Source organism: Copadichromis virginalis, linkage group LG19 (assembly GCF_057382275.1).
Source record: "Copadichromis virginalis isolate Kocher_CV1m ecotype Utaka linkage group LG19, C_Virginalis_male_GT1.1, whole genome shotgun sequence".
Taxonomy (NCBI): Eukaryota; Metazoa; Chordata; class Actinopteri; order Cichliformes; family Cichlidae; genus Copadichromis; species Copadichromis virginalis.
The window spans coordinates 28,969,218-29,035,927 of record NC_140636.1 but is presented as its reverse complement, the minus strand read 5'-3'; the positions used below and the strand labels follow the sequence as shown (position 1 = coordinate 29,035,927).

Genomic DNA, 66,710 nt, shown 5'->3' with positions numbered 1-66,710 from the left:
GCACACACGAGGTGTAGGCCACGCAAGCCCTGCTTTCTTTATCTATGCGGGAAAAGAAATGTTGTTTTTTTATGATTAGTATTATTTCTTTAAACAGAACCTGACACAACTGTGACAAAACAATGTTGAAAGAACTACTGACTACAACAGCTGTATATAAGAGATAGCACAAGAATTATAGTGGTACAAAGAGATGAACAGACAACATTTGGATGGTTTGTCATAAAATGCTTTTGTGCTCTTGGCATTCATTTGCAGAACACTACTTATCCATCTCTCTTGCTTTTATTTGTCTGGCCCCTGCCTTCAGGCTGGCAAATGTTATATACACTTACCTTTTGGAAGATAGGTCACCATTCAAACATATGGGAATTAGACAAATGAGATGCAGCAGAGCAAAAATCAAATGTTGCTTCAAATATTGTTCATGCTAAAATATATTTTTAAAATGCTTCATGTAGTTTTATAGATTGCTGCAGGGATGATGTTTTTTTTTTTTTTTTTTAGTAGGCCAACCTGCAATTTACCATCACCCCATATTGCTCAACAAAACGGCTGTCGAGGTACAGATGGAGTCAGACATGAAAACAAAAGGCAAGTCTTTATTGGACTGATGCAGTCCAAATAATAAGCAAATCCAACAGAAGAACAGCAAAGTCCACACTGAAACATGGAGGAGAAACAAATGTACAAACACAAGAAGAAGCAGAGCACTTTATATACAGATAGCACTAAAACAGGACACAGGAGGAAACAATTAAGAAGAGGTGAAAACAATCAGTAAAGCCACAAAAATAAATATAATTGAATAAAAAGGATTATATCAGGAACCAAAAAACAAAACAAACTAAGATGGGGCGACCGTGGCTCAGGGGGTTGGGAATCACATCTGTAACCGGAAGGTCGCCGGTTTGATCCCTGGGCTCTCTGTCCTGGTCGTTGTGTCCTTGGGCAAGACACTTTACCCTACTTGCCTACCGGTGTTGGCCAGAGGGGCCGATGGCGCGATATGGCAGCCTCGCTTCTGTCAGTCTGCCCCAGGGTAGCTGTGGCTACAACTGTAGCTTGCCTCCACCAGTGTGTGAGAGTGAATGAATAGTGGCATTGTAAAGCGCTTTGGGGGCCTTGAAAAGCGCTATATAAATCCAATCCATTATTATTATTATTATTAAAAGAATAAACAAATATATACTGTATATATTGAGGATCCCAAACTCATAAACATAACCACAGCTTGGGACCAGGACAGCAGTGGTGGGGTTTTCCAACTGCTTTTTGAATTACTAATGAAAATGATGCTTGTGGGTTATACATTTTCAAGATACTTGCATAAATAGCACAATTACTATTACAATTGTAAAGGTAAACCTATCTTATCTGGACATTTCAGAGTAAAGCTGTGAGAGACCATGATGATATGCAGTCATGAGGTCAGATTCACAACAAGGCTTTCCAGTAACTGACATACTGTCATGGTCCTGGGTCGTGCGACCCAGTGTTTTGTGTTTTAGCCTATTTTGATGTTTATTCTTTGTTTAGGGTCACTAAGGCAGTCCAGCCATTTGTACATATTACCCGTGTATTAAGTCTCCCTTGCCCTTCGTGTGTTTATGTCTGCGTGTCTTATATTGTCAAGTCCATGCTGTCGGTTATGTCATCTCCCCTGTACTACGTCTCCCCGGTTCATGTGTCTTGTCTAATCTCCATGTTTCCTGTTTTACTTTGAAAGTCTGTATTCACGGTCAGTGTATTCAGTTTCACTCCTTCTGTCCTGTCGTTAAGTTCATGTGTGTCAGCTGTGTTCCCATGTGTGGCCACTTCCCCTGATCATCCCTCATGTGTATTTAGTCTCTGTGTTTCATACAGTCTGTCTCGCGTCGTCTGTGTTACCACCTCCTGCCATAGTCTTTCCTTAGTTTTGTCCAGTTTAGGTTTTCTGTTGAGTACTACACGTATGCTGCCCTCATTCTGTTTTTGTTCTTTTCATCAGCCATAATAAAAGGCTCGTTTTGTTGGAATCCACTCCTGCATCCTCGTTTGTGTTCGCACCTGGGTCCACCACACACCTTTCCGCACGGTCTGCCTCCGCAGACCGTGACAGTACGACGCGAGCATGCCGGACCCAGCGACACATGACATGGAGATCGTCCGGACAGTGGAGTCGCTATGCGACCGATGGCTGCACTGCCCCAGAGAGGGGGAACGGGAAGAGTTAGCCCGCCAAGTAGGGGTGTGCGTGTCCGTGTTCCCCTGGTTATGGGAGACGCTGCACCCCCTCGTCAGCGACTTTCTCGTCTCCACTCTCCGACTCCGCCCGCAGCAGCAGCGGCCCGGCGAGCATGAGTCGTCACCAGAGCCATGCTGTTGCGGTGTTACCCCGCTACCTCATGAACCAGTGGCGGTCAGAGTCGGAACGGTGAGGCTCACCACCGACACACACACTTCATCGGCTTCCGCATCTTCGCCACCGCCTGTCTGCACGGAGATGCCCGAGGCTATTGACTTCGGTGAGGAGGAGCGGCAGCAGGTGTTGCGGGCGTATCGGGAGGACGAGCTACGCTGGAAGCCCTGGCTTATCTCCGAGGAGGAGCTTCTGCCAGCCGCCCCGCCTCGGACCGGCCGCCCGTCCTCGCCGCCTCGATCGGACTACATCCCGCTTCTTATCTGGCGCGGATGTGGTCGGAAGACGAGGAGCCGCTCGCCACAGAAATCCAAGTTCCGTCCGCGTCCACTTCAAGACGGAAGCGACGTTCACGTCGCCGTCGCTCATCGCTACGGCATGTGTCGCTCTCCACTGAGCTACACGAGGAAGCTGTGGGGGGCATGGATTCCGACCTCGAGGGGCGGCAGCGCGCCGCATGCGCGCAACTGCAGGAGGAGCTACGGGAGGAGCCATGGCTCGCTCCTCACTACGGTGAGATCTTCCGCGGGACACGCCTAGCCCTTGGGGGCCCCCGGAGTTGCCTGGAGCTCCCGCCTGCCGCCCCGCCAACACTCGCCGCCTCAGCCTCTGCGACGCCGCAAGAGGCTCCACTTTCCACGTCAACGGGACCCACGGCCAAGAAGAAACGGCGTTCGCGTCGCCACCGCATCGCCCGACGCTCGGAGGTTAGTGACGATGTTTTGTGTCCACCTAATCGCTCTGGATGTACTGAGAGCGAGGGGCTCGGAGGGACAATAAATGTCTCAGAGATGAAGACCCCGTGTACCGGTACTGTTAACTCTGTCACCCCCCCCAGGCACCGTGTCACAGTCTGTTTTCTCGGAGGCCAGTGAAGAAGCTGTCTTTCCCGTGCCTCTGGCTACTGATATTGAAGGTGTTACTCTCGTGCCTACGTTTTGTATTGACAATAAAGCTAAGTTTTCTGGTGTTGGGCATGCTGTTTTTGGGGACGCCACACTGCCCTCACAGTACTGTGAACCTGACACTGCCAAACCGGCCATAGGCACTTCGGTTTTGGGGATCAACCCGTGCGATGTTCTGTTAAACCCTGTTATTATGAGTGTGCAGGCTGAGGGGGAGGTTAGGGAGATAGAGGATAGAGAAGACGCTGCACACCCAGGACATGCGTCTTTCGCTAAGGAGGCTTCTTTTAAGACTGTTACGGCATCTGGAGCCTTTTCGAAGACTGTGTCTCAGCACCTGCTATCCATTGACTATAAATCACGTGAGAAAACGTCTGATCTGACTAGTAATAAGACTGTATTCCCTTTGACTAGCACCCACCTTTTGGGGTCTTTTTTCCCTGTTCCCAAGCCGAATAATGAATGTTCTGCTTATGTAACTAGCCCAGCGCAAGAAGGAACGTCTGGTGTTGATTGGGAAATTGTATGTTATGTTCCGGCGCTAATCGGGCCCCAGGTTCCTCACTCTGCTGATGATTTGACCAGAGTGAGTGCTTTGGGGTCCGACATCAGCAACCGCTCTTCTGCACCAGTCCGCCGGGGCTGGACGAGTATTAAGGGCCTGCCGGGTTTTCCTATGTCTGTGAATGGCATTGTGATTTCTGTTAATACTAAAGTGAAGGTCTGTTTATGTTGTGCTTTCCCCTTATCTAATGACAAGGCTGTATTTTGTGTTTCCAAGACTGTCGGGGGGGGGCGCCACGCTAATCATCACAAACCAGCTAGCCCTTTAACCGCACCCCTGGGCCAGGGCCTTTTGACTGCAGTTAATGAACTGGCCGATCTAAGGACAATTCAGCCGGATTGCTCAGAGCCAGTCCACTATGTTTTCTATGCCACGCCAAGTCCATGTGCATCCCACTCACTAGCTTTCTACAGCCGCCTAGTGTGTGGGGCTGAACCCCTCCTTAACTCAGTCTCGCCAACAGGGCTCTTAGACTCCAGTAAGTGTAGTTGTCTCCCATGTGACTGCCAAATTATTGTGTTCAAATCATCTGCACCTAGTCCGGGTTGTGTTATGTGGGTTCATGCATCGAGTCTTGGCCTTAAGAGTCATGCTTCCTGGGACAACATAACTGTCACTTGTGTCACTGAGCCACCTTGCTTCTGGTCTGAAATATTGTTTGAATCGTGCTCCAAGACAGAAGGAGTGTTTAGCTCCCCAAGAAGGGCAACTAAGGACAATTCGGACTGTGTTAAGGACTTAGAGACATCAAGGTCCTTGTCTGTCGTTGCTCCTCTGCTTACATCTGCCAAGGAGGACAGTGTCCGGAGCTTCGTGCTCACTCCCAGGGTGGCTGTGGCGTTACCTGACCTCTCACCTGCGTCTGATCTCCAGGTCGAGGCAGTGGACACCCAGCCAGCACCTGAGCTAGCTCCCACCACCAGGGTCAGGGCAGCCGGAGGTCAGCCATATCCTGCGTTTACACCCCAGGCGGGAATGGCTGCCGTCCGGTTTGTTCCTACACCCAGGTGGGTTCCCAAAGTTATGCCAGTCAGTACACAGCTGAGCTCCGCACCCAGCCTCGGCGCTCAGGTGGGAGCGGTTGTCGCTCTGCAGGCGCCTGCACCGGCTCATGTTTCCATTGGAGGCTCAAGAGAGTCATCGCCACCACGACAGCCTCCTGCTCTGCTCCCTGTCCAGGTGGCAGCCCTGCTCCCGGTCCAGCCAGGGGCCTCCTTAACTGTTCACCCTGCGCCTGCTGCTGGATGCCCGGGTGTGCCTATCCGGCATCCTGCAGCATCCACACCACTTCACGTCATGCCAGCTGGAGGGCCCGAGGAGCCCCTCCGGCCTCATGTCTCGTCAGCTGGAGGGTCCGAGGGGCCCGTTCAGCCTCATGTCTCCGCTGGAGGGTCCGAGGGGCCCGTTCAGCCTCATGTCTCCACTGGAGGGTCCGAGGGGCCCGTTCAGCCTCATGTCTCAGCTGGAGGGTCCGAGGGGCCCGTTCAGCCTCATGTCTCCGCTGGAGGGTCCGAGGGGCCCGTTCAGCCTCATGTCTCAGCTGGAGGGTCCGAGGGGCCCGTTCAGCCTCATGTCTCAGCTGGAGGGCCCGAGGGGCCCGTCCAGCAACCTGCCACGTCTGCTGGAGGGCCCGAGGAGCCCGTCCAGCACCATGCCACGTCGGCTGGGGGGCCCGAGGAGCCCGTCCAGCACCATGCCACGTCTGCTGGGGGGCCCGAGGAGCCCGTCCAGCACCATGCCACGTCGGCTGGGGGGCCCGAGCCGCCCATCCAGCCACCTTCTGCGTCGTCTGCTGCAGCCTCAGAGTCGTCGTCTGCTGCAGCCTCAGAGTCGTCGTCTGCTGCAGCCTCAGAGTCGTCAGCCTCGTCTGGTCCGGCCTCATCGGAGTCGTCAGCCTCGTCTGGTCCGGCCTCATCGGAGTCGTCAGCCTCGTCTGGTCCTGTGTCCACCGGGCCTCGGCCAGTGCGCCTGACACTGCTCCGTCGCCGCTGCCTTCCGCGCGGCCGGCCCCCTGAACTGCTCCGTCGTCTCCTTCGCCGCCGCTGCTGCCTTCTGCGTGGCCGGCCTCCTGAACTGCTCCGTCGCCTTCTTCGCCGCCGCCGCTGCCTTCTGCGTGGCCGGCCTCCTGAACTGCTCCGTCGCCTTCGTCGCCGCCGCTGCCTTCTGCGCGGCCGGCCTCCGGACCGGCTCTGTCACCTGTGCCGCCCGCCTGGTCGGCCCCCCGACCATGTGACCCGTGTACTCTTGTGCCTGTGGGCTCTGGGTCGGCCCCCTGAACTTTGTTTGGACTTTGGTCTGGTGCTCCTGTGTGTTCTGTTGTTCGTTTTGTTTCCTGTTCTGGTCCCTCCGTCCTGGTCCCCCGCCTCCCGCCCTGGGTGGGGTTTTTCTGTTTTTGTTTGGTTTCTCGGTTTTGGGCTGTCGGGAGCCAGCCCTTGAGGGGGGGGTATTGTCATGGTCCTGGGTCGTGCGACCCAGTGTTTTGTGTTTTAGCCTATTTTGATGTTTATTCTTTGTTTAGGGTCACTAAGGCAGTCCAGCCATTTGTACATATTACCCGTGTATTAAGTCTCCCTTGCCCTTCGTGTGTTTATGTCTGCGTGTCTTATATTGTCAAGTCCATGCTGTCGGTTATGTCATCTCCCCTGTACTACGTCTCCCCGGTTCATGTGTCTTGTCTAATCTCCATGTTTCCTGTTTTACTTTGAAAGTCTGTATTCACGGTCAGTGTGTCAGCTGTGCTCCCATGTGTGGCCACTTCCCCTGATCATCCCTCATGTGTATTTAGTCTCTGTGTTTCATACAGTCTGTCTCGCGTCGTCTGTGTTACCACCTCCTGTGTTCTGTACCTCCAGCCATAGTCTTTCCTTAGTTTTGTCCAGTTTAGGTTTTCTGTTGAGTACTACACGTATGCTGCCCTCATTCTGTTTTTGTTCTTTTCATCAGCCATAATAAAAGGCTCGTTTTGTTGGAATCCACTCCTGCATCCTCGTTTGTGTTCGCACCTGGGTCCACCACACACCTTTCCGCACGGTCTGCCTCCGCAGACCGTGACACATACAACTGAATCAGCTCAGTCTCCAAGGTGTTTCCATCTTTTTATGTTGAGCGCGCACACAGACATACTAGATCCGCGGAGTGACAAAAATACCACAAAGGTCATTACAATTTGCCACACATTTGCTGCTAAAAGTCAATCATGTGCATATTTCTACCCATTGGCAAGTGGCCCAATGGCAGACTGCCATGAGAGACAGACTGAGCAATGTGCGTGCCTGTGGATTGAACCAAACCTGTTGTAAAACCCTGCTTTCTAAGCTTTCCTTTATTTTGGTCCAATTGAATGTATCACCACAAAGGACAAAACAATCACTGCCAGGAAGTGCACAAAAAGACATTTGAAAGTCAATTTTATTTACAACGGGTGAGTCCAGCCTCAGGCTAAGATGAATGTTCCAGACAGGCATCCACAAAATTAATCAGGTGATCATAGAAGTAGATTTTAGAGTATCAGCTCATTTCCACTAATTTAGGATGGGTGAGAGCACATGGTAGATGTGGGAAGAGAGGGTGGCCAAAAAAATCAAATAAATGAGTTTTGCTGTGTCACATGGTTACCTCAGGGTGAAGATGTCATAGAGCGCACATTAAATGAAAGGAGATATATTTGAGACTGTATTAAATATTACTTCAGGGGGATAAAGGGCACCCATTTCTAAAATTGTACTAACACAAATTATGTATGAAGAGAAAACATGATGGCTGGGTGTGACAGTTTGTGTAGTGCCTTTTGTGTGATATGCCCTTGATAATAAATAATGAACATAAGCCAAATATTCATGGTAAATTACACTTTATTGATCCCCTGGAGGTTTTTATTAAGAAATCATGAGGAGCAGATTTCTTCAGTATGACATGTTGGGAAACAAACCCAATGTTAAATCTGTAGATCTGTGATTTTATAAATGTTTCACTCTTTAAAAACAAATATAAACAAATAAAAAATATACAATTTGAATGAGAGGTTGAAAGGTGGATGAATGAAGCTCAAGGATGGGGTGAAACACAGTTGAGTGTTCAGTGGGGGAACAATGGCATTTCTACTGTGGAAGTTTAATAGTGATTAACCCAGGGAGGGAATACATTTCTCCTCTTCACTTGTGGTTAATGTAGTGAGAGACAGGAAACAAAAAAGGGAGTTTGTAACGACAAGGTTTTATATGTGGGCTTTAGATTACAGTTAGATCTGGACTTTTTAAATTACAACAAAATCATTAAACTCTCGATCCAAAAACCAGTTACACATAAGCACTTTATCAAATAGTACCACATGACTGTAAAGCATGAAATGTTTGCAATAAGCAAAGAGTTTTTTCCTGTAAGTTTATCTTGGTAAATTTTACAAAATCTGACTGTTATTTTAAATACACAAAACAGAACTAAAATGATAAAAACACAGTGTAAATTAACAGGTCTAATAATGTTAAAATGATGGAAAATCAGGCTCAAATGTTCCTCAAATACAGCAGGTTGCTGTCTGTCATATCTCCCTGAAGATTAATTTGCCAAGTGATGACAAAGAATATATACTACTGAAACAAATATTAGTTACACTGTTCATAAATATGACAACAGGAAAAAAGAATGGAGAAAAGAAACGGGAAACAAAATGGGCTGATTTTAGAGCGGTTGGGAAATAAATAAATAAAATGAAAAGCTTTTACTCGTAGACTTCCAGACGCATGTACTTCACAATGTTCTTTTATGGAATTTTTTTCTTTGTTCTTATGTCCTTACTTGCCCAAACCCTTTCATATCAAATACCTACTTCAGTAATATAATGTCGCATGAAGATGTTGGCTCTTAGCTGTGTGCTTTAAACTGACAGATTTAATAGGAAAAAATAACACTTTTTTAAAAATGTGATATTATAAACAAATTTTCCTGTAGATTAAACTGAAAAATGGCTACAAAAATAAGAGTTTGGTATTTTTATTGGGTATTTGTGTGACTGAAGATATGAACTTACTAGCCACTTTATTAAGTTAAAATGCAAAAATGTAATTAGGCAATCACAAGTCAGCAACTCAAGGCTTTCAGGAGCAGATAACCACAGTGGGCACCACTCCTGTCGGCGAAGAACAGGAAACTGGATACAGTTCAAAGTTTGACTAAAACTGAACAATGAAAGACTGTAAAAATGCTGCCTGGTCTGATGAGCCCCAATCTCTGCTACGACATTCAGATCCCAGGGTCTGAATTTGGTATGAACAATGCAGAGACATAGATTCATCTTGCTTTGTAGCAACGGTTCAAGCTGCTGCTGGTGTAATGGTGTGGGGGATATTTTCTTGGCATCAGGTCTGAATCCAATTGAGAACCTTCGGGATATGGTTGAATGGGAGGTTAACATCAGGGATGTGCAGCTGACAAATCTACAGTAACTGTGTGATGCTTTATCAGTATGGAGCCAAATCTCTGAGGAATGTTTCATCACCTCATTGAATCTGTGCCATGAAGAATGAAGAAGGAAATTCTGCAGGCAAAAAGGATATAGCCTAAGTAGCTGCAACTTAGTACCTAATGAAGTGGTCATTGTGTATACACTGATTTAAGATTAAGAGCTTAAGAGGGGGTAGTAATTTATAATTTATTGAAAAATGAGAATAAAATTGTCATTTTAGAAAGAAATTTGCTGACATTTTGATCAGACATGGGTCACTGTAGGAGCCATTCTTGGGTTAATACCTTATGTGGTCACTAGAGGTCACATTTTTCTGTTTTGATTATGTAATGTAAAGGTATTTAAGGTAGACGCACGTAATCGGCGTCAGGTGTGTCATTGAGAAGGCAAACAGTTTGTGACCGTCAGTGTTGGTCAAGTTACTTGAAAAAAGTAATCAGTAACTAATTACTGATTACTCCCCCAAAAAAGTAATCCCGTTACTTTACTGATTACTTATTTTCAAGAGTAATTAATTACTTAGTTACTTAGTTACTTAGTTACTTTTTAAAAACACGATTTACAACCTGAAGAGGTGATAAAGTGATAGATCTTTCAGCCCAATTCTACTTTTTCTACATAATCCATCATACAAAATGTAATCAAATGGAAAAGTCTCTTTTTTTAACTTGTTTTATCAGTTTTAATCTTTTAACTTTATGCATCAAGCAAAACATTTAATTATATGCAACATTCTCTGAATTGAATAAATTAGTTTAACATTTAAACCTATTTTCTACACATTCCAGCACATAAAATAAAATATTTTTTGTGTTTTCACTCACTCTTTCAAACAGATGCAAGTAAAACACAGCAGAAAATAAATAAAGTCAAAGACTCAGCGGTCCTTTTGCTCTATTTTCACCTGTAAAGCAGGAGCAGGGTAGGCGGAGGGTTACCCTGGTGCAGGTGTGCTGCGGTCAGTTGAAGAATCCGCGCGAGTGTCTCTGTGAGTTTCCCATCACGTCGTAGCTACTCGGTGCTTGCTCGGAAGTTTAGGGGTTTTTTTCTCTGTAAAAAGAAGTTTTCTTCCCACGCACGATGGACGCTAATGTTTTTGTCACTTTTTATGGAATCAAACTCAAAGTAAGGTCAGTACTTCCACACTTTAAACGCTGCACGCTCATACTCTCTCCCGCACTCGATATATTATCCATTGTTGATCTGCACACAGCTGCTGTCACCAACGTCGCACTTGCTTACTTCACTGTCATGAGACATTCTCGCAAAAAAAATCACGGTTTTAGTAACGCAGTAACGCAGCGTTCCTACGGGAAAGTAACGGTAATCTAATTACTGATTTTGCAATAGTAATCCCTTACTTTACTCGTTACTTGAAAAAAGTAATCAGATTACAGTAACGCGTTACAAGTAACGCGTTACTGCCCATCTCTGGTGACCGTTGTGCTGTTATGCTATGTCGATACGGAATAAAGACCAAAAAGGACAAGATACATACTGCTGGATTTATTGGACTGTGAACTTAATTCATGCATACCAGTGACATCGCGTCATCCCCGTTAACGACCACCTCAGTGGCTTCAAGCGTAGGCTTAGCCTCTACAATAGAGTCACAAACTTCTTTTTCTTTGGGGAAAAGTTTGTGCCAACTTCGCCGCGGTGTTTTGGAGACTCGGCGCAAACAGGAAAATTAAAGTCTGAGTGATCGATCGCCGCGGAGAGCTGAATGCCGTTTGGAAAGGTTACCGTGGAGGTTTCACGAGGAGCGGACAGCTGGACTAGCGGTCTGTCAGCTGACGACGTGGAATGCTTGGCGATTGTTCCGTGGATGTTGGAGAGGACTCAGAATTCTTCATCGGAATCAGTACGGCGCCCAACGCAAGGTATGAGTAGCGCTACTAATAAATGGCCATTTATAAAAGTGTGCACACTTATTTAAGAAGACGTAATTCCAATGCATTGGTGGTCAACCCAAATAAAACTGATTTATAAACACAAACTCGCATGTGCGCATAAACCCTCAATACTTGATAAATATTTGAGTTTTGGAACATTTGAACTATGGACACAAATAAAGCTGCTGACAGGCCCCCGGAGCCTGCTGCAGAATCAGCTGTGCAAAGTATCAACGCCAGCAAGGCTGGGACACATCCAGAAAAGGAAAAACGAGTGGTGAAATTGACTGCCAAGGCACTGGCAGAGAGACTAGACAGGCTGCAACGTGATAGAAAAGCTAAATTAAATAAAGCTAATAATTTAAAAGAGAGTATAAGGGTCTCAATGGAAAAAAATGAAACTTCTATGGTTCAAGCATCATTCAATGATTTTGTTGGTTTGTGTAATGAAGCAAAAACAATTCATGGTTCATTGATGTGTTTGTTACCAGATGATGAAAAAGAAAAGCATGAAACATGGTTTAAAGCAAAAACAATGCATTATCATGAGTTCACTTATGAAGTGAAAGAATGGTTGTCAGGTTGCGAACATTTACATTTAAAGGGTGATCATGGTGTCGATGATGGCGTTAAGCCAGAGGACAGTGTTTCAAATGTTGCTGGTAAATCTTCAGTCACTAAAAGCTCATCTAGTGGTAAAGTGAGCACAACTTCTTCTGCCAAAATCAAAGCAAAAGCAGAAAAGGCAGCATTACTCGCTCGTATGGCAGTCCTAAAAGAGAAGCATGCTTTGGAGGAGCAAGAGCTAAAGCTAAGGAGGAAACGTGAACAGCTTGAGCTTGAAGCGTTGCTTTCTGCCTCTTCTGCAAAGTTAGCTGTTCTCCAAGCTGCTGAAGTTCAAAGTATATCTAACATATCGTCCAATGCTATGAATTCATATTATGAAAGGGAAACCAAGAAAACAGCTGTTTCAGCCACAGTCAAGCCTAGTACACCAGTCAATGAAGATAAACCTGCAGTGCAAATAGTACAGACTGAAAGCAACATATCTGCAATGATCCTGCCAGGAACGGAAATTGAAAGTGAGCCACAAGCTCAAACGGTCATCACAACGCAATTTCACAATGTGGATCCTCCATCGCCCAGGTCCATTCCTACAGCGGCAGAAGGACGGTCGGAGGACATTTGTACCATTTTACAAAGACAAAACGAAATAACTGCAACCCTTGTTCAGCATCAGCGTGCATCGTCATTACCATCCAGGAAAATACCTGTATTTGATGGTGATCCTCTTCAGTACATCTCTTTCATTAATGCGTTTGAACAAGGAGTGGAAGAAAAGGCCAATAAGAGGGACTGCTTGTATTATTTGGAGCAGTTTACAACAGGACAGCCGAGAGAGCTGGTACGCAGTTGTCAACATATGGCTGCAGGACAAGGCTATATACAAGCAAAGCAACTGCTCAAAGAACACTTCGGAAATGAATATAAGATTGCAACTGCTTACATTGACAAGGCGTTATTTTGGCCTGCAATTAAAAATGAAGATGTGAAATCATTGCAAGCATATTCCCTTTTCTTATGTGGGAGTTGTAATGTCATGAAAACATTGCAACATATGCAGGAACTGGACATGCCAGTGAACATGAAAATCATTTTATGCAAGTTGCCATATAAAATGAGAGAGAAATGGCGAGCGTTTGCATATGATATATTGGAAACCTCTAAACACAGAGCTCGGTTTCAAGATTTGGTTGCATTTATTGAAAGGCAGGTGAAAATTCTTTCGGATCCTTTGTTTGGGGACATTCAGAATGTAACGTCAACAATCCCTGTCTCAAAGGCTGACAACAGACTGAAGTCACAACCAATCAAACAAATTAAAGGGAACAGCTTTGCTGCTACAGCCACACCCATGAACATGAATAAAACCTACAGCACGGAAAGGCTGATTACTACAACAAGCCATGACTTTACAGTAAAGCCATCTTGTGTCTGCTGTACTCAACGACACACACTGGAGGAGTGTCAACAGTTTCAGTGGAAGAATCACAGAGACAAAATGCTTTTTCTAAAGGAGAAAGGGCTGTGTTTTGGTTGCTTAGGTGCTGGGCACATAAGCAAGGACTGTGCTAAGCGTTTGATATGTAGAACGTGTGGTAAAGGTCATCCCACTGTCCTCCATATTGATAACAATGGTGTAATCCCTGAATGCTATGGAGAGCCCTCCTCTTCAAAGAATGTAAAAACTTGTGGTCATACAGGGGCCGGAAGAGAAAGCGGTTTGCTTTCCATTCTGCCAGTTCAAATAAAGTCTGTTAAAGGTACTAATGTCATACAGACATATGCTTTTTTAGATCCTGGCAGTTCAGCTAGCTTCTGTTCAGAGCACCTCATGCAAAAGCTAAATCTTGTGGGCAAAAGAACTCAATTCCTGTTACAAACGATGGGTCAAGAAAAGGTCGTCTCTGCCCACTCACTTACTGGTCTTGAAGTTTCTGGTTTAGGCAGCAATGCCTTCTATGAACTTCCAGAAATTCTAACACAGGAAAGGATGCCTGTCACCACGAATAACTTCGTAAAGGAAGAAGATCTGATCAGGTGGCCATATATCTGTCAAAGGTTCAAATTCCCCACATAATGGCTAATGTGGACCTGTTGATTGGATGCAACGCTCCCAAGTTATTGGAACCATGGGAGGTCATTCATAGCCAGGGGAATGGCCCATATGCTATAAGAACAGCATTGGGTTGGGTCATAAATGGGCCCATGGAAGATGATAAAAGCAACTTGGACAGCGAGCACCCACCAACAGTTGTAAATAGGATATCTGTTTGTAAGCTGGAGGAGATGTTGAAAAGTCAATATAACTATGACTTTAAGGAAAGGGTTACAGAGGAAAAGGGTTTGTCAAGGGAGGACCTTAAGTTCATGAAGATCATGGAAAAATCTGCAACAATGGAAGATGGACACTACTGTTTGAAGTTACCTTTTAAAAAGGATAACATAAAGATGCCAAACAATTTTTCCATAGTTAAACAAAGATTGCAAAGTCTACAACGAAAACTTCTCAACAATGAACAGTTGCATAAAGAATATAAAACCTTTATGGACGAGATGATAAGTAATGGATATGCAGAGCAAATACCTTCACAGCAGCTGTCTTGCGAAAATGGAAAGAAGTGGTACATTCCTCATCACGCAGTTTACCATCCCAGAAAACGATCTATAAGAATTGTATTTGACTGTGGGGCATCATTCCAGGGGACATCATTAAACAAGCAGCTCTTACAAGGTCCTAATCTCACAAGCACATTGCTTGGGGTTTTGCTTAGATTTCGACAGGATCCAGTCGCATTTATGGGTGACATAAAGGCAATGTTTTATCAAGTTAAAGTTGCCAAAGAGTACAGAGACTTTCTGCGTTTTTTATGGTGATCTGAGAAAGGACATAATTGAGTTTCGCATGACTGTTCATCTGTTCGGTGCAGTATCTTCCCCAAGCTGCGCCAGTTTCGCTTTGAGAAAAACAGCTGAGGACAATCAAACTGAATTCCTAGACAAGGTATGTGTAACGCTGAAAGAGAACTTCTATGTGGACGACTGTTTAAAGAGTGTGGCCTCCACCTCAGATGCTGTTGATTTGGTCAAAGATCTTTCAGCACTCTGTCAAAGGGGAGGATTTACACTGACCAAGTGGGTCAGTAACAATCGCACCCTGTTGCAAAGTATCTCTGAGGAGCAAAGGGCTAAAGACTTGAAAGAATTAAATCTTGACAGAGACAAACTTCCGGTAGAAAGAGCTCTGGGCTTGCAGTGGTGTGTGGAAACTGATACATTCAACTTCAAAATGGATATCCCTCAAAAATCCTGTACTAGGCGTGGAATGTTATCAATATCAAGTTCCATTTACGATCCATTGGGATTTCTTGCACCAGTCCTGCTGCCTGCCAAAGGAATGCAAATTGGTCTTTGAATGGCTGCAATCCAGTCGCGTCTTTGTTACTTCGGAAACATGGCTCGAACAATTTCTCTTCAACGACGTAATCCGATAACAACCGATCTCTTTACCCGTCGGCTTCCCGTGGCTGTCATGCGACCGGCTATTGCAGTTAATAACACAACAGCTTCTTGACATTTTTGTGTTTCTTTTTATCGCTGTGTGACTGGTTTCAATTGAAAGCCTGCGTGCGCTAGTACCGCTTGCCACGAGTTCCCAGAATCCTTTGCGGTTCTACCCGTGAATGACGTCACATTTTCAATCTCTATATAATATGCATGTTAAATTTTATATTTGGGGTAAAATATCAAGTCTTTTCAAGTAAACCGGTTCAAGTCCAATTCAAGTCCCAAGTCATTGGTGTAAAAGTCCAAGTCAAGTCACAAGTCTTAGAACATTATTTCAAGTCAAGTCTAAAGTCATAAAATTAATGACTCGAGTCCAAGTCATGTGACTCGAGTCCACACCTCTGGTAATCGGTGTCAGGTGTGTCATTGACAGAGATGGGCAGTAACGCGTTACTTGTAACGCGTTACTGTAATCTGATTACTTTTTTTCAAGTAACGAGTAAAGTAAGGGATTACTATTGCAAAATCGGTAATTAGATTACCGTTACTTTCCCGTAGGAACGCTGCGTTACTGCGTTACTAAAACCGTGATTTTTTTTGCGAGAATGTCTCATGACAGTGACGTAAGCAAGTGCGACGTTGGTGACAGCAGCTGTGTGCAGATCAACAATGGATAATATATCGAGTGCGGGAGAGAGTATGAGCGTGCAGCGTTTAAAGTGTGGAAGTACTGACCTTACTTTGAGTTTGATTCCATAAAAAGTGACAAAAACATTAGCGTCCATCGTGCGTGGGAAGAAAACTTATTTTTACAGCGAAAAAAAACCCTAAACTTCCGAGCAAGCACCGAGTAGCTACGATGTGATGGGAAACTCACAGAGACACTCGTGCGGATTCTTCAACTGACCGCAGCACACCTACACCAGGGTAACCCTCCGCCTACCCTGCTCCTGCTTTACAGGTGAAAATAGAGCAAAAGGACCGCTGAGTCTTTGACTTTATTTATTTTCTGCTGTGTTTTACTTGCATCTATTTGAAAGAGTGAGTGAAAACACAAAAAATATTTTATTTTATGTGCTGGAATGTGTAGAAAATAGGTTTAAATGTTAAACTAATTTATTCAAGTCAGAGAATGTTGCATATAATTAAATGTTTTGCTTGATGCATAAAGTTAAAAGATTAAAACTGATAAAACAAGTTAAAAAAAGAGACTTTTCCATTTGATTACATTTTGTATGATGGATTATGTAGAAAAAGTAGAATTGGGCTGAAAGATCTATCACTATCACCTCTTCAGGTTGTAAATCGTGTTTTTAAAAAGTAACTAAGTAACTAAGTAATTAATTACTTTTGAAAATAAGTAATCAGTAAAGTAACGGGATTACTTTTTTGGGGGAGTAATCAGTAATTAGTTACTGATTACTTTTTTCAAGTAACTTGACCAACACTGGTCATTGAGAAGGCAAACAGTTTGTGACCGTTGTGCTGTTATGCTATGTCGATACGGAATAAAGACCAAAAAGGACAAGATACATACTGCTGGATTTATTGGACTGTGAACTTAATTCATGCATACCAGTGACATCGCGTCATCCCCGTTAACGACCACCTCAGTGGCTTCAAGCGTAGGCTTAGCCTCTACAGTCACTCAAACGCTGTAGCATCCGAGCTGTTTGTCTGCTTGTTTGGAAAAAAGTACATTGGCTATTTAAAAATAAATGAGGGTAAACTGAGGAAAAAGCTCCAAAGCAACAAATCAAAAAGCAGCTTGTTCATGCAAAAGAATTCATACTAATAGTCTTCAAGTAACTTAAAGAAGTCCAGACACTTTTCTTTGCAAGCTCCTTTGACTACGATGACCTGGATGACTGAGAACCTTCACAGACATACTAATAGAAGAAAATACACAGTGAGCAGTGAAAGGTGTGGCCGTGGAATACCTCCTGCTGTGAGTCTGATGCCAATGTGCTTTATCAAATCTGGCTGGACAATAACACCCACTGTCAGAGAAACAAAGCCAGAGAGGTTATTGCAGTTTTGGACTGTGATAGAGTTGAAATGCATTAATTTAGCCAGGACAGATGTTGTGTGCAGATGCACCCTGGCCTATAACAGAAGCTTCTCTCTGTAGTGTTGGTTGATAAAAAGCAAAAAAAAAAAAAAAAAAAAAAAAGCACTCTAGTGGTACAGCAAGGTAAGTAACCAACTTAGAAGCTCTCGGTTTCAAAAGGCTGCCTGAAACGCGACTGAATATCTCAGAAATGAACTTTCATGTGGCTCACATGAGAACTGTGAGAAGCAGGTGCTGTTTGTAAAGCAAAGTCAACACTACATCCCTGTGGATTTCCCATGGTCAAACACACATGAAGAACTCCAGTATATACAGCTGAGTATTAATAATGAATCAGCTGCGTCGTTGGCTCTGCATCAGTTGTGAAGAGGCAAACCAAGATGTACCGTACTGCTCGAAGGTGAGAAAAAACCTTATCCAGCACATGAAAGATGTGTGCGCCTGCATGTTGCATGCATAATGTGTTTGTGCGCACAAGTGTGGGAGGAGGAGCATAAATTTACTCCTTTAATAAATAATAAACCAGCATGTGTGGGAGGACTGTGTGGATGGTTCTCATTACATATCGTTTCTCTGGTGGTTCTGGCTCAGATATTCCCATGTTTGACTTTTGATGCCTTGCTCTTTTTTGGTTGATTATGCATAGATTTTCAGTGGGAGTAATGATATTCATAGGTTCTGACACACAGCTGTCAAAACCCAAATTATAACAACAACAAGCTCTCTCCCCAAGATTAAGGGTGACTGATCATCCAAGTGTCCACCCATACACGTACACGCTGTGTACATAAATACATGAAGCCACACTAGTGCAAACATGTGCTCTGCGAGAAATGAAGGCCTGGCCGACAGACCACATCAGTCACATCACAGGCTTTAATAAATGTTGAGCAGGCCAGCCAAGTGCTGTAGGTGGCATGACATTATTCCAACCTATAACTATCAACCAGGACTATTGTTACATGACAAGACCCAAACTGATGCTCATTAATAATCTATTTTTACCAAGTTGTGAATCAAGGCCAGTAGCATGTCCACATTAACATGAAAGAGAACAGCATAGGACATAGAAGCACACATCAAAGTCAACGGATATCATCGAACCTTACAATGTGATAATTTTTAAGGCTGTTAAAAACAATCTATGTATTTTCATGTAAGTACTGAGACAAAGATGCTTCTTTTGATGCTTTGATTGTTATTATTACAAAAGGAATATTAAGTGTATATATCAAAAATGGGGATGGAAAAAGTTTAAAGTGTTCATGGAAAAGACCAAGATTCTTTCAAAAAAATTGTGTTCAGGTAATGGCTTCATACATTGCCATAAAACAGTAATTCATTACAGCAGCATGGCATCATTAACCAGTCTTCAGCAGCTAGATCTGTCAGTACGCTTGTGTCTTTAGGAATAAAACACAACATCAGTATGGAAATGGATATGCGCTGCTTTTCTAACTGGATCAGTGAGTCACTTGAGGCAGAGTGTTCCACTGTCTGGTTTTAGGAAATATTGCAGTCTTCAAAGCCACAATCCTACTAAAGAATTCAACATTTGTTGGTGGAAACCTTGATTTCACATCAAAGCATAAAGTCACAGTTTCTTTTCATCATCGGTTTATTAAAATATTCATTTCCATTTTTTTGAATGCTCATGGTACAGCCATAAGTTTATTTTGAGAAATTCACTCCACTGAAGCTTCTTTGAATCAGATAGAAAACAGGGCAACTTTGATGTCACTGGAAAAATCATTTAAAGCAGAATTATTACAGATCTTCAGTAATTTCCCTGTGAAATTATTTAACATGAGTGGGAAACAGTATTTTAACTAATGTATTGTTATGACTGCTGGTTTTAGTAGTTCTTTATTTTCCCAGTGAGGCAACAGACATTACAAAATAAGGCCTGGATTAGTCTGAAAAGTATAACTGAAGCTGGAAACTGAAAGTGGGGGAGTCAAATCTTCTACACTGGAGGATTTGGATGTTCTGTATGCGTGCTCAGCAAAAACAAACAGGAGGAAGGAGAGTGAACTGCTGATCTAGGAGATCTGCTTCATCCCCTCCATGGCAGAGGTTATGGTAAACTATAAAAATCACAACATGGGATCAAGCTACTGTAATCGTGCTAGCCCAAGCCAAGTGCCATCAATATTTTCCACTAACCTAAAAGACTATCATCAGTCCATTCGTGTACATTGCTGTATTTCTCTTAGAAAGGGCACATCACTGTCCTTGGATGATTAATTATCAACTTCAGAAAAACAACAGATAAAGTCTGGGTTGTCAAAATACTGTTAGATGCACTTGCACTTTAGTGTTACTCAAACACAGAAAGAGTTTTAGTATGCACACTGGAGAGCGGGGTCACCATTAAATTAATCAGTCCCAATACCCAAAGTAGAGCGTGCTAATTGGATCTTTGACGAGCCTCTCCAATGAATAATAGCAGCATCCTTTATTCTGCAGGCCTAGTTAATTCACCAGCATGTCATTAGTTTTTAGGTTGGAATTTTTCACCAGAGCCTTGCAGGGGAGCTCTGGGGAAAGGTGACACAGTCGCACATATTTGCAGCATCTCTACCTGTCAGTCTACAGATTCAGCACCACAGCTACACACCTGTTGTTGCTTCTGACTGACCAGGGCTGCAACATTTATACCACATAGCTTAAGTGTGTAATGCACTTTGCAATCATCACATGCATGTTGCATCTAATTTAAAATAATGGAGTTAAAACTTTCTGCTACAAAGGTTCAGGCTCTTATCAGAAAGGCTTTCTGTTAGTTTAGTTATGTTACTTTTGTTGCTGTTGTTCAAGAACTGTATTTTTCTCCCCATAAGGTCACAAACAAAATTGGACAAACAGCCGGTTGAATCTTATAAAAACTTGCCCACATTTAGACGAACTCCGAGTGTTATGCAGTGTTATTAGCAGAAGGCAGGAAGGAAATTATGATGGGTGAAATCCGTGAGCTGCATCTGAATTTCTCAGAGCTGCTCCTGAAGCCACTGATATCACTCTGGCCCCAGAAATTTTGTGGTGATGTGCCAGTATCAGCGGTTTGTCAGTGGCACCAGTCTTCGTTGGTGGAAATTCTCAGAACAGACTCTAGATCGAAGTCTCAAACATAAGGCTGGGGCGTCCAGAATCGGCCCAGCAAAGACTCCAGTCTGGCCCACAATCTGGAAATTGTGAAGGACTGCATAGATTTTTAACTTCTAAGAGTATTTTGCAATTTATACTACACCAGAGTAAAGCAATAGATAAACAATTAAATGAAGCAAAAGTTCATGTTTTTAATCTACTCAAGAAATATCTTGTCTGTAATTTTACACAGTTATCATGTAGAAAAACCGAGATCTACTGTAGAAGTTGCACTTGTTTTCCTCATATTAAGACTTTTCAGCAAATATAGAAAAGGCAGTTTCATCGGTTTGGCCCAATTTAGAAAGAGTTTCACATCCCTGCTCTAGATTTTGTTCCCAAACACAGAGATGGTAAAGGGGTATTAAAAGACCCAGCTCTGGGAAAGGTGCTATTGTTATGTTGAAATCCAGATTTCTCTGAATTGAAGAGTGAATATATTTTATACATGCATTGCATCATTAAAGAACTCTTCAGTTCTTATAAAAAACAGTGCATATAAACCAAAAGAATAAAGAGCTATAGTTCCTAGTTTTAGATTCAATGATTGAAAAAGCAAAAAAACATTTTCAATTGTTCTCCACAATGAAAGACTGGAACAATCTCCATGAAAAATGATAGCACTGAATGCTGTCTTTGTTAGGAAATGCAGTCTCATTGTGGGAAAAGATTAAAATACTTTCCCCGCTTTCATTCATTTTTGATTTATGAAATAAAACAGAAGAAAATGAGTAAAAAAACCGATTAAAAGGTAAAATATGAGAAAATGACGTACAACGCAGCTTGAAGAGACAAAGAAACAGCAGGGAGGCACAAAGAGAAAGAAGCATGACACACACACGAAGAGCGACAGAGACTGAGGACAGAGAGGGAGGACTTGCACCTCCTCCGTTTTATGTGGCAGTCCGGCTCCCCTGCCTCCTCCACGCTCTCCCTCTCACTCGCGCTGTCTCTCTCGCAGCCACATCTCTTCATTACCCCGTCTGCTTCGCCCCCTCCCTTTTCCTCCTTCCTCGTTATCCCCCTTCATTTCTCCTCCTCATATTCTTTTCCACTCTTCATATTCGACATGCGCTTCACGTGAAGTCCACCTACCAACTTGCGGAGTCGGTGGATGTCGAGTAAACAAAAGCAGGCAAATGCTCTGACGGGGAATTAAAGAAAAGAAAACACGCACGTTCGCATCTTTCGTTGAGTGCCTTGGCTTGAACGGAGCAACAGTATGGATCTCTCATTCATGGCTGCACAGGTGAGACGCTTTGCCTCCAAACTGCTCAAATATATTTAGCTTGTCTGAACTTTTAAAAAATTATTATGAATGTATTTTGCCCGTGGATTTCAAGGGCGTGGCCGAGGATTAAGTTCATATCACGCTTTGACACTTTCCAATAATTGCAGTGTGCAAACATGGTTCAGTATGGATACCATCGCGTCTTTATGCGCGCATATCATTGTGTGAGGGCCAGTGGGACGTTGTTGCACTTCAGCATCACTCTAACAGTCTTCAAGTAAATACTTTAGTTTCCTTCCTTATCCTTTCAAAGTTTATAGCTCGCAGGTTTTCTTTGCTTCATGTGTCACCATTAGGCGTTGAGTTGCTGCACTTCTGTATGCTTTTGTGTCAGAGAATTCAAAATAATGAGAGCTCCAAATGTATATTTTAAGCTTTAACCACATCGTGGATGTGATACTCTTCTTCATTTCGTTTTATTTTTGGCATTTGAATTGCACCAGCTTCACTGGCCCAAATCATTTTTGTAATTCATGCAAATATGGTATTGCACTGCTTTGCATAATACGTGCTGAAGTGATTTTGGCTCCATGGAGGACATGTGCTATTGTGCATCTGTTTAGAACATGGGGTTTGTTTTGATATTCTCCCTGCCCTCCTCCTCCTTCTCGTCTCTTTCTCTCAGTGTCTGGCAGCTTGTGGTTTATCTGGTGCCATCTACTTTGCCATTCGTTGCACAACTACTATTAAAGGGTTCATTGCATTATTTTTTTTCTGCCAAGGGCTGTTCTTTGAGGCAAGATGAAGCCAAATGCTCCCAAATCTTTTTAAATCAAGGACCTCTAAATGGAAATGCATTGGAGCATGGACCCATCTGAGAATACGTTGTTGTTGTCCACTATTACCTGATTTAAAGAGAAGCAAAGTAATACATTATGGAGAGCATGGAAACCTCACAAGTCAAAAGTGAAGATGCTGGAATTAGTTTTGTATTTTTTCTTCTTCATGCAAGGAAGAAAAACAGTGTGTCACAAATGAAATTCTTGGCAAAGGTCCCCAAAATGGGTAATAGATACAAGTAATGTTTAGAGATGGATCAACTGATTAATTTATGAGATGAATACCAGACAACTAGACAGCAACCCTTTCAGTACATAGGGGGAAAAAGAGTGAAAAAATGTAAATATTTGAGAAATATGCAATCATAGGACACTTAATTACAAATTACTAGTACCTGGTTGGACTTTCGGTTGTTTGCAGAATTGCTTCAATCCTTCTTGGTATAGATTCAACAAGGTGCTTGAAACATTCCTGAGAGATTTTCGTCAATATTGACATGATTGCATCACACAGTTGCTGCAGATTTGCTGGCTGAACACCCATAATGTGGATCTGCCGTTCTACCCCATCCCACAGGTGCTTTATTGGATTGAGACCTGATCACTGTGGAAGCCATTTGAGAAAAGTAATCTCCATGTCATGTGCAAGAAACCAGTTCGAGATGATCTGAGCTTTGTGTTTATCCTTCTGGAAACAGCCACGAGAGGATGGGCACACCGTAGTTATAAATGGATGGACACGGTCAGCAAAAATACTCAGCTAGGCTGTGGCATTAAAAAATGTTTTGTTGGAAAGAAGGAGCCAAAATTAACCAGGAAAAGATCCCCCACGCCATCACAGCACCACCACCAGGCTGAACTCTGCATACAAAGCAGGATTCATGTTGTCTAAGCCAAATTCTGAGACGACAACATGAATCTTCTGTTGTTTAATTTTGATGAGCCCACGTAAACTACAGACTCTGCTGCTGTTCCATCTTCTTTAAGATTCAGTATTTTATGCATTCAGAGATGCTCTTTCTATACTTTGGCTGTAATGGGTGGTTATTTGAGTTATTGTTGCCTTCCTATCAGCTTGAAGCAGTCTGGCCATTCTCCTCTGTCCTTTGGAATCAACAAAGCACAGAGAACTGCTGCTCACAGGATATTTTCTCCTTTTCAGACCATTTTCTGTAACTCCTAGAGATGACTGAGTGTGAAGTTCCCAGTAGATCAGCATTTGTGAAATACTCATACTACCGATGTCTGGCACCAACAACCACACCAAGTTAAATCACCCTCTTTCCCCATCCTGTTCTTGGTTTGAACTTCCACACGTCATTTAACCATGGCTACATACACTGAGCTGCTGCCATATGATTGGCTGATTAGATACTTGCTTTAATGAGCAGTTGAACGGGTTTATCTAAGTAAGTGGGAAGTGAGTGTATATTGTCCTTTGTCCTATTGTATGTTAGTAATATATTATGGACAAAGGAAACATGTTTTTAAAGAGTAAAGGACAAAAGTGTGAAATACTTACACTGTAGGCAAAGCAATGAATCCAACAAAAGACCAACAGAATGTTAATATGTTTTATTATATGTATTTATAGCGACCTAAACTCAGTTAGCAAAATAGCTTTTACAGCGCACCAGTAGATAATGCTCCAAGGATGTTTGGTAAGTAGATAAAACTTGTTTTTCAACATTTGCTTGATCGCACATCTGCCATATGTGTCTGTAACACCTTCAGTTCAATTAACATGTGAGCACCAGCTTCAAATGGCCGATAAAGGAACTGCAGTTTTCGGCACTTGTGTGTTTATTTCATTTTGAATGAATGAATTGAATGAAATGAAATGGTGAAAAATCTTGGTAGTTAAGACTGCTGTGTATTACTAGCCCCACACCAGACGATTCCCCTTTAACTAATTTCAGTCCTAAAACAACAGTAAACAAATGCTTTAAAGGGAATTTTGTATTTGGTACTAGAAAGGTGGCTTACCACTCCCTCTTGACTCTTTACCTCACACTTGCCATTTTTGAAGTTCACCTTTTTCAACATTCACGTACCTTCCCCCCAAAGAATGCAGCTCTCTCAGATCAGTAATGGCTAATTTAACTGAAGTGAAATTCATTCCTGTGCCCTGAGTCACTCTGTAATGGTGACTGTGAATGAAGTCAGGCAAATGTCCCTGGAGTTTTGAAGACTGACTTCACAATGGATGATTTTTTGCCCATCCATCTCAGTGTAGCTCTGCTGCCTGCAAATCACTGGACCTTCACCACCACTTTGTCTCTAAAAGATGACGGATGCTGCTAAAGCTGTTCTGGCCTAAAGATTGGAAATTTTTTTAAAGAACTTTAACTCAGATGAGCAGGTTTCTGATTTTCTCTATGTAGAAAATTGGTGGGTTTGAAGATGCACTGGTCATTATTGTTGTAGTATTTGAAAAGAGGAAATTGACCATAGAAACTGAGTAGCTTGCTTGTCATTCAGAAGAACCAATAACATGCACGGTGTGTACCATTACACAGAAACTGGTAGCATTACTGGCTATTGTTTTTCAGCATTTCTCACTCCTGTTTTTGTTAAAATGGTTTTGTATGTTATCCGAGAAACATTTCTAAATAGCTCTTGACAGAACAATGTGTGCACTCTTGCGTTTGGTGAATGATTTGCATTTGGCAGCAATGCTTCGCTGGTTTGAAATGGAAAAAGGGTATACAGCATTAGCTTTAAAGTGGTGGCATCCTCGAGCATTGTGAAACATGGATTAATAGGCGACAATCACAGCAAAGCTTTTGAATGCTAAGCTGAGTGCGATTCGGCAGTTTGCGTTTTATCTATTCAATTAGACTGAACTGAGAAATGTTTCACACAGCTTCCCTTAGATCCCTGTGGATATCAAGATTAATTTTTGACATCCACATACTTATGAATTTCTTTTTTTCCCCAATCCTGCTACTTTGATGTTAATTATATTGTGTATATCTTAGCATCTTGTTGAGGCTGTCACTGTGAGGTTATTTAACTGGCAGATGTTAAGGCATAAGAAAATGAATCATTGTGTTAGTAACTGATGTTGAGGTCAGCCCAAGACAAGCTTCGCAAACATCCTGGGCATTCTGCCAGTCTCAAACGTGCTTCAGCTGACAGATCTGCCACACAGGGCAGCAAAACCCTTAAGGGTCTGCCTATCCAGTGGAGGGTGTCCCAGTGGCCTTTGCCTTTTACTCATTTTTTAGCTCTTCATACATGCACTATAACCACCTCTGACATATAGGGTTATATTTAATCCCCTGTCATTTCTATTTCTTTCGCTTTAAAATATTTTCATTACCTGGCCAGATTCATAGCTAAGGATGAGTACTGGTTTGTTTCCACATTCTCTCTTAGGCTGATTTGTCTCTTCATGGCAAGCCATCATGATTTCTCGTGAAATTATAGCCCCAAGTCATTCTACCTGACAGGCTTTGTACATCTCTTCTTGTGTTAAAGAGTACAGATGAGAGTGACAGGATGATGAAGTAAAGCGTTGTTGACAGCAGCAACAAGCAGACCTATGTATATAGACACAAAACCACTTTAGTTTATTTGCCAGATGACATAAAAAGCAAGTGTTTAAAAATGAGCACAAGCTGATAATTTAGAATTAGAAAGACATGCTGGAGATATAGCAAGATATGTTTGCGCACCACCACCCCTGGATATTGAGTCAGATATAGAAATTCAAGTTGACTTATTCGCAAACTAGATTATTTTTCACTAAACACAATTTTGGAAATAGACACAAAGTGTAAATCTAGGCCATTTTTTCTCTTTTCCTTTTTTTTAAACCCAACTTCATAAAAAAAGTCGAGTTACATAATGATATTATCTCACTGTGAATTCTCCACGAACTGACTGCCCCTATTAAAAATCTCCTGCTTTCTATAGTCGTGGCTAATTTGAAGAGTGTAATAATGTCACGGCAGCCTTTTCATCTTGAAGAATTTATTTCCCCTCTGGTCTTCTTTTGTCTGCTTTTTCAGCAATTGCTTTTACATGAAAGCTGTAGTCCTGAGACAGTGAAAACTTGCAACAGACCCAGATTTTCATGTGTCTTCATATTTAGAGGCACACAGGTTGAATGCAAACAGTCAGCTCAAGCAAATTACACGGAGCTGTTTGCATGGGGGGGAAAAACAATCAGTGCTTTAAATAGATGAAAAGCAGGTAATCATGCTTTGATAGGTATGTTTTCTATTCTGGTAGCTTATCAAGAAATGCAATTTGAAGGCAGGTCACTGATTTATTTTCCTTTATTGTCTGTACATGCAGTCTTTTCTCATGTCTCTGGGTATAAAAATTTGATAAATTCAAGGACACAGAGAGAGTGAAAAGGCAGTAAACAACATTAAAAAGTTGCTAATGACAAACTCTTATACAAACCCTTAAGAGATGTTGCCCTGCTTGACACGTCTCCATTAACAGATGAGTTGAAGGAGAGGTCGTGCTCTTCAATGCAGGGCCACTTCGTAGTTTACTCCCACTTGATGGATGCATGTAATACAGAATAGCGGGGGGAGACGAGCATACAGTAGTACTGTGGGTTGGTGTTGTCAACTGCTTTTTATGCAGTCTTTCCTAGAATCAGATAGATACATTAATTATCTCATATCGAAGACAGAAAATGCTGAAAAGTCAGTAATGCTGCAGCAGGTGGTTAAATGGCCAGCTCCAGGTTCCCACCCTTCCTCTTTCTCTGATTTGGGCATAAACCACACTAGCAAAAATGCCACGAGTTTCCAATTCATTTCCCACCTGGCTGGCACTTTGTTGTATGTTCATTCCCCTGCTCGCTCGCTCTCTCTCTTTATCTCCACCGTCTTTATCAAATATCAAATAAAGCCATAAAAGTGCCAAAATGATATTAAAAGAAAGCATGCAAATGGGACCATCAAGTTCCTGACTAACAGGAAATTGCAAATCTCTGTTTTTGGCTCTCATTATTCTTGGAATGAAGCATGAAACTGCCTTCTTGTAGAATTCTTTAAACTAGGCAACAGTAAAGCACCTCCACCCAGTGGTACGACCAGTACATCTGTAGTAATGTATTTGTCCAATAAAAATAAAAAAATAATAAAAATATCTATTCACTAAGTCTGTCTTGATTAGTAAGAGCTCACTGCAGTGAAGTTATCAACAGGTGTAGTATTTCTTTCTTGGATGAAAGCTAATGTTATGAAACTATATATTTTTGTTAGTGACTTTAGCCTTTGGAAATCTAAACCAGGAGTATGTAGCATTTGTTAAGCAAGCAGTGCCTGCAGAAATCTCTGTGGCTACACATGGTTAATTAGAGGATGCTAGCTCCAATCCCCCTGTGAGCCTAAATTGGAAGGAGTGGATGAAAATGGATGGATGAATAGTGCCTTAAATTCTGCTGAGCTCTAAATTTAACGAGAAAGGATGCTTGAACACAGCCCATCTACTGCAGATGCAGTAACTAACATTTCAATCATTTCAGAACAGCAACATTTCAAAACAAACCAGCATTTTTACTGCATACTGGAGTCCAGTTCCCCTTGTTTTTCCCTGATCATGAATCTCTGCCCTTTTAGGAAAGAAGCCTTAAGGTAAAATATGGTCAGGAGAAAGAGCAATGGTTCCTCATCCCCTTTTGTGTGCTCAATCTTCACTGGAGCAGGTGTGATTTATTGACCACAGAGCAAAAGTTGGGAAGAGATGGAGATGGAATAGCAATACCTGCCAGCACATTGCTGTTAGTCCATATGCTCAAAGCTTTTTGTATTGTGTGACACTCAAATGATAATAATAATCTGACATACAAGTTTTGTTTTGGTGTCACAGGTGGGATCAAAAATTATTTAGCTAGTGGATTTAATATTGTAATACATTAGGAGGCAACACGTTCTCACTCCCAAAGCGTAACATTTTACACTAGGTGACAAATCATAGGTATGTTACGCCTTTGGCCACCCAACACGTCCCTATATTACGAGTTCGGAAAAATTAGGAAACACGAGAACCGTTTGGAATGAATCTACACCTGTACATTTATTTTATTTAAATCGCTTTGGAAAACACTATCTAACGCGATTAAGGTGGTGGTTAACGTTAGGGTTTGGGCTGGAATACACGACTGGAACGTGTGTTACTGCAGGAGCGTCATTCTATTCGATTTCATGCACAATCCGGTGTGTAGCATAGGAACGCAGACGGTCACCTTTTGCGTTCCCATGGAACACCTCGTGACATGACAAATCGTCGGTATATTACGCGTCGGGAGTGAGAAGGGGGTGTAAGAGGGGAATGATCATGTTAAACTGATCTTAAATTGATCTTGAGTTGCTGAGGATTAGGGTCGTATCGTATCCCATAGTCCCAGAAAGTTGGCTTTGTTCATGTGGACTTTTCAGATGAAATCAACATGTTTGACCCTGCAGAAGTTAACTTTAGAAGCCTGAAATCAATCAGAAGACCCACACCCCAAAAACAGGGGTGTGGGTCTTTCTATTTCAAGTAATGCTATATGTTTTTAAGTTATAAATTTGACTTAGCTATAGCCAAAAGCATACGAGTCAGCAGTAAAATGCATCCAGTGGTTGAAATTCTCTCGTAAAAGATCTATTTCAGTAAATGGAAAGTCAAACTAGAGATTTTTAATGGGATCTTCCAAATTCTTGTCACCAGAGGGACAAACATGTATTTGGCAACAGCTTACGGAAGGCTTACTATCTTGAAAATTCCTCAGATTTTGATTTATAAGTCTATCAATGTTATCAAACAAAATTTAGCCAAGTGAGACCAGATAATTGATGGATGTAGCAACAGTAACCAAGGGAGCCGGGGCTAAATGAACTGTCAATAACTGTCATATTACAACACATAATTTCTCAATTTCACCTTGCCATCTTATTTTACAACATGTTTGCACTGTAATAGCAAATGTCTCCCAGCTGTTTCGTACCTAAAATGAGTGGCTACATATTGAAAAAAGTCCTGGGGTGAATGAAAGGGAGACTTGATGGACTGTGACAGCCAAGTATGAAGTAATAACATCTTTCCCTGATAGACCTATGCCAAATGTTTCTTATAGTGTGCTGCTTTAGATATTCTGCAAGCATCAATTATACATTTTGGCATGAAAAATCTATTCCCCCTAGATAACTGCAAAGTAGCTTCATCAGCCTGTATTAATGTGTTTTAAATAAAATTAAGATACAATTTAGGGTAAAACTTTGAAGAGTAGTGCCTCAGCCTGCTGTTTGAAAATGAGCTTCAAGCTGATGCTCCAGACGTTAAAACGCACATAAAATGCACATCTGCATTCAGCTCATGAGCAGTTTTTTTTTTTTTTTTTTTTTTTTTTTTTTTTTTTATGAAAAGGAAACACGATTGGCAATTGTGGAGAGTTAAACAGTGAGTGGTTGTTCTGCTTTGGTGAATGGTGAATGGCAGAAGCTGATTACACACTATTAGTGAGGAAGCAGTGATGAATTATGATTGTAGTTAAACATCGCCACGGCTGCTGTAATATATCGGTATCATTATGCATTTTTGGAATCATTAGTATGCTAAAGGCAGTATAAGTGGGTCGTGAGTCTCCAACATGGCGTCTGTAGTTTTCCAGGAGAAGCCAGTTAAATTGTTTACATCTCCACAGTTTAAGTTAATTACCCGCTCGCAGCTTTTCCACAACTTATGTCAGCTGTTACTCTTTCCAAACTTTAAAACCTTACTGGCTTCAAACAATGCCTCCATAATAATACCAACAACAAAATCCTGCTTCTTGATTTGATCTCTTTCACTGGGCCTTACTCTTTGAGTGTGACCTTGGGTTTGTTCAAAGAAAGCAGCCCTAAGGCGAGTGACAAAGTGTACAAAGAGGCCTTCCCCTCCCTCCATTTCCCTCTCATTCAACTCCTCTTCAATCTGCAAAGGAGTTTAGGTTGTATACCACACAATATTACTTCACTGCTCACGAATACTGCTGCCTTAGGAGAAAAGTCTTCCTTTAGATTGGCTTCTAAGGCAACAGCTGACAGTCTCTGTTGTAGCTCTAGCCACAACTCAAGAACAGGCTGCTGACTGTATTTCATATGAAAACATATGATACCTCTCCCATTACAACCCTGGTTGTATTTTAGTACTAGCAGGGCCTCCACTGTCCTTGTGATGTTTTATATAAAGTAAATCTGGCTGCGACCTTCCCTTTCTGGGCACATACAACTTTAATGCCCAGGTAATGAATCAGGCACTTACAGTATGTAAGCTGTATTACATATGGAAGTCATTTGGCATCTCTGCTGGTATGCTTGATTTGTGGAGAAGTACACTAAGTTTGCATTTTTTTTTCCCTTTTAACATTGAATTTTTTATGACGCCTTCAAGGAGTTGTGAATCAGTTGTTGGCAAGTGCTTGAACCTTCTCTTAGCAGGTGTTTTGATGCATTTGAACTTCATAACTCTGTTTTGGAATCAACAGTTTCAGACCTAAGCTTACACCAAACTAAGAAGTATCACAATATTTTACCCGGGGCGTTTTACTCTAGCCAAAATAAGTAAATGGATAGTGAGGATATTCATACTGGAACATGTAGTGCATACGCCATATCAGGTTAGGCTTACGGCTATGCTTTAAGCATAGCATAGGCCCTGAAGGGTCAAAGCTGTGCAGTCTTATACTTTACTGTCGCTCATACTTGTCATTAAGAAGCGATGATATTGTTTGTTGCTGCAGTTACTGATTTCACACCTGAGTCCCGCTCACTTGCAGCCTGTACACATTCTGTGTCTCACCACCCACTCACTATTGCTCCCTGTCATTTGTATACATCTCAGAGTGCGAAAGTCAGAAATTATTTATTTATAATGATGACTGATGGATAGAAGGTCCAGAGACATAAATGCAAGGCTTTCGTGTGCATACGTGGGCTTTCGTGTATATCTTTCATGCTCATTTTTTTCCTTCTTTTGCCGTGCAATAATTAATGTAGGCTTGTCCAGATTTGTTCTGTCAAATTATTCAGAAACTAATGTGTTTTCATGATGCATTGTACATGCAAACATTTAAATAAACTCATACTGCGAGAATTTTAATAAGAACAAACAGAGAGGCACCACTGTAATGTAACTAGGCCAACATGGCACACACATGACAAATGTATGACATCCACCCACAGGGAAAATAACCATTCATAAATGCTGATGTCAACCTACAACAGTCTATAGGTTATACACTGTACTATACGAGTGTAGGCATAAGTATTCTCACTGCCGACAACATACACACTGAAGAAACATCGTCCTCGTAGCTTAAAACAGGCTTTGTGTTTTTTCAATTTTGCATGGATAATGAAATAATGCTTGCTTTTTGTTGTTTACTACAACATACAGCAAACTAAAAAGGCTCAAGCGTCAAATAAATATGACTGACCACTTTTTGCTCTACCAACACCAAGCCCCAAGGACAAAATAATGATAATAAAAAATACATTTTCACTTTGTACTTCAGATCCACTTAAGTAAAGGTCAACCAAAACTCATTCACTTTGCAGATCATTATGCGCCATGAGGCCACACTGACATAAACAGGGAAATCTAATTTTGGAGACTTTACAGCAAGTCCTGCAGCACTTTGTGGAGCCTTCTGTGTTTATTCTTGTGTTTGTTCACAGAACCCCTGTGGCCACTCTTTTTACACCCACACAATCTATTTTGATTAAATATATAAAAATATCAATATCAGCTGGCAGGTTTATGTTTTTTTGTTTTGTTTTTTGAAAAAAAAAAAGCATAATACTGAGACTGTCATTGCAGAGAAAAGCATAAAATGTCTTTTGGCTTTAGTAGCCACCCATGGATACATTTAAATGGACTGGATATTATTAAGATGCTTTGCTTTTTTCTTTAGGGTTAATGTTAAAAAGAGGCATGTTTAAATCCTTTTTACACCTAAAGAAGCATTGAGGCCTTAACCTCACCAAAGAGCCCCTGATCACCAAAGCATTTATAATAACACCACAAAAGCACATCCCTGTTAATACGAGCAGCATAACCAGTTTAGTTGTGTTCAGAGCAGCGCTTGCATTATGGATGGGCCTCTGTATCCTGTAATTGCATCCCCCGAGGCTGAATTCTATGGATACACTTTGACTATAAGTTACACTAATTCATACAATATTGGTAATGAAAAACGTAAACACCCATGTCACTAGTTTTAAAGCACGACCCTTGTTGAAAATTGCAAAACAAATGGAAATGTGTTGAGCGCTCACAGTCAGCTATCCTAGTGTGCTTCTTTCCTGCTTTGCCTTGAAGACAGGTATTTTTGGAGTTTTGTAACTACAATTTTCTATCAGTGTGCAATATGTGTATGGTTGTAATTACTGGAAAAGAATTGACAAGTAAATGAATAATTGTAAAATAGCAAAGTGACTTGAGGCAAGTGGCCCCTGTTAAAGTTGGTTCCCCATCCACTTCATGGTCTGCTGTCAACCCTGATTCAGAGGTTAGGGATATTTTGCTGGAAAGCATCCATTATGCTAGCAATACAATACAAAAATGCCTTCCCAGCAGGAAAAAGGAAACTAAACCATCCATCCATCTTCTTCTTTTACAGCATCATTTCCCTCCACCCGCTACAGGGTCAATGAGGGAGGCTGTAGTCTATCCCAGCTGTAACAGGGCAAAAGGCAAAACACACAAACTCTACATAGGAAGGCTCTAGCCTGTCTTTGAACCTACGATCTGCTTCCTGTGTGGCAGCAGTGCTAACAAAAGTCAAATCAATTTGATCAAAAAACAAATGTTTATTGCTCTTGACTTGCGTATTGTGTTTGCAGTTAATCTTGAGGAAATCAAAGTACTATTTACTGTGTAACAGATGGATCACTTTTCTAGTGCTTTTTGACAACCATTCGTACCTCTTACATTATCCACCTCATCGGTTTTGTCATTTTATCTTAAATTCATACATATATGAAAAGAATATATGAAAAAATGTGAAAAACACATAGCACAGAGATGACTTTACATTTGCAGTTTACATTTGACAGGAAGTGTTGGTTCTTAATGCTCTGCAGACCTGAGGGCTGCTCTGACGCAACACGTGTGCACATAAGTGGATTACTGTAGGTAGGGGATGTTTGCTCTGATAACCCACGTTTAAATCACATTATTATGTCATACACATACACAAGCAGTATTTATACCAGCAGCCATGCGGATGTTGATTTATATTAATACTGCATATTCACAAACAAAGAGAGAAATTCTCTTAATCTGCCTTAAAAAAAAATCCTACTGCCTTTCAGTCACATATCCCAGTAGCTTTACCTTACAGTAAGAATAAACAAATCAAGTTGCTGTTGTTATAAATATTTATAATTTAAATTTTTAAATAAATATATCATGGTGTGGGATGAAAATAGATCATCTTAGCTGTGAATTACAGAAATTAATAAGACAGGTCATTAAGTAGAGAGATGCACAGTGCATACAAATTATCCAGAGATGTTTCAAAATGCATCCATTTCTCTTCAGGGATATACAGTGATACACATAACACACAAATTGCACGAATAGCATATGAGGCTGCAGAATTCAAATGTGACTACTGACGAATAAAGTATAGACAAACATACAAACCAATAGCCATGCTTCTATTCAGGCACTGGTGATCGGTCCTAGAGAGGTACAAACATGGTTAGAGATGAACTCACCAAAACAGAAATAATTTTGTTTGGGGAAGCCAAATGTGTACAACAGTGCCATTTGTCTTTTAGCTTCTTACAGTCACCCCGTGTGATTTCTGACTGTGCATTAAAATGTGAAAAGCAGATTATGAAAGAAGACAAGCTTATTTCAACAAAGTATCCTCAGTAAGGTGAAGGAGTACCTCCCGCCACATGACTTCCAGAGAGTAAGTCACACTTTTATTACCTCTTCCTTAGACTATAGTAATTCTTCATATGTTGCCTCTGATCAGTCGTTACTTTGTCACCTGCAGGCTGTAGAAAATGCAGCAGCTCACCTTTTGGCAGGAAAGGAACTGCGTGATCACATTACACCTACATTCCAGCTCATTTCAGGGTCCAGTTTAAAATTTTATTACTTGTTTTTAAGAGTCTCAGTGGTTTTGGCCCAACCTTATTTAATTGAACGTTAGCAACCTTACACTCTTACGGAGCACTGACGTCTGCAAGCCAACTGCTTTTGTACATTGCTAGGCTCAAAAGCAATGAAGAGAAAGCCTTTTCAGTAACAGCTCCTCTGGAGCAATACTCAGTCTTTCATCCATTGTAAAGCACTATTAAAAACCTACTTATTCTCACTTGCTTTCAATTCTAGCTGAGCAGGGTACCCTGGCTTTTATTATGCACAATCTTATTTACTTTGTTTAATTTTATGATTTTTTTGTGTAAATGTGTTGTATATTTAGTTACTCTTATAGTGTTGTTTTAAATGTGCTATAGAACTAAACACAAATATATTTAAGAAATCTCTTAAAAAATAGACCACAAGTTGAGGCTGGCATAATATTTAACCACCAAAACATTTTTTTCTAATATCTGTAATTTGCCAGCTTAATTGAAAATAATAATGAGGTTTACCGATTTACAAAAAAGCAGTAAAGTCAATGATTATGGAGCAGCTTGCATACACTGGTGGATTAGCCTCAACAGAAACATTTAAAAAAATGATTTTGGTAATTAGCAGCACTGCTAATTTAGTGCAGCTGTGGCTCAAATCTTTCATTGGGTGGTGATCTAATAAATTAATCACTGTATATGTACATAAAGATTTGTAAATACAGTGAGATGATAGTGTAGAGTGTGAGTCAGTAGAATCCTTGAGGAGATAACTTTTCCGCCTATATAAGATGAGTGACTCCCATTCCCATGTCACTGAAGCCTCTGGGATTCAGGAGGAAGAAGATATGAGACCAGCAATGACAAGGTCAGAGCAGTCAGTGACTGAGGGGGAAAAGGATGTCAGGAAGAACTCTGGCATCCAGACCTCATTGAACCATGACCTGGAGGCGTTGAGTGTGCAGGTGTGCACAGATTCTCAGCTTTTTAGGATTTTAAAGTGAGAAAAGTGACATGAGGTGAAATTGAAGATGAATTATTCATGAATCCTCACAAACGCTTGCTGTAATTCTGTTAATATTGTTGCCGCAACAATATTACCGTTATTACTGTCGCAAATGAAATTTAGTCGTAATGAGAGTCTTTTACAAGCTCAAGCAGAGGAAGTGAGATTCTCAAATTAGCCTACAGAGCAGATGACAATATTCTCATTGTAACCACTGTTGGATAAGTTCACCTCATTGTTTGTGTAACATTAGACATTAGATTAGTCTCCTTAAACAGCAAACCTCTCTTTGGGAAGACTTGCCTTTACAGTACAATGCATGTGTGTGTATGTAACACAGACGGGAGACAGAAGTGTGCATAATATGAAATGCGAATATTTGAATACTGCAATTTGCACATCATTATTGATAATTACAATGATATCTACCTTGATATAATTTACAAATGCAGTAGTCTTAAGGTACGTAGGCATGTGGAGGAGAATGTGGTTCCTTGAATCACTGACCCTGAGATCGCTTAAAGGAGAGCTACTCGTCATTTCAATAGCTGAAAAGATGATTCTTCATCTTATTGCCAACTGCTTTGTACTTCAGATAATGAAGTAGATGTGAGTCTTTCTGCTTGGCCTGTATATTAAGAGTAAGAGCAAAGAAGAGCCTGCCCTGCAGCACATCACCTCAAGCCTTAGTCTTACATGAGCGGACACTCAATTCAGCACTTTCGTCTCTGCGCTTGGTTTCTCTGTAGTGAATGAGCAGACATGGATGGAGATGTAGCTGTGGCTGACAGCAGCAACATATACAGCAAGTGCATGGTCTTTTCTAATCTCTCACAAGTGTTCCTTATATACACATTCAACCTGTTTGCCCTGATACTTACCAGTAAAGTTTGAGAATGAAAACCAGATCACTCTATGTACTGAACTTTATAGATTTTACTGAGATTGGGAAATAGAATAAACTCTGTCCTTAAAATCTCAAATGCAAATTCAGTTTAACTCTTCTAGATTTGACCATGATAAAGATTATTTAATCCTGTAAATGAGCCCAGATGTTTGTTTGTTTTTGAGGGTACAGGTCTCTACTCGTTATTTGCTAAAGAGTGTCTCTGAGATGGGCTTATGGTTTGCATCTTTTTTTTTTTTTTTAGAAGACTGAAAATATGACTGAAATGAGTTAAGGCACAAATAAAAACCCTGTAAAAAGTCATGAAAGTAGATTTGCTTTGAGATTTGAGTTATCAGTTCACTTTTATGATCTTACTGCCTTCATTTGCCTCATATGGTTTTGTAGAAAAGGGTAGCAAGTTAATCAGCATTTATTGTGTCCATATATTGTGACAACCTTGCTTGAGGTGGAACAAAGACAAGTTCCTGCCAAATGCAGATGCAACAGCTCCACATGATTCATCATCTGAATTATACAAAGAAATATAGTAATGTTCCAGATATTTTTCAGCTTACACAGCTCATACAAACATAACAAAGCTAACGAATTTTAATGAGTGAGTATTTTATTTGTATGTTACTAATTAGCAAGTATCTGCCCGCATTCATAGTGGGTGTGTCAGTAATTAGTATACCACATCTGCAGAATTGGCTTACTTGTACCTCCAAAAACAAAGGTAGCAGTGGCTAATTTTTTTACACAGATACATGGATATTGATTAATTTATTTAAGAAAATAAATCTAAAAAGCAAAACACTTTTGAAAGACTTGCCTGCTTTGTTTGTAAAATGAAGTTAATGATCCAGCTCACAATTCTTTGTGTAAAGGCAGGAACACAGCATCTCAGGCAGTTTTAGACTTTGAGGAATAATGTGATGATTTGAAAAGTCTGAATGCTTGCATCAATAACAATTATGTGTATCACGAATAGAGCCTAAAGAGGTAGTCAGCACATTAATCATCTAAATAATAGAGCAGAAAAAAATAGATTTTCTAGACTGCCAGCCTCTGATTTGATCTCTTCAGTTCGTTAAGACTTGTTTTGGAGGATATAGAAGTGAAATCCTGAGTCATCTTTTAACTTTTCAGCTCCATTTTCCCTTATTTCTGGTGTTTTTTAGGTGCTGCTGACTGATGCCATTTTTAGCTTTAGGATTTCTCCTTGTTTTGTACCTGTGTGAACCTTGTGAGTAATGGATGAAGGTATAACAGACCTAGATAGGCACTAAACATACCTCGACTTTAAGACTCCCCTTGATATTTGATGTATAATCAGCCAATTCATCTCAGCGTCTCTGAATAATTGTCTGTCTTTCACTCTTTCTTGTTGCTATAAATCCTTATCTGTCTGCTCCTTGGTGTGATCTAGTTGGAATAAGAAATCAGTCTTTGTTTTGGTGCAATTTAATGTTTTGTAAGCTGATGGATTTAGTTTAATCTCACATTATAAGTTTTCACACTACTGCTAATTACAAATGTGCGAGTAGCAGACACTGAGTAATTACCCCCAGATGTGAACATGCATTATTACAGATATTGTGTTTCAAATAAATGTGGCCTTTTTCTTTAGCTGTCCTACTTTTAATGCATTGTGAGTAGCAATAATGGGGGAAAAGAAAGGTATAAAGTCGAGGTCAGAGACAAAACCAGGAACGCTGATCATTTATAATATCTAAGAAGTATATTAAACTTTCTTCAGTCCTGCTGAATTTCCACTGACCTGACAGATTGATCGAGGCGTCAAGTGAGGATCACTTGGGCTACACTTGTTCTATTGAGTTATAAGATTTATTAAAAAATGCTGCTGGGCTGCTGAGACAGGGAAAATCAATGAAAGCAGAGGTGTAAATCTGACCAGTAGGAACCAAAGGGGTTTAACACTACCGTGCTGGTGAAGAAACCTTTTAAAAACCCTTAAGATTTATGGTATGACTACCTCAATCTGCTACAGTTTACTAAGGAATATGCTAAATTCAAAGTTTTTTCTTGGTGCCTACAGCCCTATAGAGAAGAGTGGTCAGAGTGGTATATTTATTTACTTCCCTGATTAGTACTGTAATTCAGTTGCATCTGTAGAGAGCTAATGTTACCAAAGCCCAAAGTCAATATAGTTCTGCAAAGCACGCCTCCAGAATCTGCAACTTTTTGTTGTCAGATAAGGAAACAAAAAATATTCTGAAATTGAAATGTAATGTAATACTCAATGTATTCAATGTAGTACATTTTAATACTGCCTAAAGGTTTCTTTCTATGAGATCTGTGCTGGCTCTTTGCAGGCTATTTGTCTGCAATCTGGTGCTTTCACGAACTCACGAATCTCTTCATTGCTGACTTTAACAATAATACATCTGCCTGCTTGAGAGTGTTGTAACCAGGTCAGTGTAGATGTTGCAAAGCTGTTTTTACCATAGAAATAATTCTGTCATCCCACCCTCTATATGTCTACTGTGGTCTTTCGGGGATTTGGAAGTGGCTGAGCTATCAGTGCTTTCCTTCTGCTAAAGAAAGTAAAAGATTGTTCATTTGGTAACTTCAAAGGTTTTCTTCAGATGTTATATCTGCTTCATTTGTTGTGAAACAACATGGAAAAATGCTTCAACTGGCCATGAAATTACTCATTAGTCATTAGGCCTCTGAAAATGGGGTAATATGCATAAAATAACTTTAATTACTAGAGTTAACATTTATTATTTGATTTCAAATCCACAGAGGTGGTGTACAGAGAGAAAATGACAAAAATTTGGTCTGTTTCCAACAAAGTTTGGACCTACATAAAAAGAACTTCTTCATTTTTAGGGGTTCAGTAGATTTAAGCTATAAATCTGAAATACATCAACAAGAATGAGAGTCCACAGCTGTGTTATGAGCTCTGAGAGAGAGTATTTAGGCACAGCAGTGTTTCAGATAAACGCTAACATCAGCATGCCAATATGCTAACAATTACATTGCTAACAAGCTGATTTTTAGTAGGGCTGTGTCCAGAATCACTCAGTCTGCTGTGTCTATCCAACAAATGATGTACCTATATATACATTTTGATGTTGTGCAGATATTGTAGCCTGTCATCATCACTGGTACTGTGGGATTCTGAGTGTAAAATTTGTTCTCTCAGTAGACTCTTTACTGCTGCCCATATTCATTGCTAATGAAAGCAGCAGGGTGGCGATGTGAGAAACCTGCCAGCCTTTTAGAGCAAGTCACATCTGTGCGCAGTTACATTTAGTATCTGTTGCTGGATGATCTCACTGTTCCACCTGTTTCACTTCTCTGAGAAGAGCACTGATTAGACAGGATTAGATTTAAGTGTAGTAATACATGTCTTATGCATATGTACAGTTTTAGGTCATCTCACCACAAAGGTGGTTTCACTGTAACTTAATGATTAGGCATGCTTTCAGCAACTATTTTGGGGTGTGGTTGATTGACATCCTTATGTCTTTGCACATGGGTGAACCAGCAATAAATAATTCTGAAGAAATAAATGTCACTTTCAATAAAAGTCATATTTTAGTAACTAAAATAACTGTTTGAAATCATGACATTCTGATAAATATTTAGTTATACTCCTTCAAATAAACAGTTTATTAAAAATGTATTATAGGAGGTTTGGGCTTTGGACATCAATTTTGGACATTGTAAAAATAAATAAATAAAAACACCCTTCAGTAGAAAAAAAAAGATCTTTCTGCCTTTTGATGGTGTGTGATATTCTCCGTGGACATGTTTAACTAAATCATGATTTCAAAGCAGAAGAGCGTTTGTCTTCAAGCAACAAAATAACTTAATTGTGAAAATGTTGAAACCAAAGCCAAGATGGCTGTGACGACTGAGAAAATCAACAACTTTGTGTTTTCATTGATTGTGCTTGACTTTGCAAGCACAAAGTCAATTCTGAACGCAGCAGGGATCCACTTCTGTGCCTGTTTGTTCTCTAAAGTACTCTGTTGGGTCTGTGTTTCCACAAACCCCGCTAATTCTAGAGACTTATTCATCATGAAGAAAACAAGACAGTCGATCGATCCATTACTTGCGCAAGGGAGGCCTCGTCTGTGTCCAGCACGACAATGACCCCCAATGGTGGCCTCCTCTCGCTGCCTTTTATTGACAATCTTCAAACAATAGTTTACAAAGCACCTCCCCTTGCAACCCCCCTTTGGTTACATAGACAAGGCACTGTGTGTGTGTGTGTGTGTGTGTGTGTGTGTGTGTGTGTGTGTGTGTGTGTGTGTGTTACCTCCTGCTGACCAAAGGGTCATAAACCCAGGAAGTTTACATCAAAAGAAACAGATCTTTCAGATAGGATGTATCTACAATAAAACCTCCCCCAGCACAGAGTGGCTGGAAAGGTGGTCAGAATCAAAGGAATGGCTTTGATCCTACTGCTTAAACTAAGACTGTACAAATTTAAGAAACACAATGGCAACATTCAACAATTAGACTTAACATACTCCTTGTTTTTTTGTTTTTTTTCTTCAAGAGTGCAAGTATTGAGTGTGATTTCAGTCTAGTGTCACTACACCGGTCAACAGTTTTTCAGAAAAATTTCGGCTTCTGAGATAAAATGTGCTGCTTCTTATTGACTTTTATGTGATGAAAAAGAACTGGCTATCTTTTAAAAGACTGTATAGTTTTTATGTACTTTTATTTTTTATTTATTTATTTTTAAATGTATTTACTTTATGGACCCATGTCCACTTTTTTAGATGCATTTTATTCATCATAAACTGTCTGTCCATATATATATATATAGTAATTTTTCATCTTGTTTCATTAAATAAGAATAAAAATATAATAAAACAAATAAAAATGATAAAGAAGGACTGAATGTAAAACATATTACTACTATTATTATTATTAAGTGTGGCAGGACTCTGTTCACAGCCCTGTACTGAATTTATTTAGAGCCCCAGCCTGGTGGGCCAAGTCAAAATGTTCTGTCTAGGTGTGACTTCATTATTTACTCACAGTATTATTACATCTTTTTGGATGTCTCCAGAACCAAACTTTTTTATTATTTAACAATGTAGGACACCAATGCAAGAAATATAAGGATTATATTTCACCTGTGCAAGTTCTTTATGCCTTTTCAGCATCACATTGTGAAGAAAATAAACAAATATATTATTTGTGGGATATTTCAGTCTACCTTTACTTTGCACATGCTGCGTCCACACCTACGTGGGGGATTTTTGAAATGCGGCTTTTTCTATGCTTTTGGGCCTCACTGAAAACAAAATGTTTAAAAACTCCTGCCAGGCTGGAGATTTTCGAAAACTCAGTTTTTGCGTTTACATGTGGACGAGGAAAATAGAGATTCAGTCACACGTCAAAGGTGTGCGCCTTTTTTTGACGTCACGCTGTGCGCCACGTTATTATTTACGTGAGATGAATTTGTTTATGCTTTTCCTCCCAGGCTTCTAGACTTCTGATTGGCCAACATTTCTAGACGGTTAGGATCATATTGCCACCTGTTGCTTTGGCATTCTCTTAACAGCATTTGACTTTGTTTGTTGCGTTTACATGTGGACGAAAAACTGCACGTGTGGATGGGATTTTTTTTTTTTTTTTTTCAAAACAGAAATGGAAAAATACCCATGTACGTGTGGATGTAGCCACAGATTTGCTGCAAATTGTAAGGTCAAATTTAAGGTCACAGGAGAGGTCAAAAGGTCAAATAGGAAAAAAAAGTGTATTCGGATTTCATAGTTGATGCAATTCCAAATCGTAAGAGCCCAATTTCAACAAAATTATATTAATTAAAAAAAAACTTTTTACCAACATTTCAGCTATTTTGGCTAAAATTCAGGTATTAAATAATGTTTTAGTCATTTTTACTGCAATGTAAAGCATCGTGTTCAATTCAAGTGACTCAAAATTTGGGATAAATAAACATCAGTACAGGAGGGGCACTGTTGCTTCATTGCAAGAAGGTCCTGGGTACCCCAGCCTCCCCCACAGTTCATAGACATGTTTTTTAATTAGTGCTTCTGAATTGTCCGTTAGCATGATTGGTTGCACTAATATTAGATTGACAAGCTGTCCAGGGTATATACTGCCCCCTGCTTTGTGACAACTGGGAAAGGCTTCAGCCCCCCGTATTCCTGTATTGGATAAGTGGAAGTAAATGGTAGGGTGAAAGGAAAAGTTTGACTACATTTATTTCCACTTGACCAGTGGATTAATGCTGAGAACCACCTAGTTCTATCTGATTTTGTTTTAATGGTCATGCGTGAGTGCTTTTGTGGTTAGGTATATGTGTTGGTTTCTCCACTCTTCAGAGACATTTGTTTGGGCTTTTCTTATCTGGAATAAAAACCATTTCAGTTCAACACTTACTGGTGGTTTATCCCCCAGGAGGCAATTACAGTCCATTCTATTTCACAATTACTGTGATCATCCATGTAGGAGGACAGCTCTAGGAACAGCTGGGACGAATAAATCAAAGCTGTGAGAGCTGAGCAGGTGGAATTGTACATTTTCACTGTATCATCTGCTGTAGATTGTAGTTTTGCTGCATGGTGTGTTGCACAGGTGTAGCCATCACTCAAAGCCAAGAAGGTGTGAAATATGCAAGTTGGGCAATTTCTCCGCTGTTATTGGAGTGAAGTTGTGTCCCAACTTTTTACTGTTTTAGTTTGTGTGTGTGTTGATTTCATTTAATATATAAAAAAAAAAAAAAAAAAAAAAAAAACAGATTCAATTGGTTAAAGATGAACAGTAAGTTGCATTTTTACAGTTTTTTTTTCTCAAATTTATTTTTTTTTATATGCTTGTTCATTTGGTTTGTTATCCACACTCCTGTACTGATATATGTATATACGTGCAAATGTGTGTGAGTATTTTTTTCCTGAGGTGCCTGCAACAAACCCATTTGAGTGGCGTAAACTAATTCCATGCCACTCCAAGGATGGAAAGTTACACTTGAAAAATTTAGTGACTGCATGTCTTTTCCAAAACAAGGTCGTGTTGGCTTTGAATAATCCAGACCCCACTCTCAATAGCTTTAATTTTAACCACTTCATTTTCTCTCTTCTTCTATTCCATAGCTTCTGAATCCTAGCCCTTCGTGTTCAAATAAAGGATAAACATCTGCACAACATTACACAAAATACTACACTATCATATGTATTATCTGCACAGCTGGTCCTTTGAATTGAAGGAAAGAAGCTATTTGCACTTTTCGATAGCTACTGGAAATTGGGAAAGCGTGTAAATGTATCCAGGAGGCACAGATGTCAGGCAAATGTATTTGTTTAGCTGACTCAAGGAAGTGAATCATCGGAAAGTCAAGTTCCCTACTCCATGAATTTGATACATGCATGTATGAAAATGTAGCCATATGAAATTATATTTTGTGGTCTCTCATTTTCAGACCTCGTATTTGGCATTTTTGAAAACAGACATTATCACAGAGGGGGAAACAGAGAGTATGATTCTGGTAGGATAGCCATAAAGTATGCCATAAGCCATAACCTTAACAGGAATCTGTTTACTGAGGTCATAAATCAAGTGAGAAGTCAATTTCTAATAGACTTCTGTAAAATCGGGCTTTTTTTTTTTTGCATCAATTTTGCAAAAAGTAACGCATTATGTTACTTGTTTATTCCCAGGAGAAAGTAATTTGTTACACTACTTGTTATATTACTTTTGCATTACTCTACAACATTGGCCTGGGGTGCAATGTCACATAACTACCAATTAAAACCTAAACCTTAGGCTGTAGTCTTGCACACCAACATAAATCTCTATCCAAATGAGGACACACAGTATCTTTATTTTACTGTTCCATAGTTGGAAACCAGGGCAAAGAGTGCTTCATTGATTAGACTTTAAGGTAGAATGAAAATGAAAATAATATTCATAAGTGTGCATGGTAAAAAAATACAAGTTAGATTTTTTTTCATGTATCCAACCATCATGCAGATAACTGCCACACTTTTGAAATGCAAGTAATGATAGATTACAAAAAACACACTATCTGTAAAGTGATTATTGAATTTAGTAATGTTTTATAGCATTGCATTACAAAAAAAATGCAATGTGATATCAGCTGTGGTAGAAAGTAATATTACAAATTCCAAGTTTAAGGCATTTCCAAATCAACTTCATTTCTTAGACTAGGAGGACGAGGAGGTTTTTTTTTTTTTTTTTTTTTTAAAGCAACCATAACAAGTAGGTTGGAAAATCTTAACAGACAAATCTGATTACTTGCAAATAACAAACAGACAATCTCTCCTAATGACTGCATTTTACTCCAACAATGCTGAGTAAGGCGTTTAGTGGAAGAAGTTAGCTTTCCTAGTCCACTGCTTTTGTCAGCTACAAAAAAAGTACTGTGCATTAAACAATTGATTTATTAAACACGTGACCATTTACGATGGGATATATCAACCACAATGCTATGAACATACCCATCCGGTGGCTGATTTTATACAGTCATAATTGTATCAAGACAACGTCTTGTACCACAAGGCCTTCAAGAGTATAGAGAAAATATTACAGTAATTACACAAGTAATAACTTTTTTGAAAATCATCTTTTTTTTTTTTTTTTTTTTTTTTTTTTTACACTGTTTACTTTGTGGTTGAAACACAAATATCCACAAGTTACAAAACAACCAGAGAAATTAGACTCTTTTCACCTTTCCCAGTGGGATACTCTTGAGTGCTGAGGTCATTTGTAAGGTTTCAATTTGGTACCAAGATGGTCTGAAAGTGGCTGAATGTGGTTATTGAAGCCATTTAGCCACTTGTTCACTGTTATGTTGAGGAGATGAATGTTTCCAAATATCAGGAAACTTTAGTCAGTACTAGAGCTTTATCCTAGCAGTAATTCTTAGGGGACGGCCTCCATTTCCTGCCTAAATGTTCAAACGCTATGGGATGCATGTGACCTTGAAGGTTCTAATTTCCAGTGATCCATTAGTTTTTAACTGCTTGATGCTCTACTCTCATATGAATGAGCCACAGAGTAATTGTGGACTTGTAGTTATAGAAGCAGTCCCACTTATCATCTGAACAAGAGGGCCAAACCTAGGGGATCAAATATTTATATTAAGACGTATTACTGAACTAGTATTTCACACGCTTCCATTATCCACTTCACTTTATTAGTATGAATACCCACTGATCCAGACAGCTTGCTAATGAGTTACCAATAAATAAAACATAAAGGTAAAGAATGCAGACAGCGTGGCACACATCAGTTATTGTCTGATTGAACATTAAATTAGGCAAGATGGAGGTGGAGCTCTGAATGCAGGTTAAGGTTACAATTAAGGTAGTGTCTAGAGATTAGAGTGAAATAATCAAATCAGTCACTTTTTGAGGAGAAAGGTTGGAGTTGGCTTGTAAAGGTACAAGGTAAACAAATAAACCTGTGGGACAGTATTTGAAAGACAATCCACACAGATCACTGTGCATGCAAATGTCATTAATGTCAGTTGTGTTGCAATTGTAGGTTTGTTTTAGAGACATGGTTAGATATATAGTATGACATTTTTAGGTGCGGCCTTGTGTAGTGTGGCTCTGTGACAAAGTGGAGGAGCAGTTGCAATGCTCTCCATTTGTCCCATATGGGTTTACCTTTTTTTTTTGCACATTGTACACATTATTCTGTTTCTATGTATTTGCTATGATTTGCTATTTGTTAAGTAACATTGCTTCACTCACTATCCTGGGTTTGTTTGTGTAAGCGTTTTGTTGCCGGCAAATCAAACATTCTGCAAATTAAGACAAATACTAAGTTATGTTTCTTTATATTTTATTATGTTACTGATTAAGTCATTTGTTCATACTTACTTTGTTTGTCTTTTCAGTCTTCATAAGGGTCAGGTGTGGGGAAACGCCTGCCTGGCATTTCCTCATTTTAAAGTCCTGCTGATGTCACATATGACATCAGCAGGTCAAACCAAGTGGAGGGGTTTCTTTTTCCATAGAGATGCTTCCTTTTGTTTGTGTTAAGGTTTAAAGTGATTTGTTGAATGTTTTTCCTTTCGTTAATACTGCCATTTAGTTGTGTAAATGTGCATGTTAGAAGTGTGTAGAGGTTTTGTGTTTTTAGATAATCTGTGTAGAGTTTTAGATCCCTCAGTTGAGTGAGTGGTACTGGCTGGGCAATTGGAGGGAAATTGATGGCCCTATTTAAAGCCAGTCTCTACCAGATGCAGGAGAGAGGAGAGGTGAGCGGTGTTACCAGAGCCATGTTGTGTTGAGGTTTGTTAATTGAATTGTGGGAAGTTTTGTTAAGTTATACATTAAGTTCACTGTAAATTGCTCACCTCTGGAAACCTGAAATGTCTGCATAGTCTGCTTCTCTACCACCTTCCTTGACGTTCGTGCCTGACTACTTCACAGGCTCCCACTGATTCTGATTTGCATTACATGTTGTTCGTGCAAACTTTTAATATAAAAAGAAACGTTAAAATGGAAAAGGTTGATTTGAGATGCCACAGTGGGATGAGTCAGCACTTACAGTGACAGAATGGAGGGCAGAAAACACAGGTTGCTGGACCTCATGCATGCCTGTCTACCCCCATCATGCTCATGTGAACAGCAGGCGCTTTACAGGATGTGTCATGTCATTATTCACCACCAGGGGCCAATGAATGGAGAGCGGCAGAATGCTTTCTAAACAGTGTTTTCCCTTGTGCGAGGGAAAGACGAGGTGTGTGCGTGTGTGTGTGTGTGTGTGTGTGTTAACGTCTTTGTGCATTAGCCCGTGTTCGGGAGAGAGAGTGAAGGTAAGCAAATGAGCAAGAGAGAACATCTGTGTAAGCGAGCACTCAACATGCCTCCGAGGTATTTTTAGAATGGTTTTTTTTGTTTTGTTTTTTTGCTCTTTTTTCCCCAACATCCTCTGCAGAGTTAGTTCTCCAGTCAGACAATATAATGGTCTGTCATGCATTTCTCAATCATGCACGTTGCTAAAGCCAGAGCGTCAACATTTATAGGACTCGGACTCCTAAGCAATGAGTCATTTTCAGTTGTCATGTTTGAAATCTAATTTTCATATTTATCAAGCATACACACATGCTGTGTTTTAAAAACTTATCCAGCAGTATCTGAAACTAAAAGGACACTCCATGCCTGTTTAGGAAACTTAACCAATTACCTTACAATCTGGCATGCTGGGTTTGGAGGGAAAGGGCATATTTGTCTTGGAGGTTTGATGTGCTGCACTCAAAGTGGGGATTTATGTTTTGTCTATGTCAGATTATATTCTTTCATCAAAGACAAAGTCACTTAAAAACATTAATATTCAGTTGAATTAGATGAGAGACTACAGGCAATGCTGGGAGCTCGGTAATAAATTAAATAAATTTTTAACTTTCTGAAAAAGGTCTGAAGCGATAATGTCAGTGCAGTTAATACGAACTCTTTGGAAGAGGAGGCCCTAATGGGACATTTGTCTACCATCATTTTTCAGACAGATTTTGTGCAACTGCTAAAGGGAGACAGGGATAATTCATGGTCAATTCTGATTGGCTAATTTTCTTGACCTTCTAAGACATGTCGAAAGTTGTGAGGTTAGTGTGTTGGTGAATTTTTAATGACAGATTTTCAGGAACGTTAACAATAAAAATAATGATTGTTATGAAATCAAGTAATTTTCACACTGATTCCTATTGGTGAATTTATACCAAAATATTGTGTTTTACAGTAGAAACACAGGCAAAATAACTTTATTATTCAAAGCCAGTAATTGCACCTTTACATCAACATTTTTAGTTTTATTACAATTTATATTTACATTTTCACAAAAGGTTTCGTCCATACCTTGATATACTAAAAGCAACAGTTTATTCCTAAAAGCAAAAAAGATGATTGTTTATGTTGTCAAATAAACAACCAAAATCCGTCTGAAAAACTTATTTTTAAATGGTTTATGAATTTGTGACCTTTTTTATTCAATTTTAATTTGGGAGTTTAGATTTAGATTTCAGACTTCTTTTCTGCATGAAATGTAAGAATATACCTACAATCTTGTAATGTGAAAATAATTTTCTCTGCATCTCCCTTGAGTGCAAAACTTATTTTGTACTCTCTCCTCACTTTCCCTTCTCCCTTCCTAGATCCCTGTAATGACAGGAGCCTTCATGGACTCCTCGCCCAATGATGACTACAGCGGCGAGCACTCGCTCTTTAACTCCTCGGCCAGCGTCCATGCCGCTGCCTCAGCCGCCTCGGTACAAGGCCAGCAGGATGAGCCGCAGTCCATGTCCAGCGATGCCATCTGGCTCTGGATTGCCATCATCGCCACTATTGGAAACATTGTGGTAGTGGGCGTTGTCTATGCCTGCACTTTCTGATGAACACATGCTGACAAAGACAACCCGCACACTCACACATCCTGCTTTTTCTCAGTCTCCGGACCCCCGAAGGAGGCTTTGTAGACAATCTCTCGCTCTCTGTGTCTCTCGCTGTCTTTCTTTTTATCCCTCACACTTTTTGGCAGGGAAGGGGAGGGACAGACCTGAGGGTGTAAAAGTAGCGATACTTGACAGTGACATATACACTGCTATACTTCTTCGTTGAGGGGAAAGACTGAAATTTGGCAGCATTTATCAGCAACAAGCACTTTTGAATGCTACAGCTTGAGAACTTGAGAATAAGGTTATGTGCACAGCAACTCTTTAGTTAAAAACAGAAAGAAATCTTTGCTCTCAACCATTAATCAAAAGGATTTTTTTTTAGCTTAAGTTTGTTTTCGTGTTTCTGCTCATACGACACTCACTTATTATGTAGGAGGGAGGATGGAAATTAAATGGGGCTTAAGATTCAGGTTGAACTGGGCCATCTGAAACAACCACCAGATAGTTGCTAAGCAATTTAGGACAAAGCAGCTTAATTATGCCACTGAACAGAGATGGTGCTTGTTAAAATATTTAGAAAGTGTTAAAATATCTGCAAGATAAGCAGCACTGAGATTCTCCTATATGCTGATGAAACGGAACATATGGTTATAATGATCATTAGTGTATTTGGTGTCTTTCTAAGGTGAAAGAACAGGAAACTGCATTCATTAAAGACACTTAAATTGACTGTTACAGCAGTGGCATGTCAATTACACAAAAGTAATTTTTATAGACATCACCCCATGGAAGTGCATGTGCAGATGTCCAGCAGAGTCAGATCAAAACCAGCCAGTTCCCCAGTACACTCTCACAAGAGCTTGATGTATAGCACCTCTGAGAATAGAGGAGCTAACTGACCTGTGAATTCACAGCGAGTGAGTGGGCATGATTTATCTGCTTTTTGCATGCTCTATCCTGATAACTCTCCTTACCCAAAATAAACTGGGTATTTCCATTTGTGAGAATGCATCTGAACTTGACCATCTCATATTATCCTTTATGTGTGAGAAAGGCATCTGGTTAGTGCGCTGACCAGATTCTCATAATAGTGAGTTAGGAGTAATGACTTGTTGTCGTCATGCCCTTAATGTCAAATTCCTTCAGTAAAAGTGGCTATTACAAAATCTAATCATATTGTCATAGTCTGCTTCGATAGGACTAGATAGATGTGAACAAAATGTAATTAGAAGCACAAATCAAATTAAACACACACAGCTTTTTTCCCCTGCTCAACCTTTTCCATAGTTGCTTTTTCACCTGTAAGCGATGTATTTCATCACCCAGCAGCAGAAGGTGGAAGTTTCTGATATTACAGTTGTACTGTAAAAACAGTAAATGTATGTATCCCGAAATGATGTAACACTAAGCAGAACTGTGGTAAACCTTGTTATAAATATGTTCAGCTATGTATGAAATCTCATATATAGTTGTCCTTTAAAATTTTCACTACTGGAGGTCATTTGTTCTGTGTTAGTGTGGATGGTAGTGCCAGCTTTTCAGTGGCAAGTAGTTCTTGTCCTAAAGGGGTTACAGTAACTTTACCTTAAGACCCAAAGATACAAATTGGTTTTCACATGAAACATACCATACGATGCACTGCACTTACACTGAAAATGTAGCTAGTAGGCTTTGATCTGCTAATTGATGTTTGTGCTTTGGTTAAATGTCCCTTACAAGCTGCAATGGAAAATTATACAAATATGGGCCTACTAAAGTCGGCAAGTTGTTTTATCTGTCAACTGTTCTATTTTTTTAGTATGATAAACTGACTGTTTTCCATAAGCCTTGATTATACTCCTTTGTGGATATGAACACAGACAGCTGGAGACAGTACAGCCGAATAGTCATTCTTGTTATACTTATCTGAAGTTTGCCGCCTGGGGCGCGTGCGTAGTTGGTGTATTGTAATGTAAAGTCTCCAAATTAGTCTGTGTGGGTCACAAAACATGGCAGGCATGTGGATAGCCACATGAATCCTCAACCTCACTGTCTGCTGAAAAATTTGACATCATTTGGACCCAAGTGGACCCACGTTGAAAGTATAATCAAGGCCTTAGAGGGTTGATAGCTCTTTGCTCAGACAAGTAAGTCATGTTTTCCTGGGATTTAGACATTACCAGTATATAATCCAGTCTTGTAAACACCATAACTGTTCAAATGTTCATACACTAGAAAGAAAAAAACTGGCTTACTGTATGTATTGTACTATGTAAAGTAAAATTTAGACACTCAATTACTATAAGAGGACTTTTCAAGCCTGTTATTTTTAATAAAGTGTTGATGTAGAAATATTTAGAAATGTTGTAAACCACATACACAATGCTCCTTTTGTAAAGACATATGCTACTATTAAAATTTATGTACTAATGCAAAATTGGCTTTCTGTATTGACTTAAGAAGCACACACTTATATTTACTGAAATGTCACAAAGATGGATTAAAATGCAAAATATGTGGCTTTGTACGCCGATTGCAGAAACAAGAATTTGTTTCAGTTTCATCTTCAGCTGAATCACCTGGTTTTGTTCTCAGTGAAGCCAGTTCTCTGGCAGACATCAGTGCTGTTTGCTGCTTAGCCATCAGGTGAGATTGATTCTAAGCTCAAATCACGCCATCTGTCATTTTGACACAAGCACCACTTGTTTAAAAATTACCTGGATTTTGTTCTCTGCAGCACTTAGCTACTCTGACTCTCTGATCTCATACTTGTTTTGCTGAACAAACAGGAAGGCTGCAAAAAGCAAGCACTTTAAAAAACATGAATGGGTGTAGAAAGTGCATCTGTATCCTGCTAAATAAGTAACAGAGATATCAGTGTATTTTCAGCAAATCAATGCAACAACAGATAGATGAGAAACCTTTGACCTAGATGTATTTTGAGATGTACAGACATGGTTGCTATCATGAATAGTCATCAAACAAATAGACAAAACTAAAACAATGTGATTTTTTTGTTTGGTTTTTTTTATAGAGAAGAGTCACTTTAGCTCGATTAATAGTTAAGTGACTTAACTAATGTACAGTCATGTGGAAAAAGTACCTTTTTAGTTTAAAGGTTTTATGTATCAGGAATAAGATAAAAAATAAAAACATCTGGTCATCTCACCCTTCTGAAATTAGTAAAATTTAACCTCAGATGAGTGAAACATTAGCAAACTAAGCCTAAACGCAGCAGCGTGAGGGGAAAAGTAAGCACATCCCATGACCCAGCTTGTAGAATCACCTTTAGCAGCAATAACTTGAAGTAATTGTTTTCTGATTTTATCAGTGTCTCTATTTGATGTGGAGGAATTGTGGCCCACTCTTCTTTGTAACGTTGCTTCACTTCAGTCAGGTTAACGGCTGGTTGTTGACTGGGCCATTCCAACGCTTTGATTCTTTTCTTTCTCAGCCATTCTGTTGTAGATCTGCTCCTTTGCTTTTTACCAAAGTCCTGTAGCATGATGGCTGATGGATTTAGCTGATACGTATCCTCGTCTCATAAGGAAGCAATAAGGTTGTTGGTTCAGTTTTTGTTAAATACTTAATAACATTGTGTAATAAGTTGAGGTTGTATTTTCCTTATTTTAAAGTAGAAGCAAGAACTTCTACAATTATGTTTGATATATAAAACTTTAGAACCGAAAGGTGTTTTTTAGAACATTTTTTAATCCCAGAATAATTTATTTGCAGAGGTTTGAGATTAAACAAACAAACAGCCATCCTGATGTCAAAAGCACTGAGGGATCACATTCATAATTTCATTTAAATGCAGTGATCTTTACCTCATCCTAAGAACTGAGTAAGTCCTTTCCCAGTTGAAATGCCAGCCAGACTTGGTAATATGTGGATCAGCTCCTTTCAGATTTGCCTTGAGCATTTCTGATCCCCCACCAGCAGATGAGATACAGATGGAAGCAAAACTGAATGCACATGATCTTCAAACAACCTTCACATTGCTTCCGCAGCGTTGCGCCTTCTATCCTCCAAATCCGATCAAACGACTCAGTTGGGGGAAAAAAATCCCTAGGGTCTCACAACAGCCGCTGACTCCTAGAGGGAAGTAAGGCCAGTTTTATTTATAAAGCCCCAAATCACAAATCACAAACATGCCTCAGAAGGCTTTTCACAGCAGCCGGCGTCCTCTATTCTTAACTCCATCAAAGAAAATAAATAACTATTGACCTTGCCTGGGATAATTTATGCTAATGTGGGGTAATCATTACACTTTTAGGTGATGGCTTTGTGAAATGCACATTAGTTGAGACTTCAGCTCTCATACGGAGAAAGTGAAATGACACTGACTTTGCCTGTGAATAATAAATGTTTATTTCAACCTAGCTGGAAAAAAAAATGTTGTGAAGTAGTATGTGGGGAGAGGCTGTCTCACTCCTCCACTGTTGGCCCAGAGTCTCACAGGATGTAACGCTTCAGCTTGAATCGCATCCAGTTGAGAGTGAAAGGTTGGTGATGAGTTGCTGGATATGCTAATGTGTGCCAAGCTGCTTAGACACATCTTATCAAACTGTCACTTTAGAGACACATGGGGACACACAGTACACTGTAATAGTAATTAAATACCAAATATAAACAAAGACAATGTCTGCAGCTTTCTGCCACTATAGTACTTTTTTTCTTCTTAAATAAAAGTTACTGGGCATTTCCATAAATCACATTTAATGCATAGTTAGAGAAATGTAAAAACATCTGCAAATTTGGAAATTTTCCTTCATTTTAAAATGATACATTGTATCAGAACATTTTACCTGTCTCAACAAAAAGGAAACGTTATCATCTGTGGTCTTATAAAAACCTCATAACAGCAAATTGTTATGTGTGAGAAAGCATTGCAACTCCAAGAGCAGAGGCAAGGCAAGATACCTGGCAGAGCTTGCTAGTGTTTGTATGTATGTGGGCGTTTGAAGGAGATCAGGTTTGTTACAGGCAATCAGATACATCTGTGTTTTAAGAAGATGCACAATTGCATGACAGTTATAAGGATCCTATGCAACCAGATTAAGGTCTGATCATATTCATATTCATCTAGGTGAGATTGTGCCAGAACAACTAAATAATTATAGTCTACAGGGTGGGCCATTTATATGGATACACCGTAATAACATGGGAAAGTTACGTTGAAACCAAGGACACCATTGTTTTTCTTGTGACATTACCAATAAGTTTGATGTGTCACATGGCCCTCTTCCTATTGAAAAAGTTGTATCCAAGATGGCCGACTTCTAAAAGGCCACCATGGTCACCACCCATCTTGAGGAGTTTGCCCCCTCACATATACTAATGTGCCACAAACAGGACTTTAATATCACCAACCATTCCCATGTTATTACGGTGTATCCATATAAATGGCCCACCCTGTATTTATATACTGTGTAAAAAAACAACAAAAAACCCCAAAACGCTTTAATTATTTTATTGATCCACTGTTTTGATTTATTCCAGGTCTGCACTTGGGCGATCGTAGCTCAAGAGTTGGGAGTTCGCCTTGTAATCGGAAGGTTGCCGGTTCGAGCCCCGGCTTGGATAGTCTCGGTCATTGTGTCCTTGGGCAAGACACTTCACCCGTTGCCTACTGGTGGTGGTCAGAGGGCCCGGTGGCGCCAGCCGGCAGCCTCGCCTCTGTCAGTGTGCCCCAGGGTTGCTGTGGCTACAATGTAGCTTGCCATAACCAGTGTGTGAATGTGTGTGTGGATGACTGGATATGTAAAGCGCTTTGGGGTCCTTAGGGACTAGAAAAGTGCTATACAAATACAGGCCATTTGCACTGGTATATGCTGCCACTCGCTTTACTTCATTGTAAAAAAGTTGGCAGTGCCACTGACTGACTGAATCTTGTTTTTCCTTCAGGGCTTATGTAGTCCTGTGAGCAACATTTAGCACTACAAACCTGAATACTCCACTCACTGCCCCCAGTGTTCTCATACATGCATAACTGTAGCTCATACACCGAAGAATCCTGAAAAACACGGGAGCCCTAAGGCTCGAAACATTCATTCATTTACATTCTCAAATAGTAAGTAGACCATGCTTGTTAGTTGGTTAGCATCATGTGTCCTAATACTTTCCACTGTTGCTCATGTTTGGCAAGAAAACTGTTTGTGCATTACGTATTTTGTTTTGATTAGATTTGATTTATTTTCAGGGTATTATTTTATGATATAGCATACAATAGTATTTCTGTTCCACTCCATCACCTGACCACAGGCTTAATCATTTGGAAACATAATGATGTTTTACTCCCCAAGTTGAAAAAAAAAGTGTGTGTTGGTTACAGTTATATTGTCAGCACCATGTCTTGAGTCATGGGCTTGGCTGTGCAGTAGGGAGTTCAAATGAATGAATTTGTTGCGGCACACCACAATAGAAGGAGCCTAATGGAGATGCATTGGTTTGCCGGAGGTTCATGTTAATGGGTTTTCTGAATGGAGATTAGGTTGTTACTGGAATCGATACTGGGATTTTGCTCACACGTTTCAACTTGCAGTCACTTTCAAAACAGGAAAAAAAAGTGCCTCTTTCTATCAGATCACCAGCCTGCTTTCGCTCCATATCACACTGTATTTGTTTAGCTCTGATGAAAAGAGACACTAATATGGTGCAAGTATCAGAGCATGACATGAGTTATGCTGTTTTTGCATCATCTGTAATTGACTCTAGCATGAGAATGATTTATGTCTTGAATAGGATATTTAGGATAATATTTTATGCCCTATCCAATGACTATGCAAGTAAATGAATGACAGCCGTCATCGTTTTGAGATGTTACAGAGATCTAATGTACTGGCCTTGTGTGATTTCATGTTTCATATATTTCATAGCTTCCAAATAGCAAGCTCGGTTCCATATGTGATCTACTCTGTGGAAGTATGGTTCAACTTATGCAACACCAACACTACTCCACTGTATATGCTACACACTAAAGCTCTAAGAATTATAAATGGAATGGATTATTATAAACCAACAAAGTGAATATTCAATAAACTACACATCTTAAAATGTTACAATTTAGTTGAGCATGTTTGTTTTGATGACATCTAGTCAGAAAAATCTTTGCTATTTAAAATATGCAGTGTCTTAAGGTTCAGCCTACAGTTTTTCAGTCAATAATTTACGTTCTTCCCATTGAATTTAATTCTTTATTGTCAACATTTATTTATTTAACTTCTTTTTGTTATTTTGAGAAAGAAAATGTAAATATTGCCCAAAGTAAAATATCATTTCAAATTTGATTGGTAACACACAGACTGAATGGGCTATGGGCTTGTGCAGACAGATACTTCCTTATTGGTCCTTGTCAAGTTTCAGACAGAAAAGTCAAGTGTAAGGCATAGCAACAAAAAAGCCCAGAGTAGTAACACATTGACAGAATAAGGTAAATGTTTTGAGTAGGACTAATGACTGACTTTGGGTTTATGAAGTTATTATGTTCCAGTTTTTTGTATTCACTCTGCTGTTTGTATCCCCAGTTTGATATCTAGCCTTCAGGTTTCTGTTATCATTCCTTGTCTGTGTTCCTCATCCTCTTGTGTCTAGTTTCCTGTGTTAGTTATATGTGTCCCCCTGTGAAGTCAGTCATGTCTCCATGTTTATTTTCCCCCATGTCTTTGTATGTCTACCTGGTGTCTCCCTCTCTCTGTGTGTTTAGTCAGTGTTACAGTGTGTTTCATGTACTTTCTGTTTTAATCTGATAGTCACTTGTTCTGTGTGCATCATGTTCAGTTTTGGTTCCCTTGTCTCGTCAGTTAGATTATGTCCATCTGTGTTCCCAAGGTGTTTCCTCTCTGCCCTGATTCCCTCTTGTGTATATTGTCTGAGCCTCTTTCTGGCAGTAGAGGACAGTAGTGATCTCCCTCATCCCTTGTGTGCCTGTGTCGTATTTCCCCAGTTTAGATTCCTAGTGCCTTACTAGCTTAGTTATGTAAATCTTTAAATTCTGCAATAAAGCTGTCTTTGGGTTTAGTCCTGCTTGAGAGTCGTGCATTTTGGGCCCTAAACCTGTCTGCCTCACACAGCCACATGACAACTATGGAAACACTAATTACAGAACAGGACACAGGTGAGGGCAGAGCACAGCAGGAAACAATTAAGAGCAAGTGAAAACAATCAGAGGAAAATAAAGTAAAAGCACAAGAGGCACATTAAGATAGGTATTTACCAAGATAAAGCAGGGAGATGAAAGCAAAAACATTTAGATAACAAATCATACAAATGAAACAAAAGAAAAAACTGGGACAACAAAAATATTAAAATCAAAATGAGAACCAAAACTAAAAAACAACCAATCAACAAATCGCCAAGTTTTAAACTATTTCTGTTGTAAAATTTGGTCTTAAACATGGAAACTGTGGGATTTGCCTTTGGACCCATCGTTAAGTGGCTTTTTGAGGAACTGCAGTTTTTAGTACTTGGCTTCATTTTTTCAGTTCTGAAGGTTGCCACTTGTTTCTCACACACAAACACCCCACAAACATGCACTCTAATGATGCTGTTCATTACAGATGGTTATCAATCCAGCTAATATCCTCTGATGAGGAGCGCACAGTGCAGCTTGATTAAACAAGATGATAAGCCCTGTAAGCAGAATCGCTCTTAATGGAATAGTGTTAACAACCCTGCAAAAATTGACACATTGTAGATAACTGATGATGTGCACCGTCAATAAAATTCCTTTTGGTAATTTAACATCAAGTCATAGTCATAATTGAAAGCTCTCTCACTGAGTCATTTAGTGTTCCTGCTGTTTGTTAAGACACAGAAGTAGAAAAAAATAATAATCCACTTCTGCATTAAGCTTTCCTTTTCCACCTCCAGTCACTTGGGATGGTAAATAGTGTTCCAAGTGTGACAGGGAACAGAGAGTCTTAATGCAATCCTGGGGGCTCCACCACCCCCTGATGCTGCCACAGCCTCAGTGAAAATGCTTCATTACTGCTACTCCATGATGGGAGCTCGGCATCACCAGTCACCCAAAAGGCAGAAGCCCTTTTCTTTTGATTTAACATTGCTATTGAGTGGATAGCTGGGTCTCTGCCTCTCTCACCCACTGTTCTATGACACAGGAGGACAGATAGAAAGAGAAATATCCGTCTCTGCCTGCCATTGGTCTCACAGAAAACATCATTCGAAAGAGATGAGGATTTATGAGGGAGTTGCCCTTTGAACAAGATTAATGCGGGCCTGCCCACCTGTGCCCTGAGTCAAATCTCTTTGACATATTAAGCTTATTACTGTTATTATGTTTTAGCACCACTTTCATTTTTATGAGGAAAGTTGGCAGAGAACAGACACATGCAGTATTAACACAGCCTACAATACCCCTTGTAGTTCTTGGTGGTAGAAAATGTAGTGAGGCTGTACTAAAACACAGTGTGTTGGCTAGTGTTATAAAATAAAGTTGCTTGCTTACAGTAAACCTCCTACCAGACATATCTGGAACTATCATAGTGTCTATATTAAATGTGTGTGTGTGTGTGTGATGTATTTGGTTCATTGTTGGTTCATTGTTTAACCACACCGGTCCCAAGTTCATATTTTGCATTTACGTGTCGCAGAAAGGTGCGAAAGCTCCCGCTTCATTATACCTTCCCAACTGTGGTAAATAATGGAAACACAGATGCAGACTATTTCCTTTTGTGTCTCACAAAAACTCAAGATGTCTGCCACTTAAATGCTTCGAGCTCTAATCTGAGGTACAATCGATTGCCAATGTCTGAGGCCAGGAACTCTAATGAACTTATCCATAACTCTAATGAAACTATCCTCTACAGCAGAGCTAATCCTTGGTCTTTTCTCCTCCCCATGAGGGCCAGTTTAATCACAGTTTTTGATAGTTTTAGCAGGTGCACTTGAAGACGCTTTGAATTTATCGACATTTTCAAAACCAGCTGACCTTTCATGTCTTAAAGTGATGATCGGCATGCATTTCAAGGCAAGCTTTTTACACATTATAGATTAGCACATTTGTAAGTCTGTTTTCTGTGTATCAGAATTACCTTAGTACATTGCAACTGATTCTCTCACTTTTCAATACATTTTAAATCATTCTAGGTGAGTAAAACGTCCAAGGTACATAAAAATAGACCCAATGCATGCCAGTGAAACCAAAAAACTGGATCCCCTTAGTGTATGAATGTATGAATTCAGGCTTCATGTGTCAACCACAGTAGTATATGCAATGAGATTTGCATTCACTCACATCTTTTACACATAGTCATGTTTATAGAAAGGGGGGTTGGACGCCCTTTTTGCTTTGTTGGTCCATATTGCCATTATAGCATCACAAAGTTGCAGCAAATGTGTTGTCCCATTACACCATTTCCCAAAGGTCCTCTATTGGACTGGGATCTTGTGACTGTGTACGCCATTTAAGTACAGTGAAATATTTTTGACACAAATCATCATTGTGCTGGAAGCAGCCATCATAAAATGGGTGCACTGGGGTCATAAAGAGATGGACAGGGTCAGCAACATTACTCAAGTAGATATGTCTGTGTAGGTTCTCAGTCATTCAGGTCATGGTACTCCGAGGAGCTTGGAATCGAAAGCAACTGGATTTCTTTGAGTTTCACGAAAAACTTCATAAAACTCAAAGTCCAGCTTTCTTTCCAAGCTGGTCAAAATGGTTTGCTCAGTTGATAAGAGATTCAAAGTCTGCCAAGAAAATATCCCCCACACCATCACAACATCTCCTCTACCAGCCTTTACTGTTGATACAAGGCAGGATCGATGATGCGTTCGTGTTGCTCTACCTAAATTATGACTCTACCATCTAAATGTTGTAGCAGAAACTGAGACTCATGGGACCAGGCAATGTTTTTTGCAATTTTCTATTGTCAGAGGTGCAAACTGTATCCTCACTTTAACTGTATCATTGGTGTAGTCGCCAGCTGTTGCTTCAAGGTTTGATGTGTTTAGAGATACTCTTCTGCATACCTTGGTTGCAAGAAGTGGTTACTCAAGAAACTGTTGCTTTCCTTTCAGATCAAAGCAATATGTCCATTCCTTCTGACCTCTGACCTCAACAACAAACCATTTTCACCCAGAGAGCTGCCGCTTGCTCGATATTTTTTCGTTTGTAAACCCCAGAGATGACTGTGCATGAAAATCCCAGTATATCAGCAGTTTCTGAAATACTCAGACCAGTCTGTCTGGCATCAAAATGCCACATTCAAAGTTACTTAGATCGTGGCTCACGAGTAATCAGAAGGTTGCTGGTTCGAGCCCCGGCTTGGACAGTCTCGGTCGTTGTGTCCTTGGGCAAGACACTTCACACGTTGCCTACTGGTGGTGGTCAGAGGGCCCGGTGGCGCCAGTGTCCGGCAGCCTCGCCTCTGTCAGTGCGCCCCAGGGTGGCTGTGGCTACAATGTAGCTTGCCATCACCAGTGTGTGAATGTGCGTGTGAATGAGTGGATGACTGGATGTGTAAAGCGCTTTGGGGTCCTTAGGGACTAGAAAAGTGGTATACAAATACAGGCCATTTACCATTTATTTATATCACCTTTCTCAGTTTGAACTTCAGCAGTTTTTGTCCAAATCTACATGTCTAAATGCGTTAGATATTTGGCATAACAGGCATTTGAACAGGTATACATATAACAAAATCACTGCGGTGTGTGTGTGTGTGTGTGTGTGTGTGTGTGTGTGTGTGAGAGAGAGATTGCAAAACAAGACACAGGTGGTGGTGGATACAGTCAAACATAGGTGAGATTTATGATATACCTAAATTAATGGAAGGAAAGAGACACCGAAATGAATCCTGAAAACTAACAGCAAACAAAACAAGCCCAAGTGGAAGCAGAAAGCAAATGGATAAACTGGAAGCAAAGTGACACAATAAAACCAACAAAATACAGAATATAACTTAATTGAGATTAAATGTAAGTGTCAGATTTCTGTGCTCTGTCACTACACCAAACGTGAGCAGATATCAGCATGCAGACCATAAGGCCTGTCACCATGGAGACTGACATGTTTTACTCCCGTCGCCTGATGCATCCATTGGCAGACACAGTTGAGTCTCACTGACATGGTTGCTGGCCAAAATAAAAGTGGAAACCACTCCAGGGCTAATGCACGATCCATTAAAAGGAGAGTGAGACACATAGAGAGACAGATGGGCAGGCTGACCGAAAATGACAAGATGACTGAGATGAGAAAAAAAAAGGGCCAAAGTAAAGGAAGGAAAAGGATTAACACTGGATGTCCATTTCTCTGAGTTGTGATGAATTTCTGACGTGTGTTTGGAAATTGATCAATGCTGATATCTGTCATCTCAAGCTCACGCTGAAACTAACAAGTGACCCCGGGACACTGTTTTCTCTGTGTAGCAATTCCTACATGTGTCATCACAGTTATGATTCATGACACCTGTAAGGTCGTTTCAGTGACAGTGGTTTAATGACAAGATTTCTTAGAGTAAACTTCCAATCAGTGGAAAGTGCCATTACAAATAAAGCTTGTGTATTTGCAACAAATACTCAGTAATGCAATCATTAATTATTTATAATTGTTATCTAATATACAGTATTATGAAATAGCTTAGATATCATAGTGACCACTTTTATCTTCAACACTAAGTGTAAAAAAAAAAAAAAACTAGTCTTTTTTTGTGTAAAATGTTTCATGCACAGCCTTTACTTACACAGTACTTTTATTTTGTTACTTTTTTCTTTTACATAATTATATTTTTAAAAAGCACCTCTTCTTTCTGTAACGGGTCAAGGAAGAGTTAATGTCACATCTGACAACAAGCACGCCGATATCATGTGAATTATTTTCATGCATGTGCTGTGCACCAAATTTGTTTAGTTTTAGGAATTCATTTGTTCATTCTGTCAAGGCACTGAACACTACATACTTTGCCCAGTAGATGGCTCCCTATTTATTTTTTTCAAACGCTGGTATCCAGGAAAATGAAGATTTGAAGTAGACACATTACATCCTGTATACAAAAGAGTCAGAGTAACAAGTGTTTCCAATAAATTCCCTTTGGTTTTCTGCAGTTCAAATATGAATATGACAAAGTGTAACAAACACAAGAATGATGTTTAAACTTTCAAAGAGGTAAGATAAGATAAGATAAGATAAGATAAGATAAGATAAGATAAGATAAGATAAGATAACCTTTATTAGTCCCACACGTGGGAAATTTGTTTTGTCACAGCAGGAGTGGACAGTGCAAAAGTTATGACGCAAAAATTAGAATACAATAAGAATAAATACAGTACACAGCTGTACAGAATAGAATAAAATAATATACTATATACAGTAAAATAAAATAGAATAAAAATATACAATAAGATAAAAATAGAATACGAATGCTATATACAACTGAGTAAAAATACAACGATGCCAGAAAAGATTATTGCACTTAGTCTTATTGCACATGTGTGGATGTGTGTGTTTGTTCAGTTAAAGTCTTTGTTGTGGAGTCTGACAGCAGTGGGGAGGAAAGACCTGCGAAATCTCTCCGTCCCACACCGTGGGTGCCGCAGTAGAATAGTAGAATATTATTATAATTATATTATTATTATTATTATTATTATTAGTAGTAGTAGTAGTAGTAGTAGTAGTAGTAGTAGTAGTAGTAGTAGTAGTATACCCATATACTGAGACTTAAGTTTGACACTAAATTAAACATTTTTACATGAAAAGATCCAGGCTTCTCCTCAAAGTGCAGTCTGCAGTTAATGTTTGTAATTCTAAAATCTTTCTTTAGATTAATTATACATTAAGATTACTGTGTAAGTACAGCATAGCTATATAAAGTATATCTTATTTTCATCCCTGTTGCCTAAAGTGAGATTCCCCCTCTTCATTTCTCAAGAACCAGGCTTCTCCTCAAAGTGCAGTGTGTACTTTATGTTGTGAGGCCCACCCCTGCAGAAGCCAGGGCCACACCCTTCAAATCGAAGCAGCTTGGGGAGCAGCCAAGGAAGGATCATGTCACAAAGTCTTCTGATACTTGAAGAATCTTATCCTTTGGAATTATAATCACAAACAGACTGCCTTTTTCTCAAAACAATGTAGCTTTCCTAGTTTTATCACAGAACTTGCTTTCCAGTACTAAACTCTCGACAAACAAAATAAACATAAACAAAAGGTGCTTTTCGCATTTTATAAATGCTCTCTGAAAGCTTTTTTTTTTTTTTTTAAATGGAGGAACATTTTGACTAGTAAGAACACACAATAGCAATACCTAGTTGTGATTTATTTTCTAAGTATCACCACTATTTAGTTTTTCTAAAGCTAATATTGACCTTTAAGTCTTTCAGACTGTCAGCAAATAAGGAACACTCCCATATCCTGTGTTATGAGCACCTTATGATGACTCATGTTGCACCCGATGCGCCAAAAAAAACATGTTTATGTTTAAGTGACAGAGTCCTCTTGCAGATGTGCAAAGGAGAACGCCAGGTGACATTCAAGAGCCACAAAGCAAGTAAGTGTGGAGAGCCTGTAAGGAGCAGAATTCTAAAAAGTGACACCAGTGTTTGTTTGTTTTTATTTCAAAACAAGGCCAGATGATAGGCATGTCTGTTTTGAGGCTTGAACTATCAAAATAAGACGAGCATGTTTGAGTTATTGCATTTTAGTCTTCAGACATTCTTTTAAAGGAAATTGAAAAACATGAAAAAAAAAATGAAACAGTGTGTTTGTATGCTGCAGAAGGCTGAGTATCAGAATAGAAAGCTAGCTTTTTCTCATAATTTGCACTGTGGTCTGTTCAAAGAAAGCTGTTAAAAATAACTGTTCAAAACTCAAACGTAAGTCTAAATAACTGGCTAAGGTGGTCTGGCAGCAACATAGCTAGTGTCGAGAATAGCACAGATGGGAACTTCAAAAGTCTGTTTGCTCAGAGTCTCTGTTGATAAAAGACTGCCCTTTTGAAATTATTTATGTCAAGTAAATCGTAACCATGAGTTATAGCTACGATTACGTACTTTGCAAGTCACTGGAAGATTAAATATTTTTCCCTAATAAGGTGATCTTCTACCACAGTTTACTTCTCATTCTCTTTTTCTGTAAACTATGAACATACACAACTTTCGCCATAGTCAGTTGACGCAAACACGTTTGAAGTACCATAAATGGTAGATTTCCTGGATCTTAAAATTTTAAATCTTCTTAAAATGTTTTTTTTTTTTCAAACAATCAAACCATGAGCTGAAAACAGAAGTAAATTTCAGACGACAGACATTCAGACTGTGGCTGCCCACTTACTGCTGACTCAATGTCTTGCAAAATAATTGTGATGGTTGGTTTGTGATTGTCTTTTTTTTAATTGATTTCAACATTTTGCAATGCCTTTATTAAATCAAAATATTAAATGTAACAGGGGCATCTGTGACCAACTTATTTCACAAGTTGTGGATTTCCAGCAGTATAAACAGCATTGTTCTGTGGTTTGTATATTATCTGCCAGGAACATTTGAGCAGCACTGGTTGAATTTTTGATGTTTGAAGAAATGGGTTTGTGTTCCAAGGTTTAGTGCTCATCAAAGTTGCATTAGTGGTTTCAGACAGGCCTGTGGCCACTCCTTCCACTTTTTGTAAGCGCTTACTCACTCTCCTTGCAAAAGCCCAGAGTGTACGAGGCAGCTGTGAAAACGATAAATACCCAGAGCTGCTCCCTGTTGTCTCAAATCTGTGTGGAGTTATGGAAGAGGAGATGGGGGTGGGACACTGAGTAATGGAGCTCACGGCCTGGAAAAAAATCTTTTGAGACAGGCAGAAGGAGACAGGAAATGAGCTGAGTATTTTCGAGGAGTAGCGTGAGCGTCGCCGCCCCCTCGTCCAGACATTCGTTATGTACTTCACTGCACACACTGAGACATAACTAACAACAGCAGACAGATATGTAGCCTGTTACTCAAGGACCTTTAAGTTTGCAAGTCTATAAAACTTCAGTTAATAAACTGGGGGAGACAACTCATTGGATTTATTTCTATACAGGTTTTTTTTTTCTTAAAGGCTGTTAAAGTTAATAGACTTTATTTTATGTTGTGCTATTTAAAAGCATGGGATTTCTTAGGTCCTTAGGAGATTTCACGTTACTGGGAATAGTGGGTGCGTTAGTGGAAGATGCTTTGCATGAGGTACAAGGCCCCCGCTGTCTTGCTCAGTAGAGAAAGCTGATTCACCACAGCACTCCAAGGTCTATATGTGCAGTAAATGGTAAATGGCCTGTATTTATATAGCGCTTTACTAGTCCCTAAGGACCCCGAAGCGCTTTACATATCCAGTCATCCACCCATTCACACACTGGCAAGCTACATTGTAGCCACAGCCACCCTGGGGCGCACTGACAGAGGCGAGGCTGCCGGCTGGCGCCACCGGGCCCTCTGACCACCACCAGTAGGCAACGGGTGAAGTGTCTTGCCCAAGGACACAATGACCGAGACTGTCCAAGCCGGGGCTCGAACCGGAAACCTTCAGATTACAAGGCGAACTCCCAACTCTTGAGCCACGATCGCCCCCATAAATGTACCATTTATGAGCTATAGTCCGAGGTTTTGTCACTTCCTGAGTGCTTTTACACTTGCTGTAGTCGGCGCAGGTGTTTTGTAGCAAAGCTAAACAGAAGTGTCTCTTCCATGCTCGATGAGTTACCATTGTTGATTAACTGATAACTTGGGGCTGGATGTTTCCACAGAAGTGCACCACGAAATTTAGCCGGCTGATTTATTGTTTAATTTTTCTTGTACAGGGAAAACTTTTTCAGGAATCATAAACCTGTAGCTGCCTGATCAGTGTTGACTAGAATATCTGAACTTAATAAGCACATATCATATGCATGTGTATAAGACAAAGCTCCTTTTTAATACTTGTTATATTTATACTATGTGCGACTGTAATTATTTTTATTTTATTTTTCTAATTACATTCAAGCACTGATCATTATCCACTAGTGTTTTACCTCCTTTGTACTTAATTATATGGCTTCCTGGTGGCAGCCAGTGTGCCCACTTGGGAGTATAGTATATGGTGGCACCTTTCTATGTAATAGAATTTTGTGTATTTGTAGAGAGCTGGACAAGTGGATGTTTTTATTTTTATTAACTGATTTGCATTGCCCTCATATTTATATAATTATTAAAATTGCTTGTAACAACACTTGTACAGGATGTGTTTGACTGCAGTGCTTATTTATTTCACAATATAGTAACCCCTTTTTTAACTAGTGGTAGAGAAATGGCTTAGAATCTCAAGAATCTTAGAGATATCAGAGCCAAACTTCACAGTGTTCCTTTAAGTTTATCCTTCCACCATCCCATAATATACTGTGGAAAGAAACCACAACAACATTCTCTACTTAAGATTTCGAGCATCAAAAGTCACAGTTACATCAGTGTTTTCATTGGCAGCGCTTTACTATTGTTACAGAGTCATTGAGATAACCATCGAAAGCATGGCATGAGCTATTTCTAGATGAAAATAGAAGCGGTGCAATTCATCTTCTAAAATACAACTCTATAAACAAAGTCTGTTTTGCAATGTGTGCAATTACTTTCACCTCCACTAACAACAATGGGAAGTCTCTGTAACTTTAAATCTCACAAACAAAGTTGTGGCAATATTTCCATCACTAAATTTCCCTCTCTCTACAGCAGGAAACCTCACTTGCTTTTTTTTTTTTAACTGCTCCTTTTATATTAAGCCCATACTTTAGAGGCAACAGAGCAGAATTTAGATTTACATCAAATGCTATTTACATTGCAGGGCTGTGAGTTTAAG

At 40.0% G+C, this 66,710-nt stretch overlaps 1 protein-coding gene across 1 annotated transcript; it reads left to right on the top strand.

Annotated features, from left to right (window-relative positions):
- Positions 1-21,359: 21,359 nt before the first annotated feature.
- On the top strand, positions 21,360-51,371 carry LOC146686379 (uncharacterized protein C14orf132-like). Its single transcript, XM_085442221.1, has 2 exons — positions 21,360-21,762; positions 48,695-51,371. Exons 1-2 carry the CDS (start codon positions 21,736-21,738, stop codon positions 48,929-48,931), a joined length of 264 nt encoding a protein of 87 aa, XP_085298347.1. The 5' UTR covers positions 21,360-21,735; the 3' UTR covers positions 48,932-51,371.
- Positions 51,372-66,710: the final 15,339 nt, after the last annotated feature.

Bases quoted from the DNA above. Each gene is read 5' to 3' on its own strand.
- LOC146686379 (XM_085442221.1), top strand. From the start codon at position 21,736: ATGGATCTCTCATTCATGGCTGCACAG. The intron at 21,763-48,694 runs GTGAGACGCTTT...CTCCCTTCCTAG, and splicing joins TCTCATTCATGGCTGCACAG to ATCCCTGTAATGACAGGAGC.